This window comes from Cyclopterus lumpus, chromosome 7, assembly GCF_009769545.1.
Source record: "Cyclopterus lumpus isolate fCycLum1 chromosome 7, fCycLum1.pri, whole genome shotgun sequence".
Lineage (NCBI taxonomy): Eukaryota > Metazoa > Chordata > Actinopteri > Perciformes > Cyclopteridae > Cyclopterus > Cyclopterus lumpus.
In genome coordinates, this window is record NC_046972.1 from 3,472,587 (window position 1) to 3,544,441 (window position 71,855).

The 71,855-nt window shown below is 42.9% G+C and overlaps 4 protein-coding genes across 5 annotated transcripts in view; 1 reads left to right on the forward strand and 3 right to left on the reverse strand.

The window, feature by feature from the left end:
* The first annotated feature begins 3,517 nt into the window (after positions 1-3,517).
* zgc:171775 (STKc_p38 domain-containing protein) lies at positions 3,518-36,080 on the forward strand. 2 transcript variants are annotated; one of them, XR_004609694.1, is made up of 13 exons: positions 3,518-3,728; positions 4,654-4,783; positions 5,739-5,797; positions 6,081-6,192; positions 7,532-7,561; positions 8,656-8,703; positions 8,853-8,967; positions 9,094-9,165; positions 10,093-10,172; positions 10,302-10,380; positions 10,751-10,924; positions 11,054-11,556; positions 35,664-36,080. XR_004609694.1 is itself a non-coding variant. In XM_034536573.1 (12 exons), exons 1-12 carry the CDS (start codon positions 3,562-3,564, stop codon positions 11,113-11,115), a joined length of 1,128 nt encoding a protein of 375 aa, XP_034392464.1. In that variant the 5' UTR covers positions 3,518-3,561; the 3' UTR covers positions 11,116-11,663. The 2 variants fall into 2 exon arrangements, 1 of the variants encoding a protein (XP_034392464.1); XM_034536573.1 differs by lacking the exon at positions 35,664-36,080 and having other exon boundaries at positions 11,054-11,663.
* LOC117733164 (intermediate filament protein ON3-like) lies at positions 15,925-20,687 on the reverse strand. Its single transcript, XM_034536574.1, has 9 exons — positions 20,181-20,687; positions 18,643-18,851; positions 17,790-17,850; positions 17,587-17,682; positions 17,245-17,409; positions 17,027-17,152; positions 16,679-16,899; positions 16,504-16,550; positions 15,925-16,357 (listed from the first exon to the last, which is right to left on the reverse strand). Exons 1-9 carry the CDS (start codon positions 20,583-20,585, stop codon positions 16,179-16,181), a joined length of 1,509 nt encoding a protein of 502 aa, XP_034392465.1. The 5' UTR covers positions 20,586-20,687; the 3' UTR covers positions 15,925-16,178.
* An 869-nt stretch (positions 36,081-36,949) lies between the features above and the next one.
* Positions 36,950-41,814, reverse strand: LOC117733161 (keratin, type II cytoskeletal cochleal-like). Its single transcript, XM_034536572.1, has 9 exons — positions 41,212-41,814; positions 39,479-39,687; positions 39,307-39,367; positions 39,104-39,199; positions 38,762-38,926; positions 38,544-38,669; positions 38,196-38,416; positions 38,019-38,065; positions 36,950-37,861 (listed from the first exon to the last, which is right to left on the reverse strand). Exons 1-9 carry the CDS (start codon positions 41,689-41,691, stop codon positions 37,656-37,658), a joined length of 1,611 nt encoding a protein of 536 aa, XP_034392463.1. The 5' UTR covers positions 41,692-41,814; the 3' UTR covers positions 36,950-37,655.
* Positions 41,815-71,460: 29,646 nt separating this feature from the next.
* LOC117733380 (intermediate filament protein ON3-like) overlaps positions 71,461-71,855 on the reverse strand; it is a 5,056-nt gene continuing 4,661 nt past the window's right edge. Inside the window, exon 8 of the mRNA XM_034536990.1 lies at positions 71,461-71,855. This exon is cut by the window's right edge and continues 234 nt beyond it. Within this exon, the coding sequence (XP_034392881.1) occupies positions 71,758-71,855 (98 nt within the window). The 3' untranslated portion in view covers positions 71,461-71,757.

Sequence of the window (71,855 nt, forward strand, 5' to 3'; positions counted from 1 at the left end):
GCCTAAACCGGCTGCAATGCTTTGCAAAAATGTGATCATCATTGCCCCCTCATCATCATCATCATCATCATCATCACCACGACCACTTACACCACTATCATCACCCACCAATGAAGTGAAAATTCCAGTAAACTAATTGCAAAAAATTGTGTTAAGTTGAATGGTCAGAGCAGATCCTCTGTTGTTTTGGTTTTTTTAATGAAGCAATAAACAGACAGCTGTGTGTGTGTGTGTCTGTGTGTGTCTGTGTCTGTGTGTGTGTGTGTGTGTGTGTGTGTGTGTGTGTGTGTGTGGCAGAATGCTAGCAGGTGAACACGGCATTTGGCATTTGGATAACACACACATTCCTTCATCAGCTGACAAAAGAGTGTGTGCATGGTGTGTGTGTGTGTGTGTGTGTGTGTGTGTGCGCGCGTGCGCGTGTGTGTGGAGGGGGGGCAGAAGCCCCAGTGCCCACCATAGTCCAAAGCTATGCATATTGTATTGAACAGTCTAGTCTAGAGCGTGTGCGTGTGTATGTTGTTTGGGTGTAAACAACAACAAAAAAGAAAAGTGCCTGTCGACTTTCTGCACCCACGTAATTGCAGAACTCGCCTCCATTGTGAGACTAATGAAACGCGTCATGACAAGTGAGTACAAGTGATGCGTTTAAGAGTTAGTTTGTTTGTTTTGGGGGCTTTTTTTTTTAAACAAATGATGGCGTTGCACGTACCTGTTGGGTCAGCGGAGCCGCGCGTGAATCACCCGTCCATGGCGCTTAGCGGGACGGAGCCTCGCGTCCGCGCGAGCCAGCGAGCACTGAGTACCTGATGAAGTCCAGCTTGTACACTTCGCCACACTGTCCCCCTCCTCAAAAATGCGACGCAGTTACGGGGGGAAAAAAAGTAGAACAAAACTCCCGAGTCCAGAAAGTGTCTGTGTACGCGCGCGTGCACGTGTGTCAGAACCGGGGGCGGTCTCTTCTGTTGTTCGGCCGCAGCTCGCGCTCAGGACTGGCAGGTCTCCGCATCTGAGAGGCTTCCACAATAGTCAGAGAGGCGTTGGACAGCGGAGACAAGGCACACCGAGTCAGAAGGGGTGGGACAGGAAGTGACACTGGGTCGCCTTCAAAATAAAGCCTTATAAGGGAAACGTGTAGCATTATGAGTATAATTAAGTGCTGCACTAGAGGTACTTGTACATCACATTCATAATTCAATTTGGTTGTACTTCAACGTCACCATACATTATAAGTAACCTGAATATTGTTCTTTTAAAGGGCCGGCGTCGAGTGTGCAGGAGGCCGACCGTAGCCGGCCAAGCCATCTCCTCGTCTGAAGAGAGAAGTTCATTGAACTTGCATTCCTTCTAATGGTCATCAGGGGACGACTCTTCTGAATGCAACAAAACAACAACACTGTCTGTGTCACCCCAGGTTGCAAAGAACCAAGATGGCGACGCCAAAAAAAACAAGAGTCTCGTTGCCAAAATGCCGAACTCTGGGCTTCAAAGGCCTGCTTGTACAAATACAACAATTCTTATTTTTGGGTGATTATACACTGAAGAAAAAATACTTATTAATGCTGCAAAAATGTCTCCCTAAATACTACACTGTCCTTTTAATCCATACATATTATTATGGATTCAAATTGGCCCCACCTTCAACAGCTGCAACCAATGTGTCATTAAGCGATGCTTCCAATGCACAAGTACTTTTCTGTTTTTTCACTTTAAAATACCTTGACCTAGCATTTTGAATGCATTTTTGCAAAGTATTTTAACATTGTGGTATTGCTACTTTTAGTGAAGTAAAACATCTGCATGGGTAAGTAGACTCAAACACGTTCTGCAATACTTTGGCTTCAAAGTATGTCCTCTCAGTCTATGTCTTCATCGATTTCTATCCTCAATGTACAGGACTCTACGTTAAGAGTTTTATTTTGAAAATACTTTTCGGGAGTGTTGCTCTGCCTCTGGGGGCTTGACACTGTGGCTTTGAGCGACCAGACCAGTTCAGACAGAAAGCCCCAGTTTGCCAGTGGCACACTGGATTCATTGTTGAAACGTGAACGTAATTCAAACTCATTCAAATATAATAAGACGTTCTGTGATCCTGTTCACACCGAAAAGGCCTTTTTCACCATAACGACACATGGTCATGTGGATGTGTGCACGCCGACAGGTTACGAGTGTTTCTGATTCCCCACCCAGTACCGATGGTGGTCTGTTTGTCCATGCCAGTCTACCAGTCTAGTTCTGCTGATCATATTGTACAGATATGAATGATATGCAGCACACTGTATGTATGCTCTGACAACATCTCTTTGTTTACATTAATAGTCATTTTGTTTAGTCGTGGCAAACAGCTGAAATATATTATATATATTTTTTTTATGATTTAAATTATGTTTTTTTTTAACCCTCCGAGGTGAAAATGAACAATGACTTCAGAGTCGGGACTCCCCTCCTTGTCTAGCCCACCACAATGTCGCGTGTCTGCCCTCTGCTGGTCTGTGGTCGGTTTTGTTCACCCAAAAGGAATCCTAATAAACCATAAGAGAGACATTCTGAAATCATCTGGGCGATCACTTGAAGCCGCTTTATTAGTTACACACACAGGTGCACATCTAATGCACCATGAAGTCTGCTTGTATGATGTTCCGTTGTTGTTGTTTTTTGACACCGTCGTTGATTCAATTATATATTTTAGGAGGAAAGTGATGCACTCTCCGTTATATTCAGAGGTGTTTCTAATATGATGGCCCACCCTCATGTTTGCAAATACAAATTATGAGAATAGGATGTACGTACAGCCCAGTAAATAAGCATACTGGTATTTACACATTCCCAACAACTTAAAAATTAACATCATAAACTTTGAAACAGAAGAATGTATGAGAGTCGTTATATTGTGTACATGTGTTCCTGATAAAGTGACCATTCATACATCCATATACAGTATATTGAATATATTATTATCATAAAATAATAACATGTGATACTGTCAGGCTTCTCCTAATTTCATGTCAGTTGCTTTTGAAAGATGATTGACATTGAAGTTTAAAAAAAACAATGCAAGACCACTAGCATTAATGTAACTTATAGCTGTAAAATAAATCATTTTTTGGGAAGTTTGACCAGATACATATTTTTAACACTGGTTAATTTGATAGTTATTGCTCATATACAATATTGAACATGCAGTCTACTTTTGAACCGTGTTATTCTTCCAATATCTAGTCCGGTACAGCCACTGATAACCACAAATAAATGAATTTGTTCTTCTTCTTTTCACTCATCAATATTGCAATATTCAGAAGGACTGTAATTCGCGGCCGGGTTGTGTTTGCGCCACGCCGCATACTCTTGCACATGTGTCGGACGCGCAGACCCAGGCAACCGTCCTGCGCGTGGGAACCGCAGCTCGCCCATGTGACGACCCGGGGGGGGGGGGGGGAGGGGGGGAGGGCCTGAGGAAAAGGGGGCGTTTCCGTGCGCTCACCTTCTTATCTTTTTCCTTTTTTTTTTTACCCTCTCACCTGCCAGGTTGAAACTCCCAACGCTCGTGCAAAGCCGCGTTCAATGACCTGCAACCCTGACACGCTGGGAATAGAGGCCAGGCAGCGAGCCATGGAGTCCCCCGTGAGACCGGGCTTCCACAGACTGGAGGTCCAGAAAACGACGTGGGACGTCGCGGAGAGGTACGCGACGCTGAGGCCGATCGGCTCCGGAGCTTACGGGACAGTTTGGTGAGTTTACCCGGAGGAGGAGGGGGGGGGGGGGGGGGCGTTGTTGACAGTAATGTGCAAGGCACCTGAATCTTTTAGTCTAATAAACATCCATTACTGAAGTCATAACATACTGGACATAATACAAATGTTACTCACAATTACATCCTATATAATGAACATTTAAAATGTTTCACTTCACATAATAAAACACATCAGGCCGTTAAAGTGGCAGTGGCCCACCTCCAACACACACACATCGCGTCTCCAGCAGCAACACTGGTGAAACAACAGTCCACTATCAGCGCTTCAACACTTGGCATCACTAGTGGGTGTATATACATGTCGGGCTATTTAAGCCTCAAGTCTGCATTCCGCTCCCAGACGGTCCGAGCGTACCGGATTACTCTGACATCTGCTAACAGGAGCACTATTGTCCGCCTGAGGCGAGTCAGCAAGTCGATGCAGGTCCTCTGATCTGACAGGAATCTCCTCCACCGATGCAGAGACACCCAGCCAGGAATCCAGGATGCCTCAGACACAGTTCCATCTAATGATAAGCCACTGACAGAGGAGATCTTATCCCTGATTTTATCATGTTGGGCCAGTAAGGTAGACCTCAAGGGGGCTCTTACCCCGGGCTACCCTGGATAACAGAGGGGACATCAGCCCTGAGCCAAATTTTGTTTAAGATATATTACTATGTAATACAGTTATAAGGAGTACAAATAATTGTTCAACTTACTTGTACCAGAGCATATCCGAGATGAGTTTATGACGGGCCTTTTGCACAATCTCTCTTACATTTTAATCGACGAAACGATTCATCAATAAATTACAAACGATCAGAAAATAGACTTTATGCCAATAATTTGGAGCCCTGTATTATGTGTCACTGACCCTCCCTCGGTGTGCCACGCCCCCTGACACTGTGTTTGACTCTTAGTTCTGCCTTGGACCAGAAGACCAAGGAGAAGGTGGCCATCAAGAAGCTGTCTCGTCCGTTCCAGTCCCTCATCCACGCCAAGCGGGCCTACAGGGAACTCCGGCTGCTCCGCCACATACAGCATGAAAATGTAGGAACTTTGAGTTGTTTTTTTATTTTATTACATGGTTGGATCTAACAACATGATGATTTAATTGATGTGATACAATCCAGTACACTAGCTGGCCAAAGACAAGGAGTTGAGATTTTAGTGTATTTGTCCTTATTCAACCAGGGAGCTCAGTCTGAAGAATGAGATGAGGATAAGCAAACCTTGTTGACCATTCAACAAGAGCCCTTAATCTCATCAACGCTCCCTGACAAGCTGGCAGTGTTGTGTATTGTCGGAACCCTCATGATTCAGTGTTTTCGCTGAAAACCTTTGAGGAACTTTACGCACTCTTACATAACCTCCTTTTACTGGGCTATTCTTTAGGAGGCACCACATTCAACAAGATAACTTTATTAATGTAGTGATTTGCTTGTCAAATGCATCATTTTGATCCAATTTGCAATGTGTGTTATCAGTTTGAGTTTTTTTGTATTTAGAATAGATAGAGAAGCTAACTTTTTAGCAGTAGCCCATAGATTGTATATAACAAGTTGGGCGTGTTGGCCGTTGCCTTCTTAAATTGTAAGTGATTCAAAACCTTACTTTCATTATCCAAAAAGGGTTAAAGTTAGTGACCTGTCAATCACCTTGTAGCCCCACCCTGAAGCATACCCTGCTTTATGGTCTATGGACTCTAAATTGACCATCATCTAATGAATGAACATCACGCTGTATTGAAGAAGACTTGGAACTAGAGATCGAGACCACAAACTCATGTTTACAATGTTTACTGAGGGAATAAATCAAGAGAGAAGGTGAGTCATTTTATCATAGACTTCTATGCAATTAGAAATTAGAAAAAAGTGCAAGTTTAAGGAACTTCCGCAATGATGTGCGATACTCCAGGATTGCCCAATGGTACCAACTCTGCACTGTACTCTTGATAAACAGATGTGTGTATTAACATTTGGTATCACTGGGTTTTTCCTTCAAGGTGATCTGCCTCCTGGACGTCTTCACACCGGACCACACGCTGGAGAAATTCCAAACCTTGTGAGTTGGGATTCGGAAAGCACATTCTTCTGCTCGCTGTCGCAGCTTGTTGAGAACCCCCGTGTGCATGTGTGCTCACGTTTGAAACGTTCCATCAAGGATGTGTGAGAGCAAGCTTGTTCACGTTTGCTTTGGTTGTTTTGTGCATTTCCTGACTATATAGCGATGAACTGTTGTTCTCGACAGTATTTATTTACATGTACTGTATGTCCCTTTACCTATTTGTTAATGTTGTCTTTCAATGCTCTCCTTCCCTCTCTCTCCTCTTCTTCGCTGGCTCCAGCTATATGGTAATGCCATTAGTCGCCCAGGATCTGGGCCACATTATGAAGAAGCGGAGATTAACTGATCGCATCATCACATACCTGTTCTACCAGCTGCTAAAAGGACTCAAGGTAAGTCTATGTTTACTTATTTACTCGATTGTTAAACATACACTTACTGTAAATACTCAAATACATTTTGAAATAACTATCTTTAATTGTGGGAGAGGGAGTGGAGACGTATGTGTCAAACAAACTCAGGACTTTCACCCAGGAGACCGCTGGTCCTGTGAGAAAGTGCTAAACCTAATCAATCGTTTCTCACTTTTGACCACGCGTCATTGTGCATTTCTGCATGTGATTCGAGGGTGATATGAAACCATATATAAGTAATGTTTTTTTTGGGATCCGAAAGAACAACACTAACACCTTTTATCTGGCGAATGGGTTAAGAAAAATAGTTCTGACGTGTTTACAGAAGCTCTGATGATGTTTACCCTCATGCTTTCAACTATCACACGCTAACATTACCCATGGATGCTGGCCAATATCAGTTGTGGACAAAGGATCACGGACAGTTAAAGTGTGTGTACTGCTAGTGGTGGTGTGTAAGCAGTGACAGCAGTTCAAATGCCAGTTCATGAGAATTAAAGGCGTAGATTAAAAGTTCCATCCCATTATTCTGTCTTATATAACTAATAACATACAGAATGAGCAACAACTAAATACATCTTATCTACTTTAATGACAATTGAATTTTCAATTTTGAACACTTAAACACATTAAATTAATTTGGTAACAGCCCCTAGTCCATAATCATACTTGATCTGTCATCTAAAGTATAATCCCAGGACCTTGAGCTCCCTCTGCACCAGGGTAGCCTCATACAACATCCACAAGGCAGTGATCGTCCAAGCAAGAACCATAGAAAAAAATGTAAGAAAATTCGTAGCCTCTCAACAACTCACACAGCAACTCGCTCTCAACCTGCAAGGCCCGAAATCAACATATTTTGGCCAGGCCCGGGTCCCAGATCTCACATGTTCCTGCAACCCTCCAATGCCCCCCCCCCCCCCCCCCCCCCCCCCAGTGTGTGCTGCAGGTTTGTAAACAGGAGGAATTCATTGAAATACAAGGTCAGCTGTCTTACTGGCAAGTCAAACATTTTTCTGACTGCTTTACCCTTATTTATGCCCTTCCACTCAACGTTAGTCAATGTGTAACTACGAGTGGCCCGTGGAAACGAAAGAGAAAGCACGTTTGAAACTGGAAAGCAAGACGTAAAAAGTCCCTTTTGTCTTTGAGTTAAGCTTCAAACTTCTTTGATCCCGAGATGTTTTCCCCTTCTTATCTGTGCCCTGCTCTGAGGGCGGAAAAATAGTCCACATCAGGTCATTTAGAGCTGTGCGTGTGTGGTATGTCCACGTGTGCTGTTGTATACCGTGTGCTTAAATGTTTTTCTTCTTTACAGTATATTCACTCTGCTGGGATCATTCATCGGGTGGGTCCCATTACATTTCATTTTTTTCAAACACTATAACTCGGAATTAATGTCTGTTTGTTTTTTTAAACTATACACTTAAAGTAATAATTCGACATTAAGCTTTTTACCTATTTGCTTTCTTGCCAAGAATTAAAGGCACAATGAGTAGGATTTACAAAAACACAATTTAATAAAATAATCCCTCTCAATCCTCACCTATGACCCACGAGAAGTGTGTGGCTGCCAAGCGGCACCCTCAGGTGCTGAGAAAGAAAAGCCAACACTGAAGTGCCAACAACTGCAGTGCCTCAAATGGCCACTTGAGGCTGGCTCCAAAAGCGAGTTAAACCACCTTAGACCCCCAAAAGGTAAAATGCCAAACTGGCTCCCTGGTCGAGCCGGGGAGGAGGGGCCAACTTTAAATGTTGTGTTTACAAACTGCAACCAGCGAATCCTACTCTGTGTGCCTTCAAGTTGAATGACATACAGTAATCATCACAAGTTAGTTTAGCTTAGCACACATTTTGGGGGAACAGTTAGCAACTTCCTGGAATCACTCTACCCCTCCACCCTACCAACAAAAAACCACAACTTGGCTTTTCACACCTTTTTGATATTGTACACTTTTCCTATGAATAAGCAATGGGACTTTTCGCAAGAGTCGAGTGAGGGATTACATTTGGTGCAAGTCCCAGTAATGCTGTCTTATTTTAGGGGTTGGCTCGTTTGCTGTCTTTCTGGGAGTTGGATGGAGGTTTAATGTGAAATGAAAGTCTGCAGTGGACAAACTGGTCTGGGGCCTGTGTGTCTCATATATAGCTGCACGATGTGTGTTCTAGTTGCCTAAGCAGGACTTGTGAAGTGAGTGTTTGCGAGGCTGGAAGATTTCATTAGCTAGCCGTTTCCCCTTGTTTTCTACTTTTTATGATATAGTAAGCTAACCGGCTGCTAACTAGTTCTAACTAGTTATCTCAGCAAAAAAAAAAGCAAATGATCGTTATTCCAAAGATGTCAATCTATTGCTTTAAGTTTATTTTAATTGTTTTGTCTGTGTGTGTGTGTGTGTATGTAGGTTTTGTGCTATTAAAAAACCTCTTGTGGTTGGATATTAGGATCTGAAGCCTGGTAACCTCGCTGTGGATGAGAACTGTGAATTAAAGGTGAGGTAAAAAATAAAATAAAACACTGACTATAAATGTGAAAACCTTTAGACATTTTGATCTACTATCCATGACTTGCAACACACTTGAACTGATACATGAAATGCAACAGAAATGTAATCTAAATCCTAAAACATAACTCTTCCCAGATACTGGATTTTGGCCTGGCAAGACAGACGGAGAGTGAGATGACCGGTTATGTTGTGACGCGCTGGTACAGAGCACCAGAGGTCATATTCAACTGGATGCACTACAGTCAAACAGGTAATAATGTAACCTCGCTTTAATCCAAGTAGCCCTTTTCAGTTTGTTGGAGAATGTCACGGAATATTGCAGTATGCTACGACAGAGTATTGCATTTTCCATTATTAAAATTCCCTCCCCTCACAGTGGACGTCTGGTCAGCCGCCTGCATCCTGGCTGAGATGATTACTGGCCAGGTGCTTTTCCCGGGACACGACAGTATCCTCACGCATTGTAATAAAGCTGTGTATGCTCAATGATGAATAGAAATATAGCACAGTTTTGAAAACAGGTGCAGCATGGTTAGAATTGGACACATAAAGGTCTTGCGAAATACTACTTGAGCCGTGTTTTCATTCGAAGTAGCACATTAAAAAAGTTTGAAACATGGACGATGCTAAGCTGACATGAAAGAACAATTCAAATTGCTCGATCGAAACCAAATCCGGAAGTTCACAATCTCTACTTCTTCTGTTTACTGGCGGTTTACAGACATATGTGTGAAACGTGAGGATGTTTCAAACAAAGGTTTGGGTCAAACTAAATGATGCTATTGGCTAAATGATGGTCGATTTAGAGTCAAATAGACCATGAACCATGAAGACTGTGATTGACAGGTCACTGCATACCAGAGCCGTATACGGCGTCTCTACGTCACACCTCCAAATTCCAAGTAAGGTAACTTCCGGTTACAAAAACAACATTGCAATGGCGGTAATCCAAGATGGCGACGGCAAAATCGCAAAACTCGAGGCTTCCAAACGGCAGTACACAAACCAACGGGTGACGTTATGACTACATCCACTTCTTACACTGTATGGGCCTCACACATTCATAACTCAATAAATAATATGATAATTAGCACACTTTCACGTAAATGTCTAAAGGGATGTAATGAGGAATTTATGACATTTTGGGCAGACGTGGATGTAAATTGTACCATGACTGGTTGGAGGTGGTAATGTTAGTTTTTCAAATGTTCCCAACCTTTGTTGAAGTGCAGTACTAGAAGGCCAGAGTATCCCTTCAATTACCTATTTTATTAACTAGATATTTGGTTATTTTTGTATTCACTATGGCCCTTACCGTCCGGATCTATGTGTTGTATGTTATGCATTGTGAGGCTTCCTGAACCAGCTTGTTCAGGTATTGACCAGCTGAATAAGATCCTCCGTATGACAGGAACGCCAGACTCCTCCCTGGTCCAGAAGATGCAGAGTAAGGACGTAAGTTTTGCCTACAGGCCTCGTTGAGGCCGTTTTATTTTGCCTCTCCTCACCATTTGTGTCATTGTGTTCTGTTATCTGAAGTTCGTGTCTCAGACTGAAATGTCGTCGACCTTTAATGTTTTCCAGGCGCAGTCGTACGTGCTGGGTCTTCGTCCGCAGAAGAAGAAAAACTTCAAGGAAGTTTTTGCGTCAATGGAGGAAAACGGTGCGCCAAACTGCCTCCACTTGTCGTCTTCAAACTGAAATTCATTCATTTTTTTCAATGGAATATGTCACAAATTTGGCACGAATGTCCACTCGGACTGATTCGATTTGGAAGGGCAAAGGTCACTGTGACCTCATGTCCTTCTCATTCTCATATCTCATAGACTTGAGTGCCTTTTTCTTTTATCAGAACTCATGAATTCATATGTTAGTTATTACAAATATGTAAGGAGATAAAATGATTAAACTGGAAACTAACTTTTGAGTCCAAAAGCTGGAATCCGATCTTGGAATCCGATTCTTGGCCAAGCAATGGTTAATTAAACAAAGAAAATTGTGTATAATATTGTTTTCTATCTCGATGCTTCCAGCTGTAGGCATCATGGAGGGGATGTTGCTGCTGGACCCAGAGACGAGGCTGACGGTGAAACAGGGACTGTGCCACCCTTTCCTGGCTGAATATCATGACCCGGAGAGCGAGCCGGACTCGGGGCCTTACGACGACTCCTTCGAGAGCCTGGAGCTCGCCGTCGGGGAGTGGAAGAGTACGTTTTTTGCAATGCCCTGAATTTTAAGAGTGAAAGCTCAGGGGACTCTTTAAATAAGTCCACGCTTTATAGCGTTAGTTTGGGAAATGTAAACCAATGCTCACTTTGTTTTTTTCATCCAATCAGGTCTTATCCACATGGAGATCATGACCTTTGACCCTGAGAATCCCAGTAAGACAGCCATGTAGGATGCTGTGATGCGCCGGTGCCTCCCAATGGTTGGTTATAATACCAACTCTAAAGCCACACTGTGAGACTCAGACAAACATAAAACAATAATCCAAATCATTTTTGCCATATCGGATATGCGCCGCGATCAAAATGCATTACATAGGGTTGCTTTACTTGGTACGGTGGCCTGTACAGGACAGTAGAAAGAGGTTTGGCTCACGTGGAGGTTGTTTCTATTCTATGATATTCAGACAGCAGAAGCAGTTGGCCTGCATGTGAAGTTGATCAAAAAAATGCTCTAGCACCGAATTATAAAAATGCTGTCTTCTCATTTCAAAATGTGCCAAATGGATCGACGTCTTAGCTCAAGGTCCATTTGCTTCTCCTGCTTCTCATGGTTTCATTTCTGTGACGTGTTAGATGCTTACTTTACATGTATTCATGATATGAAAAAAAAGGTATAGAGTGCAATTGCATGTGGAATTTTGTTTTTCGATCATGATCTTTAGTGCTGGAATTGTTTCCAAAATTAAAGGTGGTAAAAAAGAACCTGTTGCTGTTAACTATGATGTTACGCATGAATAGTTGATGGACGGAGGTTAAAACCATGACAGGCCCAGCGTGTCACGGAGTCATCACCAGAGGGCAGCATTATATCTCAGCAGAGATTCTGTGTGGAGGACGGGGACATGCTGACGAGTTCTCCACAGGAACAGCTACAATCCTTCATTGATGGCAACGTTAAAAAAATCGGAAAAAGCAGAACATAAATATGAAAGAAATAGAAACAAAAGAACCACATGAAATGCAAACAAAGGAAGATGCAAAATGTAAATCATAATTCTACAATACATAGATAAATATGCATGGATAATATCAGTAAATAATAAAAAAGATATGAGATCATGCAAATGCATCAGGCACAACATACAACCACAGTGCAAACAAGTGAACAGAAAATCCCTGAGAAGTGGGATCAAATATGTGTTAAATATAAATGCAAGAATAGAATAATAAGAATTAAATAGCACTACTCCTTAAAATATACAGTATACATGCAGCACTAATGGATTTATTGTACCACTTATTGTCCATGTTATATATTATATTTTTATGTGTTCTTATATTCTTTATTTTTATACTTATTTTTTACTTTTATGCTAAAGCTCTCATAAACTTTGGCCTGCAGTAGACTCATGATTATAAAAAAGGAACTGAGTTCAGTTTTCCATAATAACTGAAGGACAGACGGCTGACTTATCTGGGGGAGGCAGAGGTAAGTTTGTAACAAGAGGCAGATATCTCCCCAGAAATACAACACACACAATTCTTCGAATTTTATATTCTTTGAGATCGTTTGTCAAGGCATGTAAATTAGATTATGAAAGTGAAACTTATGGTATCCTTGTATAAAAAAAGACAGTTTTTCCTGTGTTTAGGGTCAGAGTTCCACTTCAACCTGCGAGTTGAACGGACCTCTCAACTGCTCTTGCAATTGCAGCGCCGATACTTTGCCTGTGACCAGAAGAATAAATCATCTTGAATTTAGAAGTTGTTTGACCGTTATTAGATACACCACCGGGCTACCAATCGTTGAATATACTTTTATCCAATGTAATCATTAATAGGAACTGTTAAAACAAGAGCGTGTCCATCAGTATTTGAAACAGTGGCACGATTAAGATGTACAGGAGCAGAAGGATGCAAGTCGCTGTCTGAAAGATGCAAAGGTCATTCATAAAAGAGCCAAATGTTGCTCCTGAATTTTGCAAACATAAATTCTTCCTCAGATATTCACGTTGGTGGCTTTTCAGCTAAATTTGCATCAACCGTGAGATGCCCTTGAAGTGGCTGGGGGTCTTACACCCCAGAAGGACCCAGTCATCTCCAGTTCACTAGTTATTGAACGCGGTTTCTGCATGAGGTTTACTTTGCTGCTGCAATTATCTCCATATGTTCAGCCATGCTTTTAAAATGTCTCTCTCTTTCTCTTGCGTGCACTCTCTCTCTCTCTGTCACTCCTCTGCTGAGTCTGCCAATTATGGACGTTCACTCTTAATAAACCAACCACATTTTGCTACGATCTATTGTTTATTGATAGGTCATGATTATAGATCTTTGTTGTTAAATTCAGTTTATTTAGTATAACCCAAAATCACAAATTACAAATTTGCCTCAGAGGGCTTTACAATCTGTACACATACGACATCCCTGTCCCAGAACCTCACATCGGATCAGGAAAAACTCCCCCAAAAAATAGAAAAAACCCTTTCACGGGGAAAACAGAGGAGGATCCCTCTGCCCGGATGGACGGAAGCAATAGATTATCAGGCTGCTCTAATAAATCTCTTAAATCCCTCCAGTTAATCCAGAATGCTGCAGCTCGTGTACTCACAAAATCACATTTAAAATTCTTCTCCTCACCTACAAAGCCTAGATTGGTGATGCACCATCATATCTTAAGGAGCTTGTAGTGCGGGGCTACTTGTGGTTCCTAGAGTCCAAAAAAGTAGGATGGGAGCCAGAGCCTTCAGTTATCAAGCTCCTCTTTTATGGAACCAGCTTCCACTTTCAGTCCGGGAGGCAGACACAGTCACCTCATTCAAGAATAGACTTAAGACTTTCCTCTTTAATAGTGCTTATAGTTAGGGCTGAATCAGGTTTGCCCTGGTCCAGCCCCTTGATATGCTGCTATAGGCTTATAGGCTGCTGGGGGATGTTTTAGGATACACTGAGCACCTATCTCCTCTTCTCTCCTTATGGATGAATTTACATCTCTCCATTGCACCTTATTAACTCTGCTTCCTCCCCGGAGTCTTTGTGACTTCACGTCTCATAGGGTCCATTGGACCTGGAGGTGTCTGATGCCTGGTGAGCCGGCCTCCCGCGTTGGCCCTGCTGATGCGCCCCGCCCCCCCTCCTCTCTACATCCCTTCTGTTTCATGGATTGGAGGTGCATTCATACATTGTCATATTCATGTAATGTGTTTATGTAACTTTGTAATGCTGTTCATTCTGTACATATGACATATATTACATCTGTCCATCCGGGGAGAGGGATCCTCCTCTGTTGCTCTCCTGAAGGTTTCTTCCCTTTTTTTCCCTGTGAAAGGTTATTTTTGGGGAGTTTTTCGTGATCTGATGTGAGGTCCTGGGACAGGGATGTCGTATGTGTACAGATTGTACATTTGTAATTTGTGATATTGGGCTATACAATACAAAATAAACTGAATTGAATTGAATAGATGCCATGTGTACAGATGAACAGCGTTACAGAGTTACAACACATTCAATAAATATGACCGTAAAGTATGAATAATTAGTAGGCATGGATCAAGATCCATATTTCCACAATCCATGAAACAGAAGGAGAAAGAGAGAGGGGGGGGGGCACATCAGCAGGGCCATGGCAGGAGGCATCGCAAAAGAGGCCAGACCAATGAGGTCGGCCTTTGAGGCAGGGGGCACAGAGAAGGAGGCAGGGTCATTGGAATAGAGGCCAGATCTAGGCCAGGGGCTGGATGCAGGAAGCAGGGGCAAGGAGTCAGGACCCAGGACCAGCTTCAGACACAGCCAGGTCCTATGAGACATGAAGACTCCAGGGAGGAAGTAGAGTTAGTAATGCGCAATGGAGAGATGTAAATGAATCCATAAGGAGTGAGAGAAGAGGAGATAGGTGCTCACTGTATCCTAAAACATCCCCCAGGGGCCTATAAGCCTATAGCAGCATATCTAAGTGATTCTTGATTTTACAGGGAGCCAGTACAGAGCAGCTAATACAGGAGTAATGTGATCTCTTTTCTTAGTTTTTGTGAGTATGCAAGCTGCAGCATTCTGGATTAACTGGAGAGACTTAAGAGACTTATTAGAGCAGCCTGATATTAAGGAGTTGCAGTAATCTAGTCTGGAAGTAACAAACGTGTGAACCAGTTTTTCTGCATCTATTGATGTGCCTGATTTTTTAAATGTTACGTAGATGAAAAAATCCAGTCCTTGAGATTTGCTTCACGTGGGAGTTAAAGGACAAGTCCTGATCAAAGATAACGCAGAGAGTCTTTACAGTGGTGCTGGATGCCAGGACAATGCCATCTACAGAAACCACATCACCAGATAATTGATCTCTGAGGTGTTCTGGGCCGAGTAAAATAATTTCATGTTTTTATGTCTTTAAGACATGCTTGAAGTTTAGCGAGCTGGTTGGTCCCTTCTGGTTTGATCGATAGATATAATTGAGTATCATCTGCATAACTTACTAACTAAAGACTTTTCCTCCCCGGAGTCTTTGTGACTTCACGTCTCATAGGGTCCATTGGACCTGGCGGTGTCTGATGCCTTCTGCCATGGCCCTACTGATGCGCCCCGCAAAACAAGTACAGAGATGAGTCCTTTATCTGATGCAATTAGGAGGTCATTTGTAATTTTTTAATGATATGTGTTCTACTGGTGTCTACACTACATTTATGTAATACCACAAATTGCCTCATTTGGGACATTAGGGTTTTCCTATAAAGAGAGAGAGAGAGACAGAGACTTTTATGCCTTGTAATTGTACACAAACTAAACGTAAAAAAACAGAATCTGATGGCAGATCTTAGCAAACCATTGTCATAAACCCAAATCATTCGTATTGAGTATACCAAAAATCCAAAAGAGGAACCACACTGCCAAAATCATTATGACATCAGATTTATTCCAAACAAATGTTACAATAAACCTGGTCTCCCAGTCATGACACTACAAGTGCACTGCATGACAGCGGATCCAGACACCAAAAGACAGCCAGGCTGACTGATCTAAGGAAGAGACTCACATTTTTGCTACTCTTCTGGTCCACTAATTATTCTGCCTCGACTTGACTCTTCGCAGGTATGTGGCAACCCAGAAAACAAACGTTACATGGATCTGCCCGCTGATACCGGACAAATGTGGATGTTTCTGAGGCTGCCATGTCTCCAAGGAGTGAGGTGATGGGGATATTTTGAAGCTTTTATGAGTGGTTGTCAGGGAGAGGGAATGGGAAGAATAGGAGAAGAAAATGAGGGTACAAGACAAAGAATGGAAAGAAAGACAGCTGCTGTTTTTAATAACGGCGGGGTTGTGTGGAGCTAACGGTGTTCATTTTTATTATGCCGGAGCTGCCGCCGCTGCCGCCACTCATGCCGTAGCTGCCTCCGTAGCCACCGCCACCGCCTCCCATGCCGCTGCCATAACCGCCGCCTCCCATGCTGCCCCCATAACCGCCACCGCCGCCGCCACCACCTAGTGAAGGAGATTACATTTTGTTTAGATGAGATGGCAGAAACTTGAGTTTCCATTAAAACATAATCAACCAAAACGATGGCTTTCTCATTTTCACGTTTACTTGCATGCACTGGCTTAGAAATGAAGATATCTGTTGGACATACCAGAGGACTGTATGTGGATGGTTGCAGTTCCACTGCCACTGGTGATTCTGAAAAGAGATACAAAAAGGATCAAGTTTAGCTGCCGATGTTGCTGCGTGTCTGACTTGATGCAATGCAGTCTATTAGTGTTTAAGAAGACCAGGCGTTATGAGTCCAAAGCAACTGAGATTTTTACCTGTCCTCCTCTCCTTCCAGCAGTTTCCTGTAGGTGGCGATCTCAATCTCCAGAGCCAGCTTGATGTTCATCAGGTCCTGGTACTCACGGACCTGGCGGGTCATGTCCTGCTTGGCTCTCTGCAGGGCTTGTTCCAGGTCCCTGATGCGGGCCTTGGCGTCCTTCACGGCCAGCTCACCGCGCTCCTCGGCCTCAGCAATCTGAGCCTCCAGGTTGACGCGCTGGGAGGTTTAAAAGTTAGCAGGAGCTTCATAAGTGGTATTTGTCATTCAAAAAGCCTTCTACATGTTCGCCACCAGTTTCTTTTTCTGTTTTATAACATATAAATGCATGTAACTGTGAACTAACCTGTCCCTTGACTGACTCAATCTCATTTTGGAGCCGGCTAATCATGCGGTTGAGCTCAGCTATCTCACTCTTGGAGGTGCGGAGGTCATCTCCGAACTGGCCTGCATTCGTCTCCATCTCTTGGTACTAAAGAAAACAAAATGCATATATATGTTGTTAATAGAGAGTCCACAGACTTGTCCAGCAGGATGAGTTTGACACTTTCTGTCTCTTCCTACCTTCTGCTGATACCACTGTTCAGTATCTTTACGGTTGGAAGCAGCGATGGCTTCATACTGGGCCTTGACTTCAGCCACAATAGAGTCCATGTCCAGTTCACGGGTGTTGTCCATCTCCACAATGACTGAGGTGTCCTTGATCTGTCCCTGGAGCTCACGAAGCTCCTACACAAAAGATATATGTTATTTTTAAATGGAATTAGAAGGTTAGAGGGTAAATGTAAGTAAGATATTTATTTCTCTTCTGTATCTCAGCCTCTAAAAGTTCATTAGGATGGGTTTCCCTAAAATGAGAGCAAAGAAACAGACATATTAGGACTGTGTGTGGTTAATTTTTCTTACCGTCTCATAGATGGCTCTGAGGAAGTTAATCTCATCCTGGAGGGAGTCCACCTTGGCCTCCAGGTCAACCTTGTTCATGTATGCGCCATCTACATCCTTCAAGTAGAGGGCAAAGGAAGCGGTTGGCATAGGTGACGGGGTCAATGGAAGAGGCAATAACTCATTCCATTGCAGTAACCGACATGGCGGAGCTCAATTCTCACCTTCTTATGGAGAACAAAGTCATTCTCCACGTTGGCACGCTTGTTGATTTCATCTTCATATCTGCCACAGAAAACATTGTGAAAAGTTAGCTGATGGGAAAAAAGACTGCTGCAGGTCGGATGTTGAGTCCCAAGATGTTAATGTTGAGTTGAGTGGATTTTATATATACTTGCACATGTAAATAGAGTTTATGTTTTAAATTAATACATAAAGAAAGATATGATAATTAATTTGGGATATTATGAGGAATATTCTGAGTAATGTATTATAAAGCATAAGAGAGGATCACTGTTTTATTATTCTGTTTGTTGATGACAAATGTAATGATTAACTGTATAATGCATGAGAATGAATGATGTTTTATTGTTAGACAATAGTTAAAATGGATGCCGAATGGAAACCTGAGATGTTGCTTTTATTCTGAAAGCAGGATAATAGGTTTTATTCTGAAGGGGAACTTCCGGTCCCTGACCTCGCCATCTTATCGATTAGCTTAGCGAACAGAATGGCTGCATTCTTTGAACTAGCCAATGGAACTAACCTTTAGGTGTGAATTCATTTGCATGACCATACTAATAGCCGAGCATTTGTTCTGGAGTCAGAGTTCTTTGGTTCAGGAGATCTTGAGACGGCCCCGGCCTCTACGCTGCGTCGGGCTGAAAGAGAGGCCTTGGGAGCAGCGGGGTCCGTCTGTGGAGATCGCTCCCTTACCAGCTCCTCGATCATGAACGCTATCTGTCATTACCTTTGCCATTAAATATTGTTAAACTTTAATTCATTGAATCCTGGATTTCCTGCGGCCACAGGACCCGAGTTCTGAACGTATCTTTCACTGTGCAGGTGTTGACTCACTTGTTCTTGAAGTCCTCCACCATGTTCTGCATGTTCCCCAGCTCTCCCTCCAGTGTGCCCTTCTCATTGCCGAGCCCATCCAGCTGCTTGCGTATGTTGGCGATGTAGGCCTCGAACATGGCGTCGATGTTGGAGCGCGTGGTGGTCTGCTCCTGCAGCAGGCTCCACTTGGTCTCCAGCATCTTGTTCTGCTGCTCCAGGAAGCGGACCTAAAATGGGGGAAATCGTTTCATGTTTAGATCCGCTCTCGCTTGGCGGAAAGTACCGCTTTGACGGAATGAGCACATTAATCAGGATACATGATCCGCATCTATAAATGTGTGTGCTTGGTCAATGCCTGATGTTGTTTCATCACTTTCAGCAAACTGCAAATATTAATAGCAGAGAAGTTGCTTCAACGACGAGTTGATAAAAGGTGCTTGTTGTGTTTGTTTTACTTTCCTCAGTTGATCCATTGAGCCACACCTGTGTGTGACTTTCCCACACAAAAGGCTCTTGTTTGCACCGATGCCACGGGGCAGGGATGCTCCAGAAGTCATTCTCCGTGCAGTCGCTCTAGTTGGACTTGCACTTGTTCTAATAAGTTCATTATTTGGGAACATCTGACGTAATCCTGAGAAACATGTTTCACAGGAGACAGAAAACGTGATCTGTGTTTTAAAACCCCTGGAGATGGAAGCACCCATCCTTCCACTTCGGTTGTGTACATGTGCCTGGAGACTTTCTTCCTTTTTTTTTTCTTTCCAAAGGCCAGGTGAGATGTACTGTGCCACACCTAAGCCTAGCCACGCCCCTTACACCCCCCTACATGCACTGCTCCCTCGCCTCCAGGATGCATACGTTTACTGAGTGCACTTGCCTGCCTCTGCCCTCAAACTTTCCTGTGACTACAGTTCAGTAGGAAAAAGCTAACTGGGCATTTTCTCTCTCACTGGGTGTGGTTAACTTCTACGTCCTTCCTGCACCATTTGAAATAATGATAACAGTTAATGCAGATACTTTTATATTGTGCAATGCATTGGAAAGATGGGGCCAACTTTTGCAGCACTGTTGAAACCTTGTGAGTCCTCGCTACCATGGTAATAGGCAACAACATGATACCTTCTCTCTCTCATGCTGAGAGCCACCCGTCACTGGATATGACCACTCTGGTGTTTCTGTGTACTCACACAGAGACAGCTGGCAAGGACGCCGACTATGCTCAAAGAGAAGGTAAAATAGGAACAACGTTCTTCTCCCAGCGTCAGTGCAGAGGCTAACTGATGCACAGTATTGCCTTGGGAAGATGAGAGGTGGCTGTGCATCAATTTTTTATGAAATGATGTGCACATTATTCAGGTTTGGATCAGTTGCTGTCTAATATTTAATATTTAATTAGCCCAGGTGGCCCCCTTAGAGACTATGTTGCAGATATACAAGACAAAACCATTAACTACTGTGGGCCCTGTTCTGTGCATCAGATGATCAACATCCGTTTTTCAAACCAATAAATGACATGTCACATCTTTTGGAATGGTGTTGTACAAAGGGCTGCTCACCTTGTCAATGAAGCCGGCGAAGCGGTTGTTCAGAGTCTTGATCTGCTCTTTCTCTTCTGTCCGGACAATCTGGATGTTCGGGTCGATTAAAAGGTTCAGGGGGGCCAGCAGGGACATGTTGGACTGGATGGCTGTGATAGTAGCTCCCATGCTTCCACCACTGATACCGCCACTGAAACTAGGATAACTGAAGCCACCACCACCCATGCCTTGCCTACCAAATGACATGCTGCCGGACGCCCTGGACGGGTTTGATTTGTTGTTGACCATCGATCTTGAGGAATATGATCGGCTACCACCACCACCAGCACCACCACCACTGCTGCCGAAGCCGCCGCCACTCGTGCTCATCCCGGAGGTTCCACCGCTACTGTAACTTGTCGAGGACGGTGGACGATAGGCCATGGCTGGTTTTATTTCCTCTGAAAGGTAAAGATTCACAGAGAAAAAGGGTGGCAGAAAAAGATGTTCGGCAGAGGAGCACACGAAGAGGAGAGTCAAGTTCCTCTAAGTATCTTCTCTCCGTCCGTGAGGGATTTATATCTGCCTTCAACTATGGAGGAGGTCCCGGTGAGCTCCACCTCCTCTGCATCCTTCCCTTAACCCTCCTCCAATTACCTTTGTCCTGGAAGCGGCACTCGCAGGTGGATTGGAGCAGCTCAGCCTGTCAGACAGGTAACAGCGCCAACCTTGCGAACGAGGCTTGACACACCCAGATGCTCACAGAGGAAGGAATGGCAGCAGAGCCAGGGCTGCGATTTGGGACGAAGATATGTTTGCAAAGATATTTTTTGCTTGGGGTGTCCTGCAAGGTTTGGGTGGAGGGAGGGATGGACCGTTGGGTTGGGGACCTGTACACTTACTGATCTACCAGTTTCTGTTTCTCCACCATCTTGCAAGATCAATAAATATGAAGATGTTATCAATAAAGTTTCAATTGGTAAAATCTCACTGGACTTACGGAACAAGTGACCAGCTGTTGTCAAAAGATATGTTTGAATGAATGCATGCAAATACATTATATCCATGCATTAGTCCATATATTCCTACACATTGTTCAATACCCCAAATTAGTAGCATTACACCATACTATCTCAAATCAATACATCAAGAAACATTAAATTGACAGAATTCTTCAAGGAGTTTGGAATCTCTGTAGCAGAGAACAGAACATATGAGGTATCAAAGCATGTTTGGTGAATATAATCTAGGACCTTTTATGGCGTTAGAGGTACAAAGAGAATATAATAATAATGTAAAGAAATAGTTGGTGGTGTTGATTTGGTTTCAGGTTGGGGTTCACTTTCTCAAACAATGCCACCAATAGAAAAAGTGGTTTTAGATTTAGTAGTAACATGAAGAGAGTGAACGTCTTAATAACCCTCAAGAGGAAACTGGTCTTGCAGGAGGTTCCCTGCAGGGACCTCGATAGATGCACATAGAGCATAGCTCATACAGTGCAGTGGAAATGTCTTAAAACTGAAGTGGAGGGGGAAAATAAAGTGATCTTAGGTTGAATATGTGAAGATCGACACTAAATATCAAATTTCTGAGTGAAATATTGAATTCCACCATCCTGTTATTTATGTTTTCATGCTTGCAGTTTCTAGTTGCTTGAGGGCACTGCACACTCTGCCTTCCATACTCATGACATATCTTTTGACAGTTTTTTATGTCACCAAAGTTAATTTTTAAAATGTAAGCGTCACTACTTAAAAAAAAAAGAAAAGGATTCGTTACACATTATTAATTGTGCCTTTTTTAAACATTTCAACTAAATGTCATTTTTCAACTTGGATCTTGGTTGCATTACTGTTCAGTTTGCAGCCAACCGAACATCAGGAGTTAAAAGAAGACGAGATTCATCGCTCTGACAGAATTGGAATGGTTGCTACCTGTTGAAACTAAAAGCGTAATCAAAGATTGGATATTAAAAGCGTATTCAAGGATTGTAGCCCGGTGGTGTATCTAATAACGGTCAAACACCGTCTAATTTCAAGATGATTTATTAATCTGGTCACAGGCAAAGTATCGGCACTGCAATTGCAAGAGCAGGTGAGAGGTCCGTTCAACTCACAGGTTGAAACGGAACTCTGACCCTAAACACAGGAAAAACTGTCTTTTTTATACAAGGATAAGCATGAGTCTACTGCAGGCCAAAGTTTATGAGAGCTTTAGCAAATTGAAGTATAAAAATAAAGAATACACATAAAAATATAATTTATAACAAAACCCATCTCAACAACTCTGATGTAGATGTTGGTTTACCGGCCTCTGTAATGTACTGCAGCAGCATATACAAATGAGCACAAGTCAGTTACACCCCATAAGCAAATACCAGTACTTCACAATCCATTCCAATATTCTCTCGTGTAAGAATTACATTCACATGCAGCAAACTGCATCTTCATCCATCTTTGCATTCAACACGTTTTGAGGGAAAAGGCATTTTATAAAATAGGTTCATATCTGTTGCCATTGTTTGCTGGTGCATCTGCAGTTGTTTCCTGTATAATATAGGGACGTAATTTTATGCTGCGTTGACACCAAACGCGTCGCGAATATTCGCAACGTGTTTGGTGTGAACGCAGCATAAAATTTTTAGTTAAAATTTTTTTTTTCTTAGGTCCTTTAGTATGATAGTCTTAGTGCTGCGTTTATCTCATTTACAGTGGCAGCTGGCCAACAGAGGGCCATGGCGCCTGGCCCCACCTTGAGTCAATAATAAATTATACAAATTGTCAATATTTGTGTTTTATATTTTGTGGAATATACCCAGTAATATTTGTAAGATAGGATATCTGCACAAAATATGCTTTTCCTGCATGTCCTATTCGCCTGTCTGCATGTCTAAGAAGCAGTTTAGCCAATTACTGATTAAAGATATACAGTTATGTTAGACTTATTCCAAAATGGATTAAATTCATTATTTTTCTCAACATTCTATACACAACAACCCAGAACCTCTCAAGTTACATCAGGTTGGATGGGGAGCGTCGGTGCACAGACATTTTCAGATCTCTCCAGAGATGTTCAATCGGATTCAAGTCAGGGCTCTGGCTGGGCCACTCAAGGACATTCACAGAGTTGTCCCGAAGCCACTCCTTTGTTATTTTGGCTGTGTGCTTCGGGTCGTTGTCCTGTTGGAAGATGAACCGTCGCCCCAGTCTGAGGTCCAGAGCGCTGTGGAGCATGTTTTCATCCAGGATGTCTCTGTACATTGCTGCATTAATCTTTCCCTCAATCCTGACTAGTCTCCCAGTTCCTCCTGCTGAAAAACATCCCCACAGCATGATGCTGCCACCACCATGCTTCACTGTATGGTTGGTATTGGCCAGGTGATGAGCAGTGCCTTCCACCAGACATGACGCTTGGCATTCAGGCCAAAGAGTTCAATCTTTGTTTCATCAGACCAGATCATTTTATTTCTCATGCTCTGAGAGTCCTTCAGGTGCCTTTTTGCAAACTCCAGCTGTCATGTGCTTTTTACTGAGGAGTGGCTTCCGTTTGACCACTCAGAGTGGCCATCGGGTTCTTGGTCACCTCCCTGACTAAGGCCCTTCTCCCCCGATCGCTCAGTTCAATTCAATTCAATTCAATTCAGTTCAGTTTATTTTGTACAGCCCAATATCACAAATTACAAATTTTCCTCAGAGGGCTTTACAATCTGTACACATACGACATCCATGTCCCAGGACCTCACATCGGATCAGGAAAAACTCCCCAAAAATAACCTTTCACAGGGAAAAAAGGGAATAAACCTTCAGGAGAGCAACAGAGCAGGATCCCTCTCCCCGGATGGACAGATGCAATAGATGTCATGTGTACAGAATGAACAGCATTTACAAAGTTACATAAACACATTACATGAATATGACAATGTATGAATGGACCTCCAATCCATGAAACAGAAGGGATGTAGAGAGGAGGGGGGGCGGGGCGCATCAGCAGGGCCAACGCGGGAGGCCGGCTCACCAGCATCAGACACCTCCAGGTCCAATGGACCCTATGAGACGTGAAGTCACAACGACTCCGGGGAGGAAGCAGAGTTAATAAGGTGCAATGGAGAGATGTAAATTCATCCATAAGGAGAGAGAGAAGAGGTGATAGGTGCTCAGTGTATCCTAAAACATCCCCCAGCAGCCTATAAGCCTATAGCAGCATATCAAGGGGCTGGACCAGGGCAAACCTGATTCAACCCTAACTATAAGCACTATCAAACAGGAAAGTCTTAAGTCTATTCTTAAATGAGGTGACTGTGTCTGCCTCCCGGACTGAAAGTGGAAGCTGGTTCCATAAAAGAGGAGCTTGATAACTGAAGGCTCTTGCTACCATCCTACTTTTTAGGACTCTAGGAACCACAAGTAGCCACACATTTAGTGAGCGCAGCTCTCTAGTGGGGCAATATGGTACTACAAGCTCCTTAAGATATGATGGTGCATCACCAATCAAGGCTTTGTAGGTGAGGAGAAGAATTTTAAATGTGATTCTTGATTTTACAGGGAGCCAGTGCAGAGCAGCTAATACAGGAGTAATGTGATCTCTTTTCTTAGTTTTTGTGAGTACACGAGCTGCAGCATTCTGGATCAACTGGAGGGATTTAAGAGATTTATTAGAGCAGCCTGATAAGGAGTTGCAGTAATATAGTCTGGAAGTAACAAACGTGTGAACCAGCTTTTCTGCATCTTTTTGGGACAAGATGTGCCTGATTTTTGAAATGTTACGTAGATGAAAAAATGTGGGAGTTAAAGGACAAGTCTCGGTCAAAGATAACGCCGAGATTCTTTACAGTGGTGTTGGATGCCAGGGCAATGCCATCTACAGAAACCACATCACCAGATAATTGATCTCTGAGGTGTTCAGGCTGGGCGGCCAACTCTAGGAAGAGTCCTGGTGGTTCCAAACTTCTTCCATTTCCGGATGATGGAGGCCACTGTGCTCATTGGGACTTTCAATGCTGCAGACATTTTTATGTACCCTTCGCCAGATCTGTGCCTTGATACAATTCTGTCTTGGAGGTTGTAACCGGTTCTATGCTGTCACATGCAGGTACCTCCACCGCCCGACTTAAGCCGGGGCGACATCCAAGAGAACATGTCAGAAAACTGCTTTTGCAACTGGGCAATGTCTGTTCTCTGGGTCCCGGAGTGATGGTCTTCACAAAGGAGCGAGGCCGGATTAGTAGATTTTGGGACCTCAGGCCCCAGCTCCTCTCTCTCAGATACCGCGGACACCAGAGACACAGACTCCGCTTCCCTCCATGCCTTTAGGAGGTTGAGGTGGTAAATCTGTGTAGCTCCGCCCCTGTCAGAACACACCACCTCATAGTCGTCATCCCCCACTCTCCGTGTGACCACAAAGGGCCCTTGCCACTTGGCGAGGAGTTTAGAGCTGGAAGAAGGAAGTAATACAAGTACCTTCTCTCCCATGTGAATTGTCTCAGCCTGGCTCCTCTGTTGTACAGCCGTTGTTGACGCTCCTGGGCCTGGAGCAAATTCTCACGTGACAGCCGACCCAGCGTGTGGAGCTTTGCTTGCAGGTCCAGGACGTATTCGATTTCACTTTTACTGGTGCTCGGCCCCTCCTCCCAGTTTTCCTTAATGAGGTCGAGCACCCCCCGCGGAGTCCTACCGAACAACAGTTCAAAGGGAGAAAATCCCGTGGAGGCCTGGGGAACCTCCCGCACTGCAAACAACAGAGAATCAAGCCATTTATCCGAATTACGTTCACCTTCATTAATAAATTTACGGATCATGGACTTCAGAGTCTTATTCAGACGCTCCACCAGACCGTCGGTCTGTGGGTGATACACACTGGTCCGAATAGACTTAATGCCCAGTAACCCGTAAAGTTCTCTCAGTGTTCTTGACATGAACTGGGTGTCCTGGTCAGTCAGAATCTCTTTCGGGATTCCGACTCGGGAGATGACCTGAAACAGCGCCTGCGCGACACTCTTTGCAGAAATGTTGCGCAATGGCACTGCCTCCGGATATCGCGTTGCGTAATCCACGAGGACTAACACAAAGCGATATCCGCGTGCACTGAAATGGCCCGATGAGGTCCATGGCGATTCGCTCGAACGGTACCTCCATTAATGGCAGAGGACGCAAAGGCGCCCTCGGAATGGCCAGGTGGTTTACCAATTGACACTCCGGGCAGGACGCACGCCAACGGCGCACATCCGCCCGGATACCCGGCCAATAAAATCGGGTCATTTCCGGTCCAGTGTTTTCTCGTATTCCATGTGACCAGCCATCGGGTTATAGTGAGCCACCTGGAAAATCATTTCCCGGCGGCTCTTCGGCACCAGCAACTGGGTGCTTTCCTCTCCTGTCTGAGCGTCACGGCTCACTCTGTCCCTAATCAATGAAAAGTGCGGATATGACTGCGCTGCGTCAGGGCGCAACAGGTGACCATCAATTCGTATCACTTGGTCAAAGGCTGAGCGTAGAGTGTCATCCCGAGACTGCTCGAGTGGAAAATTTTCCATGGAGTGAAACTCGGGAGCCGGTGGAGTCTCCACGGGAGTCTCCGCCGGTTCCCCCTCCCCGTCTGCAGTGTCGGACAACCTCGCGTCACCGCTGAGCACAGCGCAGATATCGCATGTCCATGTCGGCTGTGAACGCACCGCCGCAGCCTGTCCCTAAATTATCAAACCCCGGCTAATCTGTCCCCAAGATTAGGGGGTGCGTAAGGCGGCAGCTAACCGCAACCTTTACACTATGCTTTTTTTCCCCTGTGTCTAATTTCCGCTGACACCATCGGATACTCGTGAACATCCCCATACACACACCTTATTTGCAGCCACAATGCCTCCATCAATGCCCCGGGCCGAACCAGCTCTGGTGGATCATAGACTGCGTACAGCCCGAATCCACCATCGCCTGATGTGTACCCCCTGGATTCTTACCATAACGCGGTACGTCGCTCCTGGACCTGGGGAGGGTGTTGGAGAGCCAGCAACCCAGATCACCTGGCCCACTTCCATCAGTGGACACTCCCTCCGGACGTGTCCGGGCTGCCCGCACCTCCAACACGCCTGCCCTGATGCTTGAGAGACCCCCTGTGGGTTGGGAAGGGTGCCGGTGTTTGCTGGGGCAGGAGGATTGGTGAGCCGAGGGAGCGGGGCCAGTGTGGGCCGCGCCAGGCGCTGCGGTAGGAGCCTCCTCCGTGGGGCTGGTGTTGGCCGGGTCGGAGCCAGCGGGTCGCCGCTGTCCTCCTGACCACCGGGATAAACCCCCAGGTGGTCCTCTGCCAGAGTGATGGCGGCTTCCAGCGACGTAGGATGGTGACAGCCGACCCACTTCGACGTTCCGGCCGGCAGCCCCCCTAAGAACTGCTCCAGGATGACCCTCTCTGCCACCACCTGCGACCCTCCTGAGCTCCCGGGCCTGCAGCCACCTCGTTGCGTCGTCTCGCAGCCGTTGCGCATATGCGAAAGGCCGGTTGTCAGGGCCCAGCGTAGCCTCGCGGAACCTCCACCGGTGATCCTCAGGGGACAGACCCAGCCGATCCATGACCGCCTTGCGCACGTCCGCGTAACGGTGACGGGCTGCCGGGCCAGCCCAAGGGCCGCTGTCTGTGCCTCCCCGGCGAGTAGGGGCAGGAAGCGGACCGCCCACTCCGCCGCTGGCCAGCCGCTTGCCTCCGCCACCGCCTCGAATGTTTCCAAAAACGACTGGACATCGCCACAGCTGTCCCAGAGGCGAGCTGTTCCATGGCGTGCGTCTGCCTCTCTGCCTGGGCCAGGAGCGCCCCCAGGATCTGCCGGTTCGCCTCTGCCTGGTCCCGCTGCATCGCTGCCACTCCCGCCAGCATGTGCCCCAGAGCAATAGCTTGCTGGGTCGGCAGATCTGGGTGCATTTCTACGCTCTCCATGGGTGCTTTTAAAAAAAAAATGTTAAAGGGGCCCCACGTTTGGCTCCAGTGTAACAGGTTCTATGCTGTCACATGCAGGTTCCTTCCCCCCCAGCAGCAAAGGATGAGCATACAACTGAATATGTTTCGGAATATTCTTTATTGACCAGACTGTGTCTCTGCTCCCCTCTCTCTCGCCTCCACCTGTGTGCACCATATATATTGAAGTGTCACTCTGGCCTTGATTTGCTGCAGCTGAGGCCAATTAGGCCTCTTCTCGGCACCTGTTCCCCAAATCACTCCCCCACACCCCTCCGCAGCTGAGCATAACCACGCCCCAGCCACCACAGAGGTCTACAGATAATTCCTTGGACTTCATGGCTTGGTTTATGCTCTGATATGCGCTGTCAACTGTGGTACCTTATATAGACAGGTGTGTGCCTTTCTAAATCATGTCCAATCAACTGAATTTAGCACAAGTGGACTCCAATCAAGTTGTAGAAACATCTCAAGGATGATCAGTGGAAACAGGATGCACCTCAGCTAAATGTTGAGTGTCATGACAAAGGCTGTGAATACTTATGTACATGTTATGTTTTCGTTCTTTATTTTTAATAGATTTGCAAAAATTTGCAAAAAAACAGTTTTCACTTTGTCATTATGGGTTGTTGTGTGTAGACTGTTGAGGAATATAATGAATTTAATCAATTTTGGAATAAGGCTGTAACATAACAAAATGTGGAAAAAGTGAAGCGTTGTGAATACTTTCTGGAAGCACTGTAAGTGAGTGGCATACAATTTAGCCAATCAGTATCCTAAAATAGATTCAGCTTTGGGCCAAAGTTGCGCGTTCTCGTCAGAACTAGTCTGGCTCAGCGCCATTTTAACGACATTGCGAGTACGAGCACTACTCTTCCAATAAGCCCTATGAGGCAAATTTGTAATTTGTGATTTTGAGCTTTACAAAATAAATCGAATTGAATTGACGCGAATTTGCATCCAACCGCTTCTGGTCTTAATGCAGCCGAGGTGACGTGTGCATCCCACTCGTGCCTGTTGATGCACTTTACACAGTCCAAGGATCGTGTTGGATGCATTTTGGCGCCATTTAGTGGTCGGACCGGAAACTACACCCAATTTACGAAACCGGAAGTCAGCTCCGCAGGCCTCATGGATTTTCGCAACTGAATGTTTCATGTATTTGACACATGTATTTTTTATATTTGCATAACTTACCTATATTTTAGATATAGGTACGCTATGCAAATATAAAAAATACATACCAGTTTATGGGTTGCTTCTACTGCTAAATATATCGGAATAGACTAGATGTGACAAACATTGATGACGTAATTTGCAGATTTCGGTTTGTCCCGTTTTAGCGACATTAGGCACAAATGTCTAAAAATGAATAATATTGTATTTAGGTGCAATATTGTAGAAAATCGAATTCCTGCGCATATACTTCAAATGCACAAGTATCCTTATATGATTCTAAATCTGACGTTTGGTTCAGTATGTAATATATAATACCCAGAGGACTACAGATGAAAAGTTAAATTATATATATTTCTTTATATTATATAACTAACAGATATAGCTATTGTATATATTATTCAGTTACCGTAGACTGTTTACCGTTTTATTTACTGTCTATTGTTATATTTGATCTTATTATGTAACCCCTTTGCTGCTGTAATCCTATAAATGTCCCCAGTGCGGGACTAATAAAGGATTATTCCTGTCAAATAAATATAACTATGCAGAAATAGAAATATAGACCATGTACAACTGTATGTGCAGAGTAAGTGTGCAACATTGAATTATGGACAAAACAGAATACAAATATAATGCTGGGATATAAATGCAATGTCTGCCCTTTAGAACTAAATGGACACAACAAGGTTCTATGGGAAGCGAGCTGGTGGACTTCGAACCAGTCGAAATTGATGACAGCTGTCTCAGTGACAGTGACGATGAAGAAGAAGACATACACCAGGTGATGAAAGCAGCAGTGATGAAGATTATGATGCACCTGCAAACTGGCGAGAGAAGGCAAGCAGCTGCTAATACAAGAAGAAGCCAGCAAAAGGTAGTGGGCAAGGTGCTCTCTATGAAGGGTTCAATCCGTTTGAAGTCACATCTAAGCACTTCTACAGTATACAGTCCTGTTGATAAATAAGCTGTTGTTAAATTTCATTTTGCTTTTGATGTCCATTATCTTTGTTACGGAGCTCGTCCAAAGCGATAGCCTCATTGGAGCTGACAGGTGTGACAGTGAGAGTCTGAGTTTTGTTTTGTATATAATGAGGCCAAAATGTCCCTACTTATCCAAAGAAATCACCATTCTAGTTCTAATAACACACACACACAGGTGAGCAGTGCACTGTAGGCCGCCATGCTTTCACATTTGACACAACCAGTGATATTTGAATGTATGTATATATATATATATATATATATATATATATATATATATATATATATATATATATATATATATATATATATATATGTGTGTGTGTGTGTGTCAATCAATCAAAAGTAATCTTATTACTCTTATACTCATATTTTGTCTAGTTGTTTCTTTCTTTCTACATGTTTAAACATGTGTTATTCAATTGTTCAATTTCAAAGCCACTGGTTGAAAGTGGACGTCCACACTGCAAACGCCCAAATTGTAAGGGCCAGACTGTATTCACATGTTGCAATGTTCAAAATGCAATGTTTCAAACTGCTTTCGATAAATAATCTACATACCTGAGACTGGAAAATGTGCAATTATAGCTAATGTGCCTAATGTCGCTAATTTGCCTCATACCTAAATTAACATCTATTCTATGTGCAAAATTAAAATGTACAATCGCCACTTAATTTAGCATCTGCATGAAAGCAAAAAAACAAAAAATAATATTTTGGGGGCTAAGTCGGTAAAATCTCTCCTCCAAGACCCGTTTGAGAGAAGAACTTTGGCGGAGAAACTACATGTAAAATAACTGGGCCCAGATCAACCGGACCACACAATAAGACAACCGACTGACCAGAAAGGGAAGGTTGCGGTTAGCTTCCGCTTTACGCACCCTGTAATCTTGACAACAGATTGGCCGGGGTTTAACCAGTTATTGGGGCAGGCTGCGGGGCTGCGTTCACGGCAGACAGGGTCATGCGGTATGTGTGCTGTGCTCAGTGGTGACGCATGTTGTCCGACACTGCAGACGGGGAGGGTTCCACTCCTTGGAAGATTTTCCACTCGAGCAGTCTCGGGACGATACTATACACTGAGCTTTCGACCAAGTGATAAGAATTGATGGTCAGTTGGTGCTCCCTGAACGCAGCGCAGTCATATCCACACTTTTCATTGATTAGGGCAGTGGTTGTCAAACGGTGGGGCGCCGAGGTATTACAGGTGGGGCGCGGGAGGCAGTGTGGAGAACTTCACCACATATTACAAAAGTACGTGTAAATGTTTACGTTACGGTGTTAACAGGTTACGCATGCGTAACCTGATGAACCTGATGAAGCTGAGGCCCCGAGTCTCCGGTATCTCCTCCCAGAAGGCTGGAGGCTGAAGAGACCGTGTGCGGGGTGGCAGGAGTCGTTCACAATCATGGTCACTTTGCGGGTGAGGTGGGTGTTATATATCTCCTGCAGGGAGGGGAGGGGGGGAAGAGTGTGGCACCGACGATGCGTCCAGCTGCATTTACTATGCGCTGCAGGGCTTTATTGTTATAGTCCGACAGTATGCAATCAAAATCATCCATTCTGCACATTGGAAATAAGGAAAGATCAGCCAAAGGAACTGTCAGTGAGTGGCACGACTGTCTCTACTGCAGTAACGGCATCCTTTCAATCTTACCTGTCAATAGATAGATAGATAGATAAGTACTTTATTGATCCCCTAAGGGAAATTCAGGATCCAAGTAGCTGCAAACATCACACAAACATAATATACACATACACACTAACTAAACTATTAAAAAAGATTGTCAAAAAAATTAAAACACACATTATTAGGAGTCCAGGCTGGGGGTGGAGGAGGAGTATGCAGTAAGAACTCTACTGGGCTGGGTGGTTAATGGACCTCTTCATGGAAACGGTGCAAAGCAATGTGAGCCTGGCTGCCCTGCTGCTACTGTTAATCGGGTTGTCGTTAAAAAGTTGGAAGAACCGTTGATTAGATGGTACAACCAAGATTGTAGTGAGACTTTCTCTAATGACAAAGAGGAGTCAGGAGTCAGTAGAAGAAGGAAAATTAATGGAAATAGCAAAAGGTTCAATACAGCATAAAGATCGCCAGTATAATATTAGGTTGCCTTTCAGGACACCCCAGGTACACATGCCAAACAACTTTTCTGTTGCTAAACAGCACGTCAGCAAAGTGTTCACAACGAAACCTCAAACGTAATCAAATACATTAAACAGACTGCTCCAACGAGGAAAAAGGGCCGCTGACTACTTCACTTAATTCTTTGGAACAGCAGTCTGTGTCAATCGTTCAACGGGTAAAAGATAACAATTCCACAGGCGTCCCTTGTGTTGTTCAGGTGAAAACAAAGGTAAAGGACACTGGGTTGATTCAACTGCACCTCGTGGATCCTGGATACTAGGGCTCTGTTCGTCTTCTAACCAAGACCATCATAATTGAGGGACCAGTGACAAAGATTTGTCTTCGTTGCGAAGAATAATAGTAAAAACCCACAAACAAGGTTCTGAGATAAAGAAATAATATGGGTTGTAGGGAATTATTCTAAGGTCGACTGTTTCAAACGGTACTCTCATTGTTTCTAGTATAATGGATCCTTATGTATAAATTGTAAATAATAGTTTTGTCTGCTGTCCATAACAATTAGGGGGCAGTGTGTAAGAGCGTGGGGTCGCTGTCAATTAGGACAGAGGCCAATATAATCGAGAGGAGCACTAGGGCCAGGTGTTGCTAGACTGGCAGGAGCACACAGTTTTTGACCATGTGAGAACAGGTGACAATGTGCGACAACGAACGTTTTGATTTCTTTAATTATTTGGAACAGACCAATGGGTTTTGACAGGGAACGTATCTTCTGATTTGTGTTGGAAAATGTACAACTTCACGTTAAAACTGGACATTGCATCTGTTTATTGCACGCTTTTAAACTAAGTCTTTAAGCAACCATAGTGACCTTTTTTTAATAGGCAACAGGGTCATTACAGAGGGGATGTTGCTGCTGGACCCAGAGACCAGTCTGACAGTGAAGCAGGGACTGTCCCACCCTTTCCTGGATGAATATCATGACCCGGAGCGCGAGCCGGACTCGGGGCCTTACAACGACTCCTTCGAGAGCCTGAAGCTCGCCGTTGGGGAGTGGAAGAGTACGCTTTCTTGAATTTTAAAAGTGAAAGCTCAGGGGACTCTTTAAATAAATCTACCCTTTAGCGCTATTCTAGGAAATGTAAACCACTGCTCACGCGATCAAAATGCATTACATAGGGTTGCTTTACTTGGTACGGTGGCCTGTACAGGACAGTAGACGGAGAGGTTTGGCTGTCGTGGAGGTTGTTTCTATTCTATGAAGCAGAAGCAGTTGGCCTGCATGTTGAAGTTGATCAAAAATGCTCTACCACCGAATTATAAAAAAGCTGTCTTCTCATTTCAAAATGTGCCAAATGCATCGAGATCTTAGCTCAAGGTCCATTTGCTTCTCCTGCTTCTCATGTTTTCATTTCTGTGACGTGTTAGATGCTTACTCCACTTCCAGCGAGTCCAGCGCGACCTGAAGGTGAAGCTCAGGGAGTGCAAGGACTCCTACAGGAGGAAGCTGGAGGCCGAACTCCAGCAGAACAATGTGAGAGAGGTGTGGACCGGAATGAAGCAAATAACTGGCTTCAAGGTTGGAGGGAGGGCCAACGAGCTAAACTGTTATTCATCTGTCTCCCCCACACCTCCCTCTCTGGCCCCCCTGGTGAGCTGCACAAAGGCTTCTTCCACCCTCCCCCCTTCTCTGTGATGATTGATCAGGTGAGAAGACAGCTGGAGAGACTCCACCAAGGCAAAGCTGCAGGACCTGATGGCATCAGCCCCAGGGTCCTGAAGACTTGCGCTAGCCAGCTGTCAGATGTCCTGCAGCACCTCTACAACCTGAGCCCGAGACAGGAGGAAGTCCCGGTGCTGTGGAAGACGTCGTGCCTGGTGCCTGTTCCAAAGAAGTCAACTTCATCTGACCTCAAGGACTTCCGACCAGTTGCCCTCACATCCCATGTGATGAAGGTGCTGGAGAGGCTGGTCTTGGCTCACCTTCGACCGCAGGTGAAATCATCACTGGATCCTCTGCAGTTTGCTTACCAGCCTTGTGTGCGAGTGGACGACGCTATCATCTACCTGCTGCAACGAGCTCAGTTGCACCTGGATGGAACCGGTGGCTCTGTGAGAATCACTTCCTTTGACTTCTCCAGTGCATTCACCATCCATCCACTGCTGCTCAGTGAGAAGCTGTGGGTAGTGGGGGTCAAGGTGTCCACCGTCTCCTGGATCACTGACCTCACAGGCAGACCACAGTATGTCCGACTGGGCCGTGTGCTGTCTGGGACGGTGGTCAGTGATGTTGGTGCCCCACAGGGAACTGTTCAGTCTCCCTTCCTGTTCACCCTGTACACCAGATGTTCAGGTGTATTAGGGATGGACGGGAGGAGAAGTACAGGGTAGTTGTGGATGACTTTGTGGAGCGGGCCGGCAGAAATCCCCTGCTTCTGAACGTGGCCAAAACCAGAGAGATGGTGGTGGCTTTCAGGAGGAAGACGACAGCTCCACAACCGCTGAGAGTTCTGGGAGAGGATGTGGACATGGTGGCGGAGTACAAGTTCCTGGGTGTCTCCATCAACAACAGACTGAACTGGAAGGCCAACATCAACGCTGTGTACAAGAAGGGGATGAGTCGACTCTTTTTCTTGAGGAAACTTTGATCCTTCGATGTGTGCAGCAAGATGTTGGAGATGTTCTATCAGTCTGTTGTGGCCAGTGCTCTGAGATGTTGGAGATGTTCTACCAGTCTGTTGTGGCCAGTGCTCTGGTATTCTCCGTAGTTTGCTGGGGGAGCAGCATTGGAGCTGGAGACACCAACCGACTCACTAAACTGGTGAGGAAGGCCGGCTCCATCATTGGCTGCAAACAGGACTATAAGGAACAGGTGGTGGAGAGGAGGACACTGAAGAAATCATCCTCTGGCCAGATCCTCCTCAAATTGAACATCAATAAACCTTGCACCACTGTAACTTTATACTTTAGATATACTGTATACACTTTAATTTATAATACATTTTTACATTTTCATTTCCTTTTATTATTTAAAAAATGTTTTTCTAAATGTAATATGCCCTGCTATTTTATTGTATTGTGTGTATATGTAAACATGTTTGCTGCTGCTTCACAACATTTCCCCCTGGGGATGAATAAAGTAATATCTTATCTTACTTTAATATATATATAATATTCTTCTTGTTTTTTACTCTTTCATCTTATTTCTGTTATTGTTACTTGTTTTACTTATTACTGTGTGCAATGCTGCTGTAATCCTGTAATTTCCCCACTGAGGGACTAATAAAGGATTATCTTATCTTTACAAGGAGAGTTATTGTGCGTCTCTCTGATGAAAAAAGGTATAGAGTGCAATTGCATGTGGAATTTTGTTTTTCGATCATGATCTTTAGTGCTGGAATTATTTCCAAAATTAAAGGTGGTAAAAAATAACCTGTTGCTGTTAACTATGATGTTACGAATGAATAGTTGATGGACGGAGGTTAAAACCATGACAGGCCCAGCGTGTCACGGAGTCATCACCAGAGGGCAGCATTATATCTCAGCAGAGATTCTGTGTGGAGGACGGGGACATGCTGACGAGTTCTCCACAGGAACAGCTACAATCCTTCATTGATGGCAACGTTAAAAAAATCGGAAAAAGCAGAACATAAATATGAAAGAAATAGAAACAAAAGAACCACATGAAATGCAAACAAAGGAAGATGCAAAATGTAAATCATAATTCTACAATACATAGATAAATATGCATGGATAATATCAGTAAATAATAAAAAAGGAATGAGAAGGACAGTGCAAAGACGTGAACCGAAAATCCTGAGAAGTGGGATTAAATATGTTTTAAATATAAATGCAAGAATAGAATAATAAGAATTAAATAAGACTATTCCTTAAAATATACAGTATACGTGCAGCACTAATGGTTTATTGTACCACTTATTGTCCAATGTAATCATTAATAGGAACTGTTAAAACAAGAGCGTGTCCATCAGTATTTGAAACAGTGGCACGATTAAGATGTACAGGAGCAGAAGGATGCAAGTCGCTGTCTGAAAGATGCAAAGGTCATTCATAAAAGAGCCAAATGTTGCTCCTGAATTTTGCAAACATAAATTCTTCCTCAGATATTCACGTTGGTGGCTTTTCAGCTAAATTTGCACCAACCGTGAGATGCCCTTGAAGTGGCTGGGGGTCTTACACCCCAGAAGGACCCAGTCATCTCCAGTTCACTAGTTATTGAACGCGGTTTCTGCATGAGGTTTACTTTGCTGCTGCAATTATCTCCATATGTTCAGCCATGCTAGCAGCATTTGAAATGTCTCTCTCTCTCTCACGCTCTCTCTGTCACTCCCAAACCAACCACATTTTGCTACGGTCTATTGTTTATTGATAGGTCATGATTATGGACCTTTGTTGTTGTAGTTGATATGTGTTCTACTGGTGTCTACACTACATTTATGTGATACCACAAATTGCCTCATTGGGGACATTAGGGTTTTCCAAACTCTATAACAAACTAAACATAAAAAAGCAGAATTCCATGGCAGATCTTAGCCAAACATTGTCATAAACCCAAATCATTCGTATTGAGTATACAAAAAACAAAAAGAGGAACCACACTGTCGGAATTATTATGACATCAGATTTATTCCAAACAAATGTTACAATAAATCTGGTTTCCCAGTCAGCCTAATCCAAGTTTATTTTTCATTCAGAATGGAAGTGAAAGTATTTTCTCTCAGAACAGGAGACAGAAAAGAGGATCCCAAACAAACAAATATAAGAGTGTTGTATGTGGCTGCTTTTGTGATGTCCCAATGCACAACAAAATGACCCAGATGTGAGACAACAGAAGAGACATTGTGTGCTTCATGAATGAAAGAACATCAACATCCAGACCTCCTTCTGGACCAATCTAAGAACTGCTGTGGGCATTGTGTGAGCAAGAATTGTTGGGTTTTGAGGATGTGCACTGCATGACAGCGGATCCAGACACCAAAAGACAGCCAGGCTGACTGATATAAGGAAGAGACGGCTGACTCACATTTCTGCTACTCTTCTGGTCCACTAATTATTTTGCCTCGACTTGACTCTCCTCAGGTATGTGGTGCCAGAGAAAGTAGCAACCCAGAAAACAAACGTTACATGGATCTGCCCGCTGATACCGGACAAATGTGGATGTTTCTGAGGCTGCCGTGTCTCCAGGGAGTGAGGTGATGGGGATATTTTGAGGATTTTATGAGTGGTTGTCAGAGAGAGGGGGTTCAGAAGAAGAGGAGGAGGAGAAAATGAGGGTAGAAGACGTAGAATGGAAAGAAAGACAGCTGCTGTTTTTAATAACGGCGGGATTGTGAGGAGCTGACAGTGCTCATTTTTATTATGCCGGAGCCGCCGCCGCCACCGCCGCCGCTCATGCCGTAACTGCTTCCGTAGCTGCTGCCACCAATTCCCATGCCGCCGCCGCCGCCGCTGCCATAGCCGCCACCGCCACCGGCGCCATAGCCGCCACCAAATCCACCGCCGCCTCCACCGCCACCACCTGGTGATGAGAATAAAACATTTTTAGATGAGATGGCAGTAATTTGAGTTTCCGAGTTTCCGTTAAAACATAATCAACCAAACCAATGTTTTTTACATTTTCATGCACTGGCTTAGAAATTAGAAAAGTGAATTGTAAAGATATCTGTTGGACATACCGGAGGACTGTATGTGGATGGTTGCAGTTCCACCGCCACTGGTGATTCTGCAAAGAGATACAAAACGGATCAAGTTTAGTTGCCGATGTTGCTGCCTGTCCGACATGATGCAATGCAGTCTATTAGTGTTTAAGAAGACCAGGCGTCTTATGAGTCCAAAGCAGCTGAGATTTTTACCTGTCCTCCTCTCCTTCCAGCAGTTTCCTGTAGGTGGCGATCTCAATCTCCAGAGCCAGCTTGATGTTCATCAGGTCCTGGTACTCGCGGACCTGGCGGGTCATGTCCTGCTTGGCTCTCTGCAGGGCTTGTTCCAGGTCCCTGATGCGGGCCTTGGCATCCTTCACGGCCAGCTCACCGCGCTCCTCGGCCTCAGCAATCTGAGCCTCCAGGTTGCCGCGCTGTGAGGTTTAAAAGTTAGCAGGAGATTCAGAAGTGATATTTGTCATCCAAAAAGCCTTCTACATGTTCGCCACCAGTTTCTTTTTCTGTTTTATAACATATAAATGCATGTAACTGTGAACTAACCTGTCCCTTGACTGACTCAATCTCATTTTGGAGCCGGCTAATCATGCGGTTGAGCTCAGCTATCTCACTCTTGGAGGTGCGGAGGTCATCTCCGAACTGGCCTGCATTCGTCTCCATCTCTTGGTACTAAAGAAAACAAAATGCATATATATGTTGTTAATAGAGAGTCCACAGACTTGTCCAGCAGCATGAGTTTGACACTTTCTGTCTCTTCCTACCTTCTGCTGATACCACTGTTCAGTATCTTTACGGTTGGAAGCAGCGATGGCTTCATACTGGGCCTTGACTTCAGCCACAATAGAGTCCATGTCCAGTTCACGGGTGTTGTCCATCTCCACAATGACTGAGGTGTCCTTGATCTGTCCCTGGAGCTCACGAAGCTCCTACACAAAAGATATATGTTATTTTTAAATGGAATTAGAAGGTTAGAGGGTAAATGTAAGTAATATATGTATTTCTCTTCTGTATCTCAGCCTCTAAAAGTTCATTAGGATGTTTTTCCCTAAAATGAGAGCAAAGAAACAGACATATTAGGACTGTGTGTGGTTCATTTTTCTTACCGCCTCATAGACGGCTCTGAGGAAGTTAATCTCATCCTGAAGGGAGTCCACCTTGGCCTCCAGCTCAACCTTGTTCATGTATGCGCCATCTACATCCTGCAAGCAGAGGGCAAAGGAAGCGGTTGGCATAGGTGACGGGGTCAATGGAAGAGGCAATAACTCATTCCATTGCAGTAACCGACATGGCGGAGCTCAATTCTCACCTTCTTAAGCAGAACAAATTCATTCTCCACGTTGGCACGCTTGTTGATTTCATCTTCATATCTGCCACAGAAAACATTGGAAAAGTTAGCTGATGGGAAAAAAGACATGCATGGCATGAACTGCTGCAGGTCAGATGTTGAGTCCCAAGATGCTGTGCAGGTGTTGACTCACTTGTTCTTGAAGTCCTCCACCATGTTCTGCATGTTCCTCAGCTCTCCCTCCAGCTTGCCCTTCTCGTTGCCGAGCCCATCCAACTGCCTGCGCAGGTTGGCGATGTAGGCCTCGAACATGGCGTCGATGTTGGAGCGCGTGGTGGTCTGCTCCTGCAGCAGGCTCCACTTGGTCTCCAGCATCTTGTTCTGCTGCTCCAGGAAGCGGACCTAAAATGGGGGAAATCGTTTCATGTTTAGATCCGCTCTCGCTTGGCGGAAAGTACCGCTTTGACGGAATGAGCACATTAATCAGGATACATGATCCGCATCTATAAATGTGTGTGCTTGGCCAATGCCTGATGTTGTTCCATCACTTTCGCAAACTGCAAATAAAAAAGCAAAGAAGTTGCTTTTCTTCATGATGAGGCACGCTCAACAACAAGTTGATAAAAGGTGCTTGTTGTGTTTGTTTTACTTTCCTTAGGTGATCCATTGAGCCACACCTGTGTGTGACTTTCCCACACAAAAGGCTCTTGTTTGCACCGATGCCACGGGGCAGGGATGCTCCAGAAGTCATTCTCCGTGCAGTCGCTCTAGTTGGACTTGCACTTGTTCTAATAAGTTCATTATTTGGGAACATCTGACGTAATCCTGAGAAACATGTTTCACAGGAGACAGAAAAAGTTATCTGTGTTTTAAAAACCCCGGAGAGGATAGAGCCCATCCCTCCAATTTGGGTGTGAACATGTGCCTGGAAACTTTTTTTCTTTTCTTTCCAAAGACCAGGTGAGGTTTACCGTGCCACACCTGAGCCTAGCCACGCCCCTTACACCCCCCTACATGCACCACTCCCTCGCCTCCAGGATGCATACTTTCACTGAGTGAACTTGCCTGCCTCTGCCCTCAGTAATTTATGCATGTGTCTGAAGCCATTAACCGTTGCATCAACATCACACAAATTTGTGTGATGACTCAATATCATAGAAAATGAAAACTGTTCAGTTCAGTTAAATGTTTGATTATACTAGGATCTATTTTGAAGCATCAAATAGATCAGAATTCCACTTTGAATGAGCGGGATGGAATCAGGTCAGCGTGAGAACACAGATGAGGTGTGGCATTAACACACTGCGGAAAAAGCTAACTGGGAATTTTCTCTCTCACTGGGTGTGGTTAACTTCTACGTCCTTTCTGCATTTGAAATAATGATAACAGTTAATGCAGAGACTTTTATATTGTGCAATGCATTGGAAAGATAGGGCCAACTTTTGCAGCACTGTTGAAACCTTGTGAGTCCTCGCTGCCATGGTAATAGGCAACAACATGATACCTTCTCTCTCTCATGCTGAGAGCCACCCGTCACTGGATATGACCACTCTGGTGTTTCTGTGTACTCACACAGAGACAGCTGGCAAGGACGCTGACTATGCTCAAAGAGAAGGTAAAATAGGAACACGTCAGTGCAGAGGCTAACTGATGCACAGTATTGCCTTGGGAAGATGAGAGGTGGCTGTGCATCATTTTTTTATGAAATGATGTGCACATTATTCAGGTTTGGATCAGTTGCTGTGAAATATTTAATATTTAATGAGCCCAGCTGGCCCCCTTGGAGACTATGTTGCAGATATACAAGACAAAACCATTAACTACTGTGGGCCCTGTTCTGTGCATCAGATGATCAACATCCGTTTTTCAAACCAATAAATGACATGTCACATCTTTTGGAATGGTGTTGTACAAAGGGCTGCTCACCTTGTCAATGAAGCTGGCGAAGCGGTTGTTCAGAGTCTTGATCTGCTCTTTCTCTTGTGTCCGGACGGTCTGGATGTTGGGGTCGATTGCGAGGTTCAGGGGGGCCAGCAGGGACTGGTTGGACTGGACAGATGTGATAGTAGCTCCCATGCTTCCACCACTGAAGCCGGCACCGAAACTACCACCGTATGCACCTCCCATTCCAAAATTACCACCACCACCACCTCCACTACGATAACTGAAGCTGCCACCACCACCACCACCACCACCACTCATGCTTTGCCTACCAAATGACATGCCGCCGGACGCCCTGGATGGATTTGATTTGTTGCTGACCACCATCGATCTTGAGGAATATGATCGGTTAATACCACCACCACCACCACCACCACTGCTGCTGAAGCCGCCGCCGCCGCCGCTCAAGCTCATCCCGGAGGTTCCACCGCTACTGTAACTCGACGTGGATTTATGAAAAGCCATGGCTGGTTTTATTTCCTCTGAAAGGTAAAGATTCACAGAGAAAAAGGGTGGCAGAAAAAGATGTTCGGCAGAGGAGCACACGAAGAGGAGAGTCAAGTTCCTCTAAGTATCTTCTCTCTGTCCGTGAGGGATTTATATCTGCCTTCAACTGTGGAGGAGGTCCCGGTGAGCTCCACCTCCTCTGCATCCTTCCCTTAACCCTCCCCCAATTACCTTTGTCCTGGAAGCGGCACTCGCAGGTGGATTGGAGCAGCTCAGCCTGTCAGACAGGTAACAGCGCCAACCTTGCGAACAAGGCTTGACACACCCAGATGCTCACAGAGGAAGGAATGGCAGCAGAGCCAGGGCTGAGATTTGGGACGAAGATATGTTTGCAAAGATATTTATTTTGCTTGAGGTGTCCTGCAAGGTTTGGGTGGAGGGATGGGCCGTTGGGTTGGGGACCTGTACACTTACTGATCTACCAGTTTCTGTTTCTCCACCATCTTGCAAGATCAATAAATATGAAGATGTTATCAATAAAGTTTCAATTGGTAAAATCTCACTGGACTTGCGGAAACAAGTGACCAGCTGTTGTCAAAAGATATGTTTGAATGAATGCATGCAAATACATTATATCCATGCATTAGTCCATACATTCCTTCACATTGTTCAATAAAGTGACAAACTGCAAGCATCTTCACCTAGACATCCTAAGATGTCTAGGTGAAGATGCTTGCAGTTTGTAGTTGCTGGAGGGCACTGTACACTCTGCTTTATGACATATCTTTTAACAGTTTTTTATGTCACCAAAGTTCACTACTTTAAAACAAAGAACATGGATTGGTTACACATTAATTGTGCCTTTTTTAAACATTTCAACTAAAGGTTATTTTTCAACTTGGATCTTGGTTGCATTACTGTTCAGTTTGCAGCCGACCGAACATCAGGAGTTAAAAGTAGACGAGATTCATAGCTCTGACAGAATTATAATGGTTGCTACCTGTTGAAACCCATCTTAACAACTCTGATGTAGGTGTTGGTTTACCGGCCTCTGTACTGTACTGCAGCAGCATATAAATGAGCTGGAGGGCACAGAGTCACACCCCAAAAGCAAATGCCAGTACTTCACACTCCATTCCAATATTCTCTTGTGTAAGAATTACATTCACATGCAGCAAACTGCATCTTCACCCATCTTTGCATTCAACAAGTTTTGAGGGAAAAGGCATTTCGGAAAATATGTTCATATCTGTTACCATTGTTTGCTGGTGAATCTGCAGTTCTCTCATCTAAGGCACAGTTAAAGTATGGTTAAGGCTGGGCAACTCAACCCCCTGGATTGTGGTTGGGGAAAGATTGTGGCATTGCATTCAAGTCCTGGTGGGCCTCAATAATCAGTGAGACCAACCTGGTGAACCCAGTTTATTTCATATACATTAATCTATCCAAACTGTGAACTGACACGTCCATCTATTTTACATCTATGAAGTGCATTATTTTTCTTGTTGACTTTGGAAGGCTGTGATAGGGGCTGCCAAAGACACATGGATATGGATACATGGTACTGGCAGATAATGGTAATCTAATATTATAAATCCATCGACATTTGCATTGGTCAATTCACTTCAATGCCAGATAGATAGTCGGTACTGACCGCCAAACAAAGTGGGGAAGGGGCCATTGCCTCCCACCACTTTAGTTTGGGACGATCCGTACTCACAGCATCACAACAAACGAAAAGAATGATAAAACTCTTTGTGCAAAACTATTTTTATTAGATGAAGGATTTACAAAAGACAAACGTAAAAAATGTACTTGCTGTAAAAAAAAGGCTTTACTCCAAAGATGAACTTTTCCACAACTTGAAGCACATAGTATTTGATGTAGAATTGTAGACAATATATGATTTAAAGCTACAAAAAAAGTCACGTGCATATTTGGTCTGCATAATCAGTAACCCTATAATGAACATATCCCTGCAGCAAAAACAATAATTGATGTGTTAAAATGCGGGCCTCACCTACAACCTTTCCTAACCTTTGCAGAAAAACTCATCTGCCATCACAATAAACATCACCAATGCACCACAATGAAATGTAAGATTATTAACCTTTCCTTACAGGCAGTAGCGCCAACAAATCTGCTACAGGATTGTATTTGGTCTCATATGATATGACAGGTGAAATGTCAGGCTTTCTAGTCAGCGCATGTCGTGGAATGTTTACAAGCTCATTTTCTCTGTGAGAACCAGCCTTGAGATGGGAGTTTACTCCACTGAAACTTGGCAAGGGAAGACTTGTTCTTCGTGCCAATTGAGACATGTAGCAAAGAGGGTTGTAATTTGATACTGACACTGTATCTGGCACACCTCAGTGGTCAAGTTAGGCGAGTCAAGCCCATAGAGATACATTCCAGAACACAATGTTATGTCTTAAACAAAAGTAATGACCCAATTTACTTTTAATTTTCTTTTTTCTGACTTTGTTTTACCCCAATAATCCGTTGGAAAAGTTGTCCTTGTATTGTTGTATCGGTTTGATTTAGATTCAGATTCAAGTACAAGTGCACCAGGGCTTGTTCATTTAAGACCAAGCTCATTGTACAGTACTCAGTTGAATATCTTCAAGCAACTACCAACTACTAACAGAAGAATGCGAGTTGCATGAATAAGAGCCAACAACAACAAACCTACACCTATGTTGAGACACATGAAAAGAAGGTGAAGTCCTAAGGAGACAGCACACCTGCATAATATGTTGCTAAGCAATGAGGCCTGCTGAAGTGACAAAGATTGCATTTGATCTTGTAGATATGCTGTTGACTGTTTTGTTTTTTGATGCCCAAATCAACTGCAGTTTGTACCACTGTATATTGTTATCTACTGGTTACGGCTTTGTTGGGGTTCATTGATGATGTAATCGTGTGGGCATGACCATGTTGAGTTCACAGCTGACAGATCAGCTGACTGAATAGCTGATTAAACAGAACCTATAAACTGACTGGTGAAATAGCTTTGCTAACAAATATTTCAGTTTAATCTCCAATTAATCTCCCACACATAACATGTTGTCACATTTGAGGCCACTTTACCTTACGCTAAGTAGGTTATCATTTTCATGCTGGCTTAAGAGCTAATCACATTGTGTAATAGTGATACTCTTTAATCAGAGAAGTTGGAAGGATATTTTACCCTGTAGTGGCCCACAGTGGCTGTGGTTGTGTTATAACCAGGAAGATAATCACAAAATAATATAATGATGTTTCACATCAAATTAAACATAAGCTACAATAATTAGAAAGACGTTTTCAAATGCTCTAAAGACAAACTGTATGCAACATCAATGCACATTACTAACTCCAGGGATGTGTACAGATTGTATAGGCATAATGGAGAATTATTGAAGGTATTTGCATGTTACCGGAAAAAAACCAACCAATGGAGAGGCCATAAGCCCAGTGGCTGAAAGAGTAATTAACCCACCGAAACCTTTGTGCGGGGTGATATTGTCCTTCTGCGTGGACGAGACAGACAGCTAACTATTAGCAGAGAAGCTGCTTTTAGCCTATGGCCTCTCGGACACGTGGACACCCTTCGATCGAGGACCATGTATGTTGTTGATCATCTTTAGCATTAAATACTTTTTATTATACATCATTGGATTCTGGACTTTCTCTCTGCCCGAGGCGCTCAAGTTTTTTTTAACTTAACAGAAGGCAACATATTATTATTATTATATATATATATTATATATATATATATATATATATATATATATATATTATTATATATAATTTAGTAATAATATACCAAAAGTATAACCTTTGGTATGCTATTACCACATCCATCCATTTTCAATACCGCTTATCCTCATTAGGGTCGCAGGGGCACTGGAGCCTATCCCAGCTGACATAGGGCGAAGGCAGGGGACACCCTGGACAGGCCGCCAGTCCATCGAGGGCACATGTAGGGACATACAACCATTCACTCTCACATTCACACCTATGGGACATTTAGAGATCAATTAACCTGCAGCATGTCTTTGGACTGTGGGAGGAAGCCGGAGAGCCCGGAGAGAACCCACGCTGCCACGGGGAGAACATGCAAACTCCACACAGAAGGACCGCTCCGACCGGGAATTGAACCCGCGGCTCTCTTGCTGTGAGGCAACAGTGCTAGCCACTACACCACCGTGCAGCTGCTATTACCACAATCAAAGTATATTAATATTGTGATGTTTACATATTTGTAAAATACTCATAATAAAAAAGTATAATTTAAGTAAACAATCGGCATGTACATTAGCACATACACAGTCATATACTTATATTGTAATAAGTATACTTTAACTAAAATATATTAAGTACAAAATAAGTTGTTACAAAATAGCACTCTTTAAGTATACTTATCAGTGTGGCCCGCCCCCTTGAAATCACCCTCCGCCCCCCTGTAATTTTCTCTATAGCACCAGATTACAACAGAAGTAATATAAGGTTCCCCTTCCTAAAGAACAGGTCTAAACCTTGTTCTTTTATTAAACTAAACGTCCCTATGTTATTGATAATATTTACACATCGGCAGGTCATTTCTGTCTATGGTCGCGTTAACACTTCTCCTCGGCTATCGGTATCGCGCACGGCGGAGTTCCGCCCCGATGCGCACAGACACGTGCGCACACACAGGTGAGCACACTCCCACCAGTCGACAGAGAGCGTTGAATATGTTGCGTGGAAAGCGAACCGATATATCTGCGTTTTTTAAATGCTCCCAAGGTGGTGAAGATGGGACAAGTAGTACTCGGAGTGCAATTCTGCAAAAAAAGCTAAGCAAAACACTCAAGATAGCATTTCCTTCGTCCTCCTAATTGACCTTAATGCCCCCCCCCCCCCCACCCCTGCTGTTACTCTGTCAAGCTGTCAGAGCTACCAATGGAGCCCCCAATGTCACTAACTGCACTGCGTAGAGGTCAGAACAAAAAAGCTAATTCAAACTGATTCAGCAGCAATAATACGTTAAAAAGGTAAAGATAGAAGCTAAAGTTTATAGATCACAGTGTTCACTGTTCCTGTAAAACTGGGTAGGTCTTAATTTACAGTTATATTCAGTCAAAAGCAAATGCAGCATGTGTCTATACTCAGTCTACCTTCAGTAGCTAGTGTAGTAAAGAAGCGCTCACGCTAGTTAATGATGTGCTAACATATTCTGATAATGTTAGCGCCACAGGGTTTTTACATATTAACGAGGCCTTCAGAAACATATCTCCGTATAACCACTTTAGGTAACGAGTACCACGATAACGTTTAAACATGACTATAGCGACAACGCCACTGAACCAGCTAGAGAACGAAGAACATCTGAAACAACTGCATGAGGCACCCTGGTCAAAGCTAGCCGATGCTATGCTATGATTAGCCAGTCTGCGTTGGAGACTTAGCGTTGGTTCAATTGTTCATTTCTATAGTTCCATTGTCCCTTGATTGGTCTTGGTTGTTTTTTTTCTGTAGGTGAGATATTATGGAGGACAGAAAATGACTTAAGTATAAATAAATGCTTAAATAAATGCATGAATAAATACAGAAATAAATAAATGCTTAAATAAATGTATAAATAAATAAATACAGGAATAAATACATAAATACAGGAATATATAAATATAAGTTATACCTAAACAGGACATCATTGAATAAATCTATTTCTACATTTCTGTATTTCTTCATTTATTTCTGTCTGTATTTATGTGTCCGTATGTATTTCTTCATTTATTTATGCCTGTATTTATGTGTACTTGTATGCAAATGAGCTGGGGCGGTCCGAACCTCATTGTTAAACAGGATTGTTGCGATCACACTCCTGTGACTAATCATGCTTTAGACAGAGGTTCGGACCGCCCCAGCTCATTTGCATATAAGGACACATAAATACAGACATAAATAAATGAAGAAATACAGAAATGTAGAAATAGATTTATTTAATGATGTCCAGTTTAGGTATCAACTTATATGTATTTATTCCTGTATTTATTTATACATTTATTTAAGCATTTATTTAGATTTAGATTTATTTAATGATGTCCTGTTTAGGTATCAACTTATATTTATTTATTCCTGTATTTATACATTTATTTAAGCATTTATTTATTTGTTCCTGTATTTATTCATGCATTTATTTATTTATACTTAAGTCATTTTCTGTTCTCCATAATATGTTATGAAGATCATTTATTTAATAAGTCTCCTCTAGGCAATGCAATAAACATGGTTTACAGCAGCTGCCTATGAGTACGACAAGTTGTAAGACTGCATACACATCTTTTAGTCCGCAAAAAGGGGGAAAATAAAAGTGTTATTTTGAATGACATTGTACAGCAACTTTGCATTTGGTCATTCTCCGAACCAGCAGACTCTAGCAACACAAATGCACATTCCAAAGATAAATGTGCTTCAGCTCCCCGTAGCCAATTTGGTCTGTAAAGACCAAGAGTAAATTGATTCTTTGTCCACGCTTTGAAGTGGAGCTCTTGGCAGTCCGTGCTACAGTTCCATTCTATGATTAAGGCGTGGTGCTGGCTACTCATTTCTTCTACTCCCTCTTACACACACACACGCACACGCACACACACACACACACACACACACACACACACACACAGCCTACTAAATAACCTTGCTCTACAAAAGACACTACAAGGGAGTGTTGGTGGACCGACTCCATTTAGCCAGAGGGTGAATTCTCACCACTACAGGGAAGATTATGAGGTGCCACACCTTCAGAAGAATTAGGAAGGTTAACCATGAATGCAACATTGCCTCATGTGTAAGACTCACAACGTTTTTTATTCAATTTGAATGACTGAGTTTTTGAATGGACATTGTCCATGTTTGTCGACTCATTCAATCCTAATTGAACATTCGTTTCACTCACTGAAGTTCCGAACTGAAGGAAAGAATCCCAGGAACAAGCAAAAGGGGAAAATGCATACAGTATAGGTCTAATACAGAGCATCACCAGGGAAGAGACCAAGTATCTGCCAAAGCATATGTGTTTTAAGTCTACACAGAACATGATTCTGACCCAACTATAAATATAATAAACTTATCTAAATGTATCAAATGCATTTGCATTGCTAGCTGGACTAGGTATAAAAAAGCTCCTGAACATCTGAGGTCGGTGCAACTACCCTCAAAATTAGGCTCAACACTCTTTTTTTATTCATGGTTGTTTCATTTCAAAAAGCAACGTGCAGAGTGCAGAGCTGCAGCAACCCATCAAATGGGAGTAGCAGCATCTGCAACCCATGACCTTGCTGCCTCTTTTTCGTCTTCTTCGGGCCCCAAATGGGACACAAGAAGCATTCTGACAATGCTCCAGTCATTGGGATAAATCTTTCTGCAGCTTTAATCCTTTGCAACCACACCCAATACTGCTATAGCCAGAGGGCAAACTGGTACAGCGAGGGCAAAGCTTCAACTTGAAGATGGCAGCGCGGAACAAGAGCCCTGCATATTTCTCTGCTGCCTTCATTGACTAACAAAAACAGGGAAGGTCTGTGCGTGTGCTCATGCAACAAAGCAGTGGCTGTTTCTAAGAGCTGGGAAAGAAGAACCACACCCTGGTAACAATATCTGCATCCTGAATGTAGATTGGTCGGTAGACAAAATGATGTAAGCGCATGACTTCTGCAAGCACTGCGGCAGCCACTCCCATTTAACTTGTCTGTATACTGACTATGTCTGAGTGCAGTGACGGTGGTTGACTCTGAAGTCACAAACCGCTGATCCCTGGACTAGTAAGGCCGTGTAACAAGACCCAGTCCTTTTCTCAAAGTTTAGAGCAGGTCAGGTAAGCAGTCTGGAACGCCCACATTGTTAAAATGTTTTCACTCCATACATGCAATCATCCAGCTGATGGAATGAAATAACAGATGCTTTTATAGTGTTGCTGAAATCAACTTTGATTGTCCCAAGAGATGTAACGTGGAGCCTATTTTACCTTGATGCTCTTAGTTGAGCCATCATTGAATAGGTATAGTGTCTAAGGTTGGTTACCACGAGTTAAAGCATAATGGGAGTAAAGTAAAAACAAAAAAACAATAAAACTATCCTTTTTCAAAAATATATTTAGTTTGTCATGTATGAAAAGACCCAAAATGAACATTGTGAGAATGAACGCTTTATTACTTATAGCGACATATTTAAACAGCATTTGTAATGTAATGTAAGGAATGATTCTGTCTCCAGCATTTTGATTCCTGAAAGCGGTTGATCACGACAACCTTGATCACGATAATGACCTGAAAATAAACTATATTAGCCTAGAATGAACTCTTCATATCCATATTGGTAGAGGGTCCTCTTTACAGAGTCCGCCGTGTCGCACCGCCATGTTTCATCAGAAGCCCCAGAACAGATAAGGCCATTCAGGTGTTCGGCCAGGGTAGTTCTCCTCCACGCCTACAAGCATCAGGTGGTCGCAACTTGCAAACTCACATCTAGATGCCACTGAAGCCGAGATACTGGCCCTTTAAAAGTGTTCCTCGCTACTGATTTTGGAACATAAATATTGCTTTGCAACAAATGTTTTTTTTGTTCATTGTGCTCTATAATGTCGAGTATGTATTCACAGGTGTATTTAACTTTAAAACATTTTGTATTATTGTTACCAAGGTAAATGTGGCAAATAATAGTGATATTGATTTGATGTGATATCATCCACTCCGACTGATTAGTAAGATTGAAAACGTTTCAATTTCAACCAAAAAAAAATAAAGGCTTCAACAACTAGAGCTCACTCGAGGCTTTGACATTGTGCCAATGACTAAGGTGCCTGGTATCTTGTTGTCACAAGACTCAAGGCGTTCCAAAATCAACAGGAGCAATGCTTTGATGTATATTTAGCCTGCACAAATTGCTGAACCGAGCAACAGACCACTTCTCAGGCCCTGCAACTAGGAGGAATCCATGCAACCCAACTCATCAAATGGCAGCACTTGATCAGTGGCCCTACGCTTCCAACTATGGCGCTCACTTAGCATTTGTGGTGTCAGTTTCTACTCATTGCATGCAAAGTGTCTTTTCAAAATAAACATCAGTGTTCTCAGTAAACTTACAGTTTGCTCTCATTTCATGCATAGTGTCTTATGGTGTCTTATGGGCGACTGTGACTCAGGGTGAGCAGGGTCGTCCTTCAATCAGAGGATCGTTGGTTCGATCCCTGGCTCCGCTAGCCCATGTCGATGTGTCCTTGGGCAAATTGCTCCCGTGAATGTTAGCTACTCCCATCAGTGTATGAATGGGTATGAATGGTGTGAATGATGTCATGTAGTGTTGAAGTGCTTTGAGTGGTCAGAAGACTAAAAAAGAAACACAAAGTACAGGTCCATTTATGCAGTCATTGCATGCATCGTGTCTTTTCAAAAGAAACTTCCTTTTTTACAGTTAACGTACAGTTTGTACTCATTACTAAATGCATGGTGTCTTTTGATCTCATAACATGCACAGTGGCTTTTTAAAATACACATTCACAGTTTGCTTTTCAATACACATTTTCAAAATAAAGGTTTATTTAGTTTTTAGGTTAACTTGGATAGGTTAAAATATGTGTGTTTGTTATGTAAAATAAATACATTTACTTGTGGTCAGTTAAGTACGCTTTTTAAGTAACAAAACAATGTTAAAATAAGTCAATATAGCGAATTGGTTTAACATGGGATATGAACAGTGGTTTCATGAGTAAAAGTCTGTATTGTTTGACCTGCCCATCCACTTTGACCTTCTTGCCTAAGTGGACCTTTTCGCTCTTTATCCTCCTAAAAACTAACCTATTTATTAAGCATCTGCTTGAAAATGGCATACCCAAACTAAAGAGGATGTATCTCTGCAACCACAAGGTCTATTTGAATAATTGTTGTGTTCTAATAACAATAATAATTGTGAGCTTTTGTTCAGATATGTAAACTTCAGTCCATATATTACTGGTTATTATTAAATGATGGCACACAGCACAGATTAAAAAGTTTCAGGTTCGTCAGAATTATTTTTTTAGGAAGAACATTTTTTAGGAATGATGACTCTTTAAACCTTTCCTAAATCATAGTACAATATGTGATAAGTCTCTCTGCAAAGGTTGACTGTAATAGTCAGTGCGAGCCAACCAGACGTAGCTTCTGCTAGCTATCCTAAAAAGTAGGATGGGAGCAAGAGCCTTCAGTTATCAAGCTCCTCTTTTATGGAACCAGCTTCCACTTTCAGTCCGGGAGGCAGACACAGTCACCTCATTCAAGAATAGACTTAAGACTTTCCTGTTTAATAGTGCTTATAGTTAGGGCTGAATCAGGTTTGCCCTGGTCGAGCCCCTTGATATGCTGCTATAGGCTTATAGGCTGCTGGGGGATGTTTTAGGATACACTGAGCACCTATCTCATCTTCTCTCTCTCCTTATGGATGAATTTACATCTCTCCATTGCACCTTATTAACTCTGCTTCCTCCCCGGAGTCGTTGTGACTTCTCATCTTATAGGGTCCATTGGACCTGGAGGTGTCTGATGCCTGGTGGGCCGGCCTCCCGCGTTGGCCCTGCTGATGCGCCCCGCCCCCCCTCCTCTCTACCTCCTTCTGTTTCATGGATTGGAGTTCCATTCATACATTGTCATATTCATGTAATGTGTTTATGTAACTTTGTAAATGCTGTTCATTCTGTACACATGACATCTATTCATCTGTCCATCCGGGGAGAGGGATCCTCCTCTGTTGCTCTCCTGAAGGTTTCTTCCCTTTTTTCCCTGTGAAAGGTTATTTTTGGGGAGTTTTTCCTGATTCGATGTGAGGTCAAAGGTCAGGGATGTCGTATGTGTACAGATTGTAAAGCCCTCTGAGGCAAATTTGTAATTTGTGATATTGGGCTATACAAAATAAACTGAATTGAATTGAATTGAATTCGCTGGTTACCCAGCCCCCCGTGCAGTCGGAAGGCTGGGTAACTGTTCGAAGGAATAATAAGCATAAACACACGGTGCACCACCAAACCTCTTCATGTTTCAAACCGGTTTTCCCCACTCAGCGACACACCCGCTGTGTGTCGCTGAGTGATCTCAGCTGGAGCTGCCTCTGGTTATCGGCAGCTCCATAGTCAGAAATGTGAAGATAGCAAAGCCAGGGACCACAGTTCAATGAATCTTGTTTAAAACTGCTGGCTAAAGATAAACGTAAATACAGTAAGATTATAATACACCCCGGCGGTAACAACTCCCGACTACGGCGCTCGGAGATCACTAAAATGAATGTGGAATTGGTGTTTACATTTGCAAAGACAATGTCGGACTCCATAATTTTCTCTGGCCCTCTCCCCAATCTGATCAATGATGACATGTATAGCCGCATGTCGTCATTCAACCGCTACAGGGTAACTGCTGAGAAGGGTGTAAGACTGTAACCCTGACTGTGTCTGTCACACGGCCACTTAAATTAATTAAATCAAAAGTAACCAGAAGAGGAGTCATACAAAATAACATCATAAAGGTTAAACCACTATTTAAATTGTAATATTCATGTGGATGTTGATAATGATAGCCTTAGTGCTGCATTTATCTCATTATTGGACTCGATTGGCTTCTGTCAGAGAGTACAGAAACTCACTCACTGCTTTGGCCACACCCTCCACCTTGTTCTTGCATGTGGCATTGACATTGAGCATTTGGAGGTCTTCCCACAGAACCCTCTTCTGTCAGACCATTACCTCATAACTTTTGAGTTTATACTCCCAGAGTATACACCATTAGTGAAAAGTTTCTACACCAGATGTCTAACTGACAGTGCTGTAGCTAAATTTAAAGAATTTTGCATTTCATCCAATACCACTTCTCAATGTGCTAACTTTAGTCTGTCCCAGATTGATCTTATTGATTGTGCTACAGGCTCACTGAGAATCACTGGATAGCAAACTAAAGCAAACATGATGAAAGCTTGAAAGCATATGGCATTCCACCAATCTGGAAGAATCACGCTTAGTTTGGCCAGAGTCTTAAAACATATAAGAAGGCCCTCCATAATGCCAGAGCAGCCTAAAAATAAGAACAACCCCAGGGTTCTCTTTAGCACTGTAGCCAGGCTGACAGAGAGCCACAGCTCTGTGGAGCCGTGTATTCCTATAGACCTCAGTAGTAATGACTTCATGAACTTCTTTGATGAAAATATTCTAACTATTAGAGGCAAGATTGATGATCCCCTAGCCTCAACCACTGCCGATCTGTCATCAAAGGAGTGGCCTTGGAAACGGTTGTATGCCCTGGTGTATATTTGGATAGCTTTTCTCCCATTAACCTAGACCAATTGTCCTCAACGGTTTCTACTTCTAAACCGTCTACCTGTCTCTTAGACCCCATCCCAACGAGGCTGCTTAAAGACGTGTTGCCTTTAATTGGCACCTCTCTGTTGGATATTGTTAATGTGTCTTTGCTAACAGGCCATGTAACACATTCCTTCAAAGTAGCTGTAATTAAACCTCTCCTGAAAAAGACATAAAAACATGGATGACCTGCAACTTCCTGATGTTAAACTCAGACAAAACTGAAGTTATTTTACTGGGCCCTGAACACCTCAGAGATCAATTATCTGGTGATGTGGTTTCTGTAGATGGCATTGCCCTGGCATCCAACACCACTGTAAAGAATCTCGGCGTTATCTTTGACCGAGACTTGTCCTTTAACTCCCACGTGAAGAAAATCTCAAGGACTGCATTTTTTCATCTACATAACATTTTAAAAATCAGGCACAACAGGTTCACGCGTTTGTTACTTCCAGACTAGATTACTGCAACTCCTTATTATCAGACTGCTCTAATAAGTCTATTAAGTCTCTCCAGTTAATCTTGTGTACTCACAAAAACTAAGAAAATAGATCACATTACTGTATTAGCTGCTCTGCAATGGCTCCCTTTGTAAAGAAAATTCAGACGAGATCTGGCATTTTCTCTTCCTTTCCTTCTCTAATCTTTTTATTATTATTCAAGTTGTGTTTAGAGCATGTGCATACTATATTATTAAATCTCCTATTTTTCTAATAAGTCATTTATTTTTAATTACTCATTAATTGTCCAATATAAAATAATAAATAGGGGAACCCAAGGTTATGTAAGAGGCTGCAAACCAAAGTGTGGAACATGAACAGCAAACACACAAATTACATATACATTTGTTTTATCTGTTTACATTATTATCTCCAGGAGAATAATGTACCTCTGTGTCTGACCACGGCCAACTCCTCCTCCTGCTGCAGGAAGCTTACAGAACTGCTGAGTACCTCTCGGCAGTTGCTCTGCGGCTCACTTTATTGTTTTGGACGATGTTTGGCAAACAGTCAGTGTGTGTGTTTAATTTAGTTTAGTTAGAAATGAAATGTCTTACACACCGACTTTAAGCCGATTGCCAGCATACATCACAGCTTGTATTTAAGTTTGCGTGAAGTGCGTTTTTAAGTAAGTTAAGTATGTGTAGGCAGGTGAAACTTGATAAGACACCAGACACAACCCTATCTTCAGGGATCTTTATTTCTCGACTACTCTTAAGGAATTAAGAGTAGTATTAAATTAATTTAGAATGTTCAATTTAGAATAGACTCAACAAAGATGGTCCAGTACATTTACACTGTGCACATAGAATCTCACTTGAAAACCTAACTAACTCAAAGTGCATACACTGTAGAGGTAGTTCTTTACGTTTTATCTTGGTGCTAGCTTAAATGCACATGCGGTGGCTACAGACACTCATCCCATACAGCAATGGAAAACAACCAACCCGTCACCAGTTCGTCACTTGATACAGCGGAGTTTACTTCCTTCTTCGCTCCTTGCTACTGGCTTCCTCTAAAGTACAGTGCCCTCTAGTGGCTTTAGTGGTGACAACCTCTTTCCCACTAGGTTACATATGTCACGCAGGTTAACTTAGGTAAAAATAAGTCAACGTTGACCTTGTTTCACCTGCCCGATGTACTTCCTCTCTGGACTTAGTTGCTCTGTACACTATGCCACCTGACTTCCTTCTTTGCTCCAGCCATAATTACTACACCCACAAGAGGCTGGCGCATAACAATAAACGCAAGTATGGGTTGTAAAAACCTGCTACAGATATGGCAGTTATACACTCTATGTGACACTCTACGTATTCCTCTAGTGTCAGTTTGGGATTTGTCAATATACGCTCATTACATGTCTTTTCAAAACAAAACTTCCGAGTTAGGTTTTGGCAACAAAACCACGAAGTTAGGTGTAGGAAAAGATTGTGGTTGACGTTAACTTGACTGACGGCTCAGAAAAGTAAAGTAAAACAAGTTAACGTTGACTTTTAGTTTCACACGTGACATGAACAGCGGCCACGTGGGTGAAGGTCCTGTGTTTGTTTGAATTTTTCATTGTGAAAATGTCCTGCTCATTGTGTATCTTGGCAACAAGTTTAAAAAAATAATATTTGGAATATCAGTTTCATGCTGTGCACATAAAGTGACAGTTTTTAAGACCGTAAATAAGAATTTAACTTTCTGTTTGTTGATGTTGGCAAACAGTTGAGTTGAGTTCAGTGAGATGAAAAAGAGTGAATACTCTGAAAACCAAGGTGGCATGTGCGCTAAGCACCATTCCAAATATGCCCCACCCTGGGCCACACCTCTCGAGAACTCACCCTGCCGTCTCCACCCAAAGTACTTTGTACTAATTATGTTCTTCTTTTTTCCCATGGTTCATCACCTCAGTGGGGATTGTCCTGGTAAACAAGCTGTCCCTCTTACATCTGAATCATGGACATATTTACTTTTTTAATTCTTAAACCTGAGAGTTTTGCAGCAAATACGAATGCTCACCAAAAGTTGGTACATTTCTCTGTGTATTGATAACTGCCATTGTAACTATTGCATCAGCCTTGACATGTGCAAATAGCCGTACAATTAGTATACTTCCCATTTTGAGCAAATTATTGGAGAAAATCATTTTCAAACAAATGCAGACTTATTTTATTCGGAATAAACTCATTACTAGTTCACAGACAGTTTCACTCTACAGAAACTGCCCTTGCCCAGCTAACTGATGATAGGCTGATACAGATGGACAATAAGAAAATGGTCGGCACAGTCTTGCTTGACTTTAGTGCTGCATTTGATGTAATAGACCATGATATTATGATTACTAAACTTGAACGTTATGGATTCAGCATCATGACACATGCAAAGAGTCTTTTTTAATGGTAGTTTATCAGACTACAGGTACGTTAGCTGTGGGGTTCCACAAGGAAGTTGCTTAGGCCCCTAACTCTTTTCTATTTTCACAAATGATCTCCCTTTGTCAATTAAGAATGCCAAAATGGTAATGTATGCTGATGACACAACACTGTATAGCTATGGTTCAAACAAACCATGCAACCATTCTGAATAAGGATCTGGAGAGAGTGTCTGATTGGGTGAAAGTGAACAAACTAGCCCTGAACATTTCTAAAACTAAAAGTATTGTGTTTTGCTCAAGGAATATGTTCAATGGTGACACACAGCTTCACCTGTGTGTGTCAGGTTCGGCTATAGAACAGGTCAAGAAGACCAAACTATGTAGTGTTGGACGAACAGTTGTCGTGGTCGAAGCACATTAACGGCATTGTCACTAAAATGGGGAGGGGCATAACTATGACCAGAACGTGCTTTGCTTATTTAACATCCTCTATTGTTTGTCAGGTCTTACAGTCCTTTGTCTTTTGTCACCTGCTATACTGTCCATTCATATGGTCAGCAGCTGCTGAGAAGGACGTAAATAAACTACAACTGGTTCAAAACCAAGCTGCAAGATTAGCACTAGTGTTCAATAAGAACTAATACAGCATATGCACTCTCGCTCTCATGGTTTATCATATATCTCATACAGGTAATAAATTGTCACTGTCAAAAACAATTATAGGCGCACCTCAGGCCACTAACCACTGCTTGACATTTTCCATCACTTTTGTAATCATCTGATCTTTCTTTGTATAAATTACTGATGTACTGCACAATATACATCCTAGTCCTCGACTGTACTTTATTTATTTTTTATTATTCTGTTTGTACTATTTTTTAACTGTTTCACGCCATGTTTTGCATGTTTGTATGTAACTAAACTAAATCGTATGACCAAATGTGGTAAGTATATGTGCTGCAGAGACAAGCCAGAACTAGCCCCATCCCCCTATTTCACTCTTTTTGTACGTGTTGAAATCTCATCCCATCCTCTTAGTGTGACCTTTACTGTATTTCACAGTACACCTTGGGCGACATATAGGAGGACAGCTTTACTAGAACAAAAGGCCAACCACCCCGAGGTAAAACCACACCTTCGATGTTTATCTGCAAAGGGCATATTTCATTTTTCATCATCTCCCTTTCTCCTCCAATCATAGCTGGTTCAACTAATTCCGCCTCCTGACACATTCCAGAAAGGCCAGAAGGTTTAACTACGCAGAGCGAGCAATTACCTGCATGCAACCGTAGTCACTTTATTGCCAGGAAGAGTCCCCAGTTTATTACTTACACTAAGACAATTCTTTTTTTTTCGTATTACAAGGCTTCAGCAATGTTATGTGTTAATATGCAAATGAGGCATTATGACATTTGCATACATTTACAGAGCAGAACATTGGCTAAAGCCAGGATCAATATTCTCATGTCATTCCATAGACATGTTAGAGTCAGAGTGAATGATAGATGAACAAACTTCTCAGTGACAACCTTCAGAATATAGATAGGAATGAAACCTTGGTGTATGTAAGTGCTACTGAAGAGAATATTTCTCACATTGAGAAAAAAAAAAATTCAATGATATGTATACATTTTGAAGACACTACAGGGTGAATAGGGTAAATTAATAACCAACAGATATCACCATGAAACGTCTTTAGTTGATTACATGAAGACAATTTCTACATTAGATTTCTGAAATGTAATGTGCATCATCATAGTTCTGGTTTACATAAATAACACTGCTCTAGATAACTGAATCTCTGTCATGCAGTGTACATTTGCAGATTTTATTAATGTGGTGAGTTTAACCGCCAGGAATGATGGGTTGAACTACAGAAGGGTGGTTGATACTGGTTGTTGATCTTATAAAGGATGCAAAGCAGCCTTCTAATCCCTCTTCATGGGAACCAACAGCACAAATTCCTCGTAGTCAACAAAGATCATCAGCCATTTATTGTTTTGGCAGCTGACAGTTTTGGAGTTAGTCACGCGGCTTGATTTTCTTTAACAGAGCGGTGAACGAAATCCAGTCTTTTCTTTCTGCCGTCGACTCCCGTCAACCAGGAGGCCCAGTAGTGTGAACCGCACAGCTTTTCACTTCAGAGACGGCACCTTTCCCGAAGCTGCAAGGCACTGGGCTTGCTCTTTCAAAGCATCCCATTGTCTCACTGGTCCTTTAATGCACTTTTGTCAATCCCAGTCGCCAGGAAAACATATTTCCATTAAACGTGAAACAGCATTCAGTCAAAGCACGTTATTGAGTTGATTGACTTCCACCTAGGAAACTGCTCTTTGTGTCCTGTGTGAAACCAAAAGTAAACAGTGACTTTTACGCTGCGTTTTCTTACATAATGTTGCAAAAGAAAGTCCGTGAAGAGCGGTAGTTGTTACGTTATATTGGCACAGTATTCCTTTCTTATCTACTCTTTTTTAAATCCTTAACCAAGGAGCTTAGTTGCCTAAATCCAACCAATAGTTTTGCAATGTTTACCAACGTGCTAATATGCTTTTCTGCACAAATATAGAAATAAAAGATGCACCTGGAAGGTGATTATGGATCAGCGAGTGTTGTCATTCTTAGATCACATCAGTGGTCTCATATCCGTGAAACAGCTGAGCCAAGTTGCACGAGATAAAAAGCAGCTGGACAAACAGAAAGCTTCAACTAATAAACTAAACTAAACTTTCGGTGGTTCAGAGGGTCACGACTTGAGCACACATCACCGCAATTATGAACACATTGGATCAATGCCATTTTTAGGAATAACTCTAAAGTATGTTGGCTTGTACATGGTCACATAGTTTAGTAATTGATGTTGCGCAACAAAGTCAGCACTGCAATATGTTTGACTCTATTTTATATATATATAAAAAAAAGCAAGACGTTTCATGTGATTCATAAAGGCAAGCACAGATTTAGGCCCACTGACTCTCTTTCTTTCATTACAATTTTCAATTCAAATCATATTTATTTAAATTTTGAGCATTTTACATTTGAGGCCAATGTGAAAATAGCCCCTCCCACAGGTGTATGAATGCCGTTGTTGTGGTGCTTTCCATGGCGCTGAACTATACCAGACGTACAGTCATTTTTCTTTTTTAACCATCTTTTGTGAGATTTTGTGTTTTACCATGAAAGTAACATTTCAACATATCCCAAGGTTTCCAGAAAATAAATATTTTGATCTGGCGACCAGCTTTGACTTCGACATGCAGCGGAAGCCTGTCTGAGGTCGAAAGGTTAACCCTCGGACATGAGAGTGAAAAAAGATCAGTTATTATAGTAAATTGTTAAATATTTGACTTTTGGAGGAGGAGTTGCCGTCGTCTTTGAGCTCCGTTGTAGCTTTCCTCTCCACACAACCTGTTTGAGCTGCTGTACTTTACGACACGTTCCAATGGCCTGGAATCTCTTATTTCTGATTTATGCCTCCACGCCCTTTTCCCACACCCATATGCAAACATGCACAAACACTTCACTCTCAGGCTATTTTGCATGTTCTGTTCCATCTTTTGGTTAGAAAACTGATGAAGACTGTTAAAGATGGATTCATGCATTCTACTAGTCACTCCTAATTAATGCACTAAAAGAGCCTCTGCATGAAGACAGGCTCTGACAAGAGGTAATATTCTTGGAAGCCTTATTAAAGAGTTACTTTTTTTATGTGGACTGGAGTCAAATCTGACTGATTTCCTACTTGACATTTGCCAATGCCTTGTTGGAACCTGCTTTCGGCTGGCAACGGTAAAACACACAAAAACAAGCTTTGCCTACCGGCAGTGATCACACACATGCACAAGCTATAATAACTGTTGGGTGAGTCAGTGGTTAAGATGGTTTCTGTCCTGTGCCCCCACACGCCCGAGAAGCCCTGTGGGTTCTTTTAACGCATCTCAGGGGCGATTTTTCATCTAGTTTTAAATCCCATTTTTTTAAGGATTGGGGCTGACATGAAAGCTTCCTGGAGAGATTGTTATCCAAGAACACCTCAGGGAGAATTCCAGCTGCTCACACTGATCCTGATTCGTGGAGCAGTGGTAAAGTTTATATATGTGAATATGTAAGGGTCGAGCAACACAATTTACTTTCCAGTGGTGGAAAGGAAATTAGTCACATCATTGTACATACTGTGAGGCACTTTTAACTGATTATGAAACAGTTAAAAATACTGAGGCCTCTGTATTACATTACATTACATTACATGTCATTTAGCTGACGCTTTTATCCAAAGCGACTTACAATAAGTGCATTAAACCGTGAGTCCAAACTCAGAACAACAAGAATCAAGCAAGTACAATTTCTTCAATAAAGTTAAACTACAAAGTACTATCCGTAAGTGCCATTTAAGTGCTACTAAAGTGCTATCGGTAAGGAACATTTTAGTGCTACTACGGCATTTAAGTGCTACCTATTCAAGGTATAGTCGAAAAAGATGTGTTTTTAGTTTGCGCCGGAAGATGTAGAGACTTTCTGCTGTCCTGAAGCTCGTTCCACCAATGAGGAGCCAGCACAGCAAACAGTCGTGATTTTGTTGAGTGTTTAGCTCGTAGTGAAGGAGCTACAAGCAGATTGGCAGAAGCCGAGCGAAGTGAACGGGCTGGGGTGTACGGTTTGACCATGTCCTGGATGTAGACTGGACCCGATCTGTTCGCAGCACGGTATGCAAGTACCAATGTTTTGAAGCGGATGCGGGCGGCCACCGGTAACCAGTGAAGGTCGCGGAGGAGCGGAGTAGTGTGGGTAAATTTTCGCTCGGTTGAAGACCAGTCGAGTAGCTGCATTCTGGATGAGCTGTAGAGGTCGAATGGCATTAGCAGGTAGACCTGCCAAGAGGGAGTTGCAATAGTCCAGCCGTGAGATGACCAGAGCCTGGACCAGAACCTGTGCCGCCTTCTGAGTGAGAAGGGGTCGTATTCTCCTGATGTTGTACAGCATGTACCTACAGGAGCGTGTTATTGCGGCAATGTTGGCAGTCAGGGAGAGTTGACTGTCGAGCGTCACTCCGAGGTTCCTGGCAGTCGGAGTCGGAACCAGCACTCAGTTGTTGAAGTTAATAGTTAGGTCGTGGGTGGGAGAGCATTTTCCTGGAAGGAGGAGAAGTTCAGTCTTGTCCGGGTTAATTTTCAGGTGGTGTGCGGACATCCACTGAGAGATGTCGGTCAGACAGGCAGAGATTCGTGCTGCTACCCGTGTTTCAGATTGGGGAAACGAGAGGATCAGTTGGGTGTCGTCAGCATAGCTGTGGTAGGTGAAGCCATGCGAGCGAATGACATAGCCAAGAGAGTTGGTGTACAGAGAGAAGAGAAGAGGACCAAGGACTGAACCCTGAGGGACCCCAGTAGTCAGAGGACAAGGCTCAGACACAGATCCTCTCCAGGTTACCCGGTAAGAGCGGTCGGTGAGGTAGGATGAGAAGAGTGAGAGCGTGGTGCCTGAGATACCCAGGTCCTGGAGGGAGGACAAGAGGATCTGGTGGTTCACTGTGTCAAAGGCAGCGGAAAGGTCTAGAAGGATGAGGACAGAGGAGAGAGAGGCTGCTCTAGCAGTGTGAAGCTGCTCAGAGACAGCAAGGAGGGCAGTCTCTGTTGAGTGGCCTGTCTTGAATCCAGACTGGTGGGGGTCTAGAAGGTTGTTACAGTGAAGAAAGGAGGAGACTTGGTTAAAGATAGCTCGCTCTAGAGTTTTGGAGAGGAAGGGAAGGAGAGAGACAGGTCTGTAGTTGTTGACTTCAGATGGGTCGAGAGTGGGTTTCTTCAGGAGAGGGTTGACTCTTGCCTCCTTCAGAGAGTTAGGGAAGGAGGGAGGTGTTAATAAGATGGGTGAGAAAGGGAAGAAGGTCCAGAGCAATGGACTGGAGGAGGTGAGAAGGGATGGGGTCATAGGGGGCAGGTGGTTGGGCGGGCAGAGGTTACCAAGGTAAGAACTTGATTGGGAGACAGGGGGATAAAAGAGGAAAACAAGGGGGAAGAAGGTGAAGTTACTGGAGGTGTAGTTGAGGAAGATGGATTAGTAAATGAAGAGCGTATGTCGTCTATCTTTTTTGTAAAGTAGTCAACAAAGTGGCTTGGTAGAAGGGTGGAGGGAGGGGGGGGGGGGGGAACAGGGGGGTCAAGGAGGTTGGAAAAAATTGAGAAGAGCTTTTTAGGGTTAGATAAAGAGGATTCGATTCTGGATTGATAGAACAAACTTTTGGCTGCAGAGATGGACGCAGAGAAGGAGGAGAGAAGAGATTGATAGGCAAGCAGGTCGCTGGCGTGTTTGGATTTTCGCCATTTCCTTTCCGCTGCTCGCATAGTGGCTCTCTCGGCGCGCACCGGTTCGGACAGCCACGGAGCCGGAGAGGACTTGCGGACCTTTCGAGTCGTAAGAGGACAGAGAGAATCAAGAGAGGACGACAGCGTAGAGAGAAGAGTGTCAGTGGCGAAGTTAGGCTGCATAAGTGCAAAGGAATCGGTTGAGGGGAGGGCTGACAGAACAGATGAGGCCAGAGAGGAGGGTGAGAGGGTGCGGATGTTGCGACGGACAGGTGCAGAATCCGTTGTGGGAGGGTTGTTAGTTCCAAAGAGTGGGAGAGAGTAAGAGATGAAGAAATGGTCAGAAACATGAAGTGGAGTTACAGTGAGGTTAGCTGTAGAGCAGTTTCTGGTGAAAATATAGTCAAGGTGGTTGCCAGCTTTGTGAGTAGGAGGGGAAGGACTGAGAGAGAGAGCAAAGGAAGACAGTAAGAGTAGCCTGTATGACCTTCATAAGTTAACGAGACCATCAGCGAGAAGATTGGCTTTTGGGTTGTCCGGGTCTGATTCTTGTCTGGTCTGATTCTGGTGACATTATCATGAAGTTTCACCAGAAATTCTAGCGGGGGGCGTCTAGCCCACCTCCGACAGACCCAGAGTCGGCCCCGGCGGTATTGCTGGGTCCATTGGAGGGAAAGGGAGGCACAGGGGAACCTGAACCAGGACTTAGTGGGGCAGTAAAATTAGAGGTTTTCTGAAGGGACTCTGGAAACACGACAGCTTTTGTTAACGGGGACCATGCAACTCAACACAAAGATGAAGTTTCCTGTCATGGCTTTAAGTTTTGAGATTCTCGTATTTTACTGAAGCATTTTGATGCGGCTTTATACTTCTACTCCATTACAGTTCAGAGGGCAATATTGTATGTTTTACTCTATTCAATTAATCAGACCCCTACCCACTTATTTACTTTACAGATCCAGATTTTATGTTCTAAACATATCGGGAAAATATGATACACTATTAGGTTCCACCCTCCTCCATTATATGGCCAAGACCAAGAGACCAACCAGTAGTAAGACCTGTCAAGGGCCACAGGCACTAGTGATGCTGCAGGATGCCGTAGTTGATATTGATCATCTTTTACTCTCCTTGTTCATGCATGAGTAGTAATGATCCAATGATATAATGCAAACAGTAACACATCTGCAGATTGCTGCATCTTTACTGAGGTGGGATTTTGAATGACTTTTACTTTAGTATTTTTACTTTATACTCAGTTGCGGTTGGCCAATAGAGGGCCACAGGGCCTGGCCACACCACCTTAAGCCACAAAAAAAAAATATTATAATTATATAATTATAATAAAATGATTATAATAATATTAAATATATTTATAAATTATACAAATTGTCAATATTTGTGTTTTGGAGATATGGAATATACCCAGTAATATTTTTTAAATAGGATATCTGCGCAAAATATATGCTTTTCCTGCTCCTCCTCCACCTGTCTGCATGTCTCAGCTGAGCTGGGGGCGAATCGTTCTGACCCAGAAGAGACGGGTCTAAGAAGCAGTTTAGCCTATTAATGATCAAAGATATAAATGAGTGATACGCAATTGAGCCAATCCGCGTCCTAGAATAGGTTCAACATCTGGCCCAAAGCTGCGCGCTCTCGTCAGGCGCATTTTTTCCCCTTTCTTTTACGACATGACGGCCAGCGAGAGCGCGAGCAGACCCAACCAAGAAGACCCGACCCGGTCAAATCAACGGGGACAAATCCAGCATGGACAGATACGGGAGTAAGGGATATGAAGCACTTGTTGGAAGAATTAATACAACATGAGAACACCAGGACACACATGATAACTCCTCAAGCAGCCATATTGGGCAAAGTGAACGTCACTACCAGCTGGACCACGGACACAGGTGGAGGTGAAGAAACACAATGAGGAGGTGGATCAAAACAGGCACATTTCAACCCTAACAAGGTTCATAGGGGCATTTTAATATATAAACATGTTCTATTATATTATATATATATATATATATATATATATATATATATATATGTGATTTATATTATACAATCTTTATATTTTATTATAATATATTATATATTATTATAATATATATTATATGTCTATTGTATATTTACATTAGATGGTACATATAATATATCATATTATACTTAATATTTGTATATGATATATATATATAAATATATGAATATATATATATATATATATATTAATATACTGAATTATATGAATAAGATGTCCTTATTATGTCAGACTAAATGTTAAATATTTAACTACAAAGTAGAAATGCGTGTTTGATACTTTTTTTGCATTGAATCATACTGGGATGTTTTCTGAAATTGATTGAATGGCCCTACCAAAGAAAATTTCCACCAGCCGCCACTGTCTATACTATTAGTACATTTACTTATGTAAAGGCTCTGAGTGCTTCTGCCACCACTGTTAAAGGCCAAACCAAACCCTCATAAAACCCACATGAGTGAAAGTTGAACACTTGTCAAACTATGTTTGACGGATGACCATAAAAAAGAAAAGAAAGCACCTGTCATTGTCTGTCATAACAGAATGTGCAGTGAAGGATACCTGCTTCTTTCTATTCCATATGATTTTAGTACACACTCAAGCATTACCATGTGGCTTCTTGGCTGCTTTCCCAGTTTCTGTGAGTTGAAACGTTAATCTCCTACACTTAAAATATGTGATAAGACTGAAAGGTGATGTTTTACTGCGCAACTTATTCATCCATCTGCATAAATGAACGAGAACATCAGCGAGAAAACTGTCTATTTGTATGTCGTTATTCTTCATGATTGTCATCGGTGGGCTCGGATTCTGGTGAAATCAGATGAAATCAGATGAAATCATGCGGGTTCACCGAAAAAGGGGCCAGGAGCGCATCTTAGCATGACACCGGCACCGCGCTGCTGGAGACCCAGGCCACATTGCTGGGCCTGCTCAGGAGAAGGGAGGCAAAGGAGAACCAGAACCAGGCCTGCGCATATAGCAGTATAATAAGGGCTTTTCTAAAAGGGACTCTGGTGTTCGTAAACATTACCATTTTCTCGTCCACAGGGACCCCAAAAATCAACAACAAAAAAATGTTCCTTGCAGTTTTTTAAACTTTTGTCAACATTACACGTTTTTAACTCTTTGCTATGCTTTAGCCAGGACAATTGTTGGACTCCCCAATGGAGTCCATACACTGCTGGTGGTTGAAGGTTCTGCCGAGATCTGGTAGACTGAGGATACTGATGTATCTGCAAAGGGAGGCGATGGGTAGGGGGTGCGTGCAAGGGCGTAGGTTTGCATATGGTCCATAAGGACTAGTCACGACCAAAGTTTTGGGGAAGACCCAATTGTCCCCACCAATATTTTGTTAATTTGAAAAAATAATTGTTCATAATATATTTGCAAACTCATTCGTATTATTATCTATATTATGTTCGTCGCCCAGAAGGGTGAAAAATACATGTCCATGTTTTCCAATGCGCCCTCGAGCCTTCAGAGGGTCGTTGTTAGTTAGCTAGTAGCAGGCTAACTATGTACCCATAGTTAGCTAGTAGCAGGCTAACTACCCACAGTTAGCTAGTAGCAGGCTAACTACGTACCCATAGTTAGCTAGTAGCAGGCTAACTACCCATAGTTAGCTAGTAGCAGGCTAACTACCTACACAGTGCAAACCTGCATCATTTTGAAATGCATTCAGGAAACTCAGAAATCAGGTTGAGGAAGCAGCAGCTGGACCATCGGGGCTCCAGGTGAGGTCTTACTCATGGCATGTTGTTAAGAATGACCACTTGAACATGCATTAGCAATGAAACTGAAGGACGTTTGGGGAATCTGACCTCATGTCAGCACTTTTGGATTGTGAATTATGTGATGTTGAATAAAAAAACAAGGCTGTTCCATAAAATCTGAACCTATTACCTAAATATTCTAAATAGCTTTCAAAATAAATACATATACTACTCATAAGGTCTACATTTATTCATTAAGGCATTATTTTTAAATGCATTCAGGAAACTCAGAAATCCGGTTGAGGAAGCAGCAGCTGGACCATCAGGGCTTCAGGTGAGGTCTTACATTGATTCTGTGTTGAGGTGTATTATCATGGCTGACAGGGTAAACATTGTCTATCTGTTTTAAGTGAATTATTATGTTAAACATGCATGTGCAGACTAGGCTAAGTTCTCTTTGCTCTTTAGGGAACAGTTAGTTTGAGTGACAGTGACCGTCATGAAGTGAGTGTAGCAGTGTCCTGGACATGAGGAGTGAACCATACAGCCTGACCTTAAATTCATCAGAGCAGCAACTTCAGCACAAGAAGTTACGGTTTCAGGCAAAGTGATACAGTCAGTATCTGTGGCTGCATTATAGCCCTACATTGAAAAAGGTACTTTGTTTTGAGTGCGTCAAACCATACACCATCAAAAAGACAACTCTGGAACAAAAGAATGACCCAGCATGCTGATTAAATGGTTTTAGTAATTGGAAAAATGCCATTGAAAGCTTTAATCGCCATAGTGAGTAAAGCAAACCAACACATGCATTGGAGAAAACACCAGTTTACACCCAACTACGACGTGCATTGGCTAAAACACAGCAGGAGGCAAGGCACTGTCTAATTAAAATGATGATAGATTTATTTAAAATGTTCTAATTTCCTTGTTTAAATATATTTCGGATATAGAATATACTGTTACACTATATTGGCATTTTAGCAGAACTTTTCTTATTCATTTATTTATTATCGAGGGGAAGCTGGCAGTGTCCCTACCAATGCTGAGACCAAACCTACGCCCTTGGTTGCGTGTAACAACAGCATGAAAAGCAGAGAGAGATGATAGGCCGGCAATGTAGGTGTGTCGCTGTGCTATTGGATGGATGTGACCAGCTGATCAAGACAGCTGACATCACGATTGGCAGCACCCGAGTGAGCACACCTGGCTGAGGACGTTCAAGGAATAAACTACAGGCCTAAGTATGCAACAGTGCACCAGCGCTTCAAGTGGTGGAGTGGGGTTTCTAAGCCGCTGTGTTGAGTTCCTTCGAGTTCCTTCGAGTTCCTTTGAGTCCAACCGACCCAATCGTGTGGCTATGGAGGACGGCGGTTGCTGCTTCAACGGTACCGATTTCCCAGATCTCAGCTGATCGGGAAAGAAGCTGGAGAACCAGTTCCTAAACCAAGTCACACAGAAATGTTTACCGGAGAAAACCAATTTCAGCAGTGCCTCCTGAGTGGAAACAGGCCTCCCTTAATACTAAAATGCCTCTATGCTAATGTAGGAATATGTATAAAAGGGTGTTTCAATGAAAAGAAACCAAATAAGTGAGACAAACACAAACTCTTGCAGGAATAGCACTAATGTTGCTCGGATGCAGGAAATGGAGAGGAAAGGCGTTCTTTAATATTCCCTCCAGCTGAGTTTCAAAGATCACCCTCTAACAAAATAAAGGTTCAGAGAACAAAGATGTCTCAAAGGGCAATGAGGTCTGCATGATGTTGAGGAAGGACCAGAATGCCCCAGGTGTGCGGTTCCCCCACCTCTCTTCAGCCCTAAAGAAAGAGCACCGTCACACCCTGACTGGCCAGGAGGGGAAATGCACCGAGCTGCTCTCAGTTCTTCATTCGGAGCCGACCTGATCTGAATAAACCTCCAGTGACAGTGTTGTTGAATCTTCTTTCCAGGGTTGAGCATTTACAACACTTTCCTCTGGGCTTTGTGTAAATGTCAAGTTACTGTTCATGATCAAAGACCCTCCCTTCTCATACCTCGCCCTGTGAGAGCGCGTAAAGAAATTTATGAATCTGATTTTTACCGCTGACTGCTGACTTCTAGGAGGTATTTCATGCAAAATGTCTGTCATCAGACTTTTAGGGGTGTTAGAAAACTGTCTTTCAAGGAGTGAGACACTATTGTGTCATGTTGTGCCGGTGAGACAAACAACTCAATGCAGCCTCTTTGTGGATGCCAGCTCAGGTTACTCCAACAATGCTGGATCTCTCTGTGATCCGTCCTCCTGGGTAACCTTTACTAAAAGGGCGAGGTCGTTTTAGTCGATGGCAATATTTAGCAATTCAAATGTGTAGACTGTTGGACTACTGGTGCGAAGCTCTGTGGGGTTTCACTGAGCGCTGGTTCCAACCTGAGCAACGGCAGCAGCCGTAAATAAAATAAAATAACATATAGACACATTTAGAAAAAGTCAGGGTTCTATAGTTACATGGATTTAGTTTAAACAAATGGAAAGGTCCAAAGGAGGTAGTTCTAGTGTCAATGTAAGGCCAAGCATTTAAAGTTCGATTTTCAAGCCGTATTTGTAGGCAAAATAAATTTGCCTACAAAAACATTGCAAAATAGATCCTTATTTTCCCCCGAAATGTTCTGACTATTATCAGGCTGTTACTGTTTGAGATAATAATGTTTACTACACACAGACCAGGAGTGTTTGAGTGTTTGCTGAGTTCCTGTGAGAGGGCTCGTCCTGACCTGCAGGGTAACACACTCAGTTCTAGTGGTGTTATACTGCTCCCTGGTGGTCAATTGCTTGGGCAAAAGGGAAATATAATTTTATTTACTTAACCTGAATGGTGTTTACAGAGATAAAGTGGACAATCACCCAACTCCAAATGAATGCTAATGTCGCTCCACGTCTGTTAACCTAAAAACTAAAATCTACTACAATGATCCTCTTAATAACTTTAACAAAACATGTGCATGTAACAAAAACAGGATTGCTGCCATTTTACATTCTCAATTTGCAAAAAAAAAAATCTACTTCACGAAATTCCAGCAATGGCGGTTTCTGACATCCATTAAATCTGGTTAATGAGTGTAAATGTTGCGTGTAAAAGGTCTACACTGCAGATGAATTGAGAGTGCCGACATGTTGAACTCAAGTAGACCCTATACAGAGGTCAACAAGTCGCCATTCTCCCAACAAGAGGTTAAATGGCTAATTTGCCAATGGTCAACACCCAGGGTACAAATCAGGGTTCCTCATTAGGACCTTTTTTTCCTCTCGGTCAGTTAAACCCGATGTAAACCCGGATATAAACAGCTTCTAATCTTTAACACATATTTAGTTACGCATTTGCTCACTGTTTTAGATTTATTTCTGGTATCTTTTAACTTTTAATTACACTATGACCACAACTCACACTGTGTTACTATGTACAGTACTGATGGTGTATTGTATGTTTAGAATGAAACAATCACTATAGCCAGAGAAGTGTCATTTACCTAAATTATTTTTTAACCATGATCTCAAAAGAAACAATAAATAATTGATCTTAACCCTCACCTTTGTCCGGATCAGCTATTGATACTGTTACTGATAATTGTGTGTTTTTAAAACATTTTACATTTGGGACAGTATGTAAGATCTAGCGGCATCTAGTGGCAATATTGCAGATTGTGGCAATGTTGCAGACTGACCTTTTTTTATGTGTGCCAAGCGGGTAGAAAAAATACAGTGGTCTACGCAAGTGTGCTGGCTATTTATAGAGCCAGTGTTTGGTTTGTCCAATCCGGGCTACTGTAGGAACATGGCTGACTCCGTGAAGAGGACCCACTTTGTATTTATAATATAAATGGCTTATTGTAAAACACACACACACGCACACACACACACACAAATTGTAAAATATATATATATTTTTTTAAAGAAGATTGTTATTTGCATGTGATTATATGCTTAAGAAAACATACTTAATAATATGCTATCCCTTTTCTGTCAGTAGATGCTACACGCAAAGTTTTTACTGTTCGATACATTTTCCTTTAGATTTGAAAGAACTGTGCCTGAAGACTGTGTAAGTACTTTGATTTATTCCGGTCAGATTCAGTGGAATTTAAGTATTTATTACGACTATATTGCTCTTTGAGTCATTGGCATCAAGAAATTGAAACAAATGCATAATTTTCCTTCAGTAAACACGGTTTTTTTATTTGGTTCGGTAGCAAAAACAGCACCTCAGGACAACAGTATGATGCGGGCAGCCTCCTAAGGGGTCGAACAGTTTCAGTCACAGGACACGCACAGGGAAGACATGCACTACTGTAGCAGGCCATTTTTTTAAGACACTGTTGACCAACAATGCTGGAGCACTGTTTCAGTACGTTCACATTCCTTTGACAACACCACTGTCTATGCATCACTGTGTTGAAGGAAACAGCCCTTTGTGAATGGAATTGCTGTTGCATAGATTTCAAGGGAGTGTTATATATTTTTTATATATATATATATATATATATATATATATATATATATATATATATATATACTTTTCCATTTTTTATCTAACTTTCTGTGACAAAACTACTTTTTTTAGTTCAGACAATCAGACATCAGACATACAAAATAAATTCTTTGGTCCCTTTCAGATCTTTGGTAGTGTTAGGATCATTTATTGCTTCATGGAAATGTTTGGTGCCGTTGGAGAGTGGCTGGCAAGCGTACTTCATAGTTGGGGGGTACAGGAGGGGGGTTGAACTGTAAGTATAAAACTACCAGACAGGCAGAGGAGATAATAGCAGACAGGTAGCTACACCTTTAAACCTGACAGCTCAATCCTCAATGACCTCAGAGGACTCGGACACCACTCTGCCGTCCCGGGTCTCGATCATCTTGATAACAACGTTCTTCTTGCTCTGGCTGGTGCTGT

Bases quoted from the DNA above. Each gene is read 5' to 3' on its own strand.
- LOC117733161 (XM_034536572.1), bottom strand. From the start codon at position 41,691: ATGGCTTTTCATAAATCCACGTCGAGTTACAGTAGCGGTGGAACCTCC. The intron at 38,670-38,761 runs GTAGGAAGAGAC...TGTTTTCTTTAG, and splicing joins AACAGTGGTATCAGCAGAAG to TACCAAGAGATGGAGACGAA. The intron at 38,066-38,195 runs GTAAAAATCTCA...ATCTCTTTGCAG, and splicing joins CTGGAAGGAGAGGAGGACAG to AATCACCAGTGGCGGTGGAA.
- LOC117733164 (XM_034536574.1), bottom strand. From the start codon at position 20,585: ATGGCCTATCGTCCACCGTCCTCGACAAGTTACAGTAGCGGTGGAACC. The intron at 17,683-17,789 runs GTGAGAATTGAG...CTCTACTTGAAG, and splicing joins ACTTTGTTCTCCATAAGAAG to GATGTAGATGGCGCATACAT. The intron at 16,551-16,678 runs GTAAAAATCTCA...ATCTCTTTTCAG, and splicing joins CTGGAAGGAGAGGAGGACAG to AATCACCAGTGGCAGTGGAA.
- zgc:171775 (XM_034536573.1), top strand. From the start codon at position 3,562: ATGACCTGCAACCCTGACACGCTGGGAATAGAGGCCAGGCAGCGAGCC. The intron at 6,193-7,531 runs GTAAGTCTATGT...TCTTCTTTACAG, and splicing joins AGCTGCTAAAAGGACTCAAG to TATATTCACTCTGCTGGGAT. The intron at 10,925-11,053 runs GTACGTTTTTTG...TCATCCAATCAG, and splicing joins CGCCGTCGGGGAGTGGAAGA to GTCTTATCCACATGGAGATC.